Source organism: Malaclemys terrapin, chromosome 1, assembly GCF_027887155.1.
Source record: "Malaclemys terrapin pileata isolate rMalTer1 chromosome 1, rMalTer1.hap1, whole genome shotgun sequence".
In the NCBI taxonomy this organism is placed as follows: Eukaryota; Metazoa; Chordata; order Testudines; family Emydidae; genus Malaclemys; species Malaclemys terrapin.
Window position 1 is genome coordinate 196,626,807 of NC_071505.1, and position 71,932 is coordinate 196,698,738.

The 71,932-nt window shown below is 41.8% G+C and overlaps 2 protein-coding genes and 1 long non-coding RNA gene across 5 annotated transcripts; 2 read left to right on the forward strand and 1 right to left on the reverse strand.

Annotated features, from left to right (window-relative positions):
• The first annotated feature begins 3,145 nt into the window (after positions 1-3,145).
• On the forward strand, positions 3,146-30,643 carry LOC128823033 (uncharacterized). Its single transcript, XR_008441635.1, has 3 exons — positions 3,146-3,304; positions 8,942-9,027; positions 30,459-30,643. It is a non-coding gene; the product is annotated as an uncharacterized LOC128823033 (long non-coding RNA).
• Positions 6,699-37,096, reverse strand: WDR4 (WD repeat domain 4). 3 transcript variants are annotated; one of them, XM_054005042.1, is made up of 11 exons: positions 36,941-37,096; positions 35,085-35,109; positions 32,546-32,688; positions 26,501-26,657; positions 25,750-25,862; positions 23,025-23,085; positions 20,216-20,314; positions 13,264-13,328; positions 11,540-11,723; positions 10,007-10,076; positions 6,699-7,906 (listed from the first exon to the last, which is right to left on the reverse strand). In XM_054005042.1, exons 1-11 carry the CDS (start codon positions 37,048-37,050, stop codon positions 7,728-7,730), a joined length of 1,206 nt encoding a protein of 401 aa, XP_053861017.1. In that variant the 5' UTR covers positions 37,051-37,096; the 3' UTR covers positions 6,699-7,727. The 3 variants fall into 3 exon arrangements, with proteins under 3 accessions (XP_053861017.1, XP_053861008.1, XP_053861027.1); XM_054005033.1 differs by having other exon boundaries at positions 32,546-32,692; positions 35,085-35,147; XM_054005052.1 differs by lacking the exon at positions 36,941-37,096 and adding an exon at positions 35,308-36,094 and having other exon boundaries at positions 32,546-32,692.
• An 8,473-nt stretch (positions 37,097-45,569) lies between these two features.
• NDUFV3 (NADH:ubiquinone oxidoreductase subunit V3) lies at positions 45,570-64,247 on the forward strand. Its single transcript, XM_054005073.1, has 4 exons — positions 45,570-45,857; positions 52,668-52,761; positions 59,487-60,455; positions 63,977-64,247. Exons 1-4 carry the CDS (start codon positions 45,810-45,812, stop codon positions 64,141-64,143), a joined length of 1,278 nt encoding a protein of 425 aa, XP_053861048.1. The 5' UTR covers positions 45,570-45,809; the 3' UTR covers positions 64,144-64,247.
• Positions 64,248-71,932: the final 7,685 nt, after the last annotated feature.

The following is a 71,932-nucleotide window of genomic DNA, read 5'->3' on the forward strand; positions in this document are numbered from 1 at the left end:
AAGGTGTGTGCCACTGCCGTTCTTGCAAGAAACGGTTTAGTCTCCTCGTTGCAAGAAAGGGCTCTTATCTGTGGATCCTAAGCAGAGACGGCATCTTCCTCCAGCCCAGGTTTAGAGTGCTTAACAATGAGGGGTGGAGCTTAGGACACATCCCTCTTCAGCATGTGCTACTGGCTATGTAAAGCAGATCCCTGCCTAGTTTGCTGGCTTTTGTGGGTCCCATTCTTAAGCACCTATCTTTCCCCATACGTTATACTAGGCACCTAACTCAGATTTTGCGCATTCCACTAGGTGGCTAGCAACCTCAAAGTTAGGCATAGCAACACCTAAGTTCCTTGGTAGCTTTGAGCCTTAACCTCTCTACCTGTTTTTTCCCCTATCTATAAAATACCTACGGTCACAGGTCAGGGCAACCGCAGCTGTATTTCCCCTCAGTGGTTCAGCAAGAGCACTTGCTCTTGGCTTCCAGCTCTCCAAATATTGCCTTTCCGGGTTGAGACCTGTGTGTGTGTGTGTGTCTCCTGTGTGACCAGGGTGGGTATTCCTAGGTTGCATAGTTCCCTGCCTTCACTGTGTATTTCCCAGCACAGACAGCTTGCCCAAGGACACTTGCTTATTTTCTCTTCAGAGAATAACCAGGATTATCAACAGACACCAGTACCACCCACATCTTTCTAAACAAGCCTACTTTATACATAAGGTAAAAAGCACTACAGAGAGATCATTAAAAACAATAAAAGAACCTAGATGCACCCTCATCCTGACATGGATTCTGGCAGGAGCAGTCCTTCAAACCCCACATCAGGCAATTCAGTGTGGTTACAAGTTTATCACAGCTTCAGCTCAGACCAAGCACAGTCCACCCTTTATACAAATCAGGGTTCTTTGATCTAGAGTTTTCCAAAGCAGGTAATTAGTACACAGTAGGTCTCCCTCCCCAGAGCATACCATCAAAAGGTTTTGCATTCCCCTCATGTCAAGGTACTTTCTAGAAAAATCCACTTCACATGTATTGTTCCAAAATGCCCTGAATGAGATTGCATTCATCTTGTCTTCTGCTAAAGAGATTCCATACTATCTCACAATAGTACATTTAAAAAATTGCATTTCTAATGCACTATACATCTAAGGTATTACCCCTAATTCAGTAAGGTTTTAACTTAAAATTTCATTCAGGATATTTGAGTATATTGTCAGTCTGTCACAACGTACCTCAGGTCAAATCCTTCTTGCCTGGCACATACCAGTAGTCATGTTGACAGCAGTGAAACTACATGCATGAGTAAGGTACGCATGATTTACCCCTGCAGGTCAGCCTCTCACATTAAAGCTTCTATAGAAAAGTGAGCAAAACTTATGACTTTTTGTCATCTTGGTTTTAGAGCAGGGGTTCAAACTGGGGCTTGCGACTTCTCAGGGGGACATGAGGTTATTACATGGGGGAGGGTGGGGTCAGAAGCTGTCAGCCACCACCCCCAACCCCTACTTGACCTCCAGCATTTATAATAGTGTTAAATATTTTAAAAGTGTTTTTAATTTATAAAGGGGGTCACACTCTTGCTATTTGACAGGGATCATCAGCAAAAAAGTTTGAGAGCCACTCTATTAGAGCAAATAGATTGCCCCAGTGACCTTTTTTTTTTTTTTTAAAAAAAGCCCTATTGATTTTTTAATTTTCCTAAACTTTGCTATATATATAAAAGGGTATTCTAAAATGGGTTACTATAAGGTCCTGCTTGCTCAAAAGAATCATATTATATTGCCTTTTTTTTTTTTTTTTTTTGAAAGGCCACAATTCCATGAAACCATGTGCAGCAGGAGTTCCCAAACTGGTATGCGTACCCCTGGGGTTACACAAGACATCACTGGGTTGGGGGAGGAGGGTATGTGGGAGAAATTGCATAATGGTGGCTTTATTTTATTTATTGCATTTTCATAAGAGGCTACTCAGATGAAGCTTTAAAACTCTGGGAATTTGTTATATAAAATACGGTAGTTAACTTACTTCAAGATGTACCCGTGAGACACACAGATACAGAGATGCTGACATAGAAAGCCTTCAATAACTTTACAGCATAGGTTTGGTTTCCCAGCAACTGTCCAGTCTAACTGAGCTCAGAACTTAGGTTGGGGTTTTTTGGTTGTATATGTTGCACTATAACAATATCTGTATGAAACAGTAAAATATGGACCAATGGCGGAAGACAGGTAGTGCTAAGAGCACACAGTATCTGTGAGAAGGGTAGGGATACATAGGCAGGTGGTAGACCTGGAAGGGGGTAAGCAATAAGAAAAGTTTGGGAACCGCTGTAGAGTGTTTCAATGCTTACGTGATCTCTGAAGAGCTTGCCAAAAATGTACATTTTATTTTAAAATACAAAGGAAATTAAGTCAGACTTGGTATTTCTTCAGCTTTTTCCTTCCAGATATTTATAAATACTCCATGAGTTTTCAATGTAAGCCTCTTTTGTAACTTGGAATCAAATAATGGCTCCAGACTTGTGAATGGGACAGAAAATCCCCTTTCCCCGGTGAAGTTGACAAGTTGTAATAGTTATTACTGTAGTGTCTAGGGACTAACCAAGAAACAGGGTCCCATGGTGCTAAACACTGTACAAACTGAGTAATAAGTAGTCCCTACTCCACAGAGCTTACAAAGGGGTGGGGCCAGGGAAGGAGATATAGAAGCAGAATGATAGCCAGCAAACAAATGCCACTATTTATTTGGGTGAGACTTTGTAAGGAGGAGATGCACTAAACAGAAAGGGAACAGGGTCAGGGCGATAGGAGGAGGGGAACACAGAAGGGGCAGGTGAAATGAAGCTAAGCCAAAGAGACTGAAAGAGGAGGGGATAGGTGGGGCAAATAGCCAATCGTCACTGAAGAGAGGATGTCCTGTCAAAACAACTGGTATCACTCTGTGGATCTCTGCTTTAGCTCTTTCTGCAGCTGCTGTGCCAGCTTCAGTCTCTGGCAGACTCCTCCCTGCAGTTTTTCCCCAAGGTCACCCGGAGGAATGAGAGAAGGCAGCCATATGGGTCTTAGTTCCCCCTACAGGGCACTGTCCCCTGTAGTTCTGGGAAGGGTGAATGCAGGATGTGCATTGTGGGTCTGGCTGGGCCCCCATTTTACCCCCTCCCCATATTTGGATGTTTCAGCTGTGAAATGTAGACCTAAATTTCAAACACTCCAGACTTTGGGGTTCTAGGGCAGATTTGCCTTTAATATGTTGGAGTTAGTCCTGCAACCATCTACAGAAGTCAATCTTGTGTTGAAAGGATCATTGGGATCAATATATGCTCTAGTAAGTCCTGCTTTGCCTCTTCTGTATTTGATTTTTTTCTATTTACTTGAGAACAGTGATCCATGCTACATTCAGGATTAACATCATATAAATACAGGAACTGAACTACAGTTCTGTGGGAAAGTTTCTAGTAGAGTACAAAAATGCAAGAACTTAATCAAAATAAACCATTATCATAACCATCAGCACATAAGAAGACAGAGGGGCTGGAATATAGAATGAAAATGAAGTAGTGCAGTACTGGTATATTTAGCTGTAAACAGCCATTTTAATGCTTCGTGGGGATTAATGGTTCTGTTGGAAAACTATGCCATACTTGGCATGCCCCTATTTATGTTGGGCATTAAATTATGCTTTAGTCCAAGCATTCTAAGCCAAGATGGAAACAAAATCAATCAGCCAAGTTTAACATGCTAAAGTCGTTCAGATATGAAGGTGATGAGTGCGGTCTAGAAATAGATAGAAAAACGAAAAGATGAAATAGAGAACAGAAAATATGCAGGCACACCAAACGTTTGTGTAGCTGAATCATTTGCCCACAAATATCAAGTTGTATCACAGTGCAAGTTTTTCATTAATCTCTTCTTACAGTGACCCATGTTAGATTCCAACTATTCATAGAATATCAGGGTTGGAAGGGACCTCAGGAGGTCATCTAGTCCAACCCCCTTCTCAAAGCAGGACCAATCCCTAGCTAGATTTTTTTGCCCCAGATCCCTAAATGGCCCCCACAAGAATTGAACCCTGGGTTTAGCAGGCCAATGCTCAAACCACTGTGCTATCCCTCCCCCTGGAAGAGCTTGTGCTTGCACCAGGATATCAGATAAAGCTAGGGTAACTTAGGCACTTTACAAGAACTGAAAAAATAGATGCTTTGAAAATGTCAAAGTTGAACCCCTTTATGTTAAATATAGGTGAAAAGAATCCATCTTCCCTTCTGACTTTAGGAACTCCTTATATTACCAAATCTTCAATCCTTTAGGAAGAGCATAACTGTAGCAACCAGCACGGAACACGGAGGGAGGAGAACATGTTGCAGGAGTGAAGGAGGCACCAGGAAGCGAGCCTGTCTGCATATAACTAGAATGTTAGCCGCAGTTACAGTAGCTCTGTAAATAGTTTACTTACGTAGCCAGTGTAGGTTTACAAGCATGAAATCCTTTCATGTTATTATACAGTCTGCAGTACATGAAACAGTAACACTTCTCTCAAAGCTTTAGTCCCCATACATTCTGCTTGATTCTGTAATATACAGTCATTTCCTCTCCAAAAATTTACATCCTCCTGAAAGTACTCGTTGTTTGAGTTCACGTTTGTAAAAATGATGCAAAAATCTTTGATTAATGGAACTTCAAATAACCGAAAGGGTGAATTAAGGCCAGAGTCAGACTCAGGCGGTGGTTATTGGACACACTTCACCACTTACACCTTCGGACCACAGCAAGTGCACCCCTTCAGGTCCTGGGCCTCTCACCATCACCTGGCTCCAGGTAAAATCTCACAACCTTCCCACATAGTACAAGAGGACTGCCACCCAGGGCCTGGGCTAACAGTGATTACTGCAGCAGACTTGGCTTAGGCTTAGACCTTGCAGTTCTCGGTGAGAGCAATGACAGTGGTTAATTTACAGACCAGACCACCTCCTTAAAGCATAGCCTTAGAACAAAAGCCTTGAAGAGAAAACATCCAAACAGACTGAATGCGTGGCTAACTTTCCCCCAAGGACTACCATTCCCTGAGTCTGGGAAGGCCCACCTCTTTTTGACTCTCTCCACAGAGAATCTCTGTCAAGCTGTCTCCCTAGAAGCTTCTGACAAGTGAGGACATTCCTTCCCACCTGGAAGCACTTAACTCTTTAGTGTTTTTGATCTCCAGGCTCCTAGCCTGGCTAAACAAGCTTGCATCTTCTTTGAAGACTGGATCCTTGAAGCCAACAGCTTACTCCACTGCCTTTCACATTTGTGCTGGGGGGATCCTTTCCTTACCTAGATCTAGTTGTGTTGCTTTCCTGTCTGCTTTTCCCACAGCCCCTATGAAGTTAGCTCAACAGTCCTATAGGAAATTCCAATAAGCTATCAGAGTTAACTTTACCTCACTGACCATATCACTTACAATATTGACACCATTATTACATATCAGTATTCAGAGATAGCAGCTTCTACCCATCACAGGCTGGTCAATAGGAGTGACAGCACCAATAACTATAGCACTGACACTAAAAACATTATGAAATACAGTAAGTCACAGGACTGGAACTTAAACCCACAACCATCTCCATTAACCAGGGTTAAGGTAACTCTGGAATTCTAATCTTGGCAAGAAGCTTTCAAACTTGATTGTCTACAGCTAAGCCCCTGCATTCATGTTCAGGCACCAACATGGGGCTTGATTTTCAGATGCATTAAGATTCTGCAGCTCAGTAATGGAGCCAGGGAGAGCTGTGAGTGCTTAGCACCTCTGAAAATCAGACCACTTACTATAGGGATTCAAATAATGGAGTTAGATTCCTCATTCTAGCCATAACCCCTCTGGCTGTTTGTCCAATCTGAAAATGAGAATATCTGCTTTATATACATGGCACAATGAGCCTTGACTAAGGTACTGTACAGCATTTTGGAATATTGAGCACTAGAATGTACCATTAAGAGTATCGGCTGCACATTTACTTTCATTCCTGCAATATCTCAGAGTCCTGATAGCAATGAATAGTAATAGAACCATTTTATATCAGGATAGTACCCACAGGTCCCAACCAGGATAAAGGCCCTATTCTACAGGCACTGAACAAACAGGTGGACAATCCTTCCCTAAATGTCCAACATATGACATTGATGCATCACACTCCAACATGAATGGAAGCTTTGTCATGGCACAAGGCAGACTCCTAAAGCAATATGGAAAGAAAACCAGATTAGATTTAGTATATTTGCTGGTTCCATGGTAGTGCATATAATGCTTCCATCTTAAGTGGGACTCTCAAATGAGGTGTTCATGAAAAGGCTTTTTAAAAAATTGATTTAACAGCAATAAGCACAAAAGGGCCCTAGTGATCCTCACTGTGGGTCCTACAATAAGAGCAATAGTATAATCCAATTTTACTCTATGCATCCGAAGAAGTGAGGTTTTTACTCACGAAAGCTTATGCCCAAATAAGTCTGTTAGTCTTTAATGTGCCACCAGACTCCTTGCAATTTTAAGGGTTTGGATATTAGTAGTGGGTTCTGCTTTGTTAATGATTAACAGATAATACTCTAGAAATAAATTGAAGTGGTTTTCCTTTGTAGCTCACCAATCTCTTGTATATTAGTTGCATGCGATGTTTTATTACTTAACTAAAAAGGCTCAGATCCCACAGTGATGAGCCATATAAGTACCTGGATAGATTTTCAGTTCATAGTTTCTCATAGTTTTAATGGATCATACAGATTTATACACCCAGCTTTACAATCCCATCTGAAGTACAGTGTATTCCATGAAGACAAGTTGTATTCTGATATAGATATAATTTTCCTCTACCATTAAATAAACGTATGTGATGAAGTAACAACTAAGGCCATAAGATTCTCTCAACTGTGAGTCAAGATTTTTATGTCTTAGCTAGCATCAAATGAAACTTTTGTTGCAAAAAGCGGAACACACAAGATAGTATTAAACTGGGTCCTCTGAAACCATTTCTACAGATAAGCTGAAAAGTCAGAATGCAGCAAACCAGTCTTCTTCACATGGCATTGGGGTTTGGTTGACACCTTTTGCTGCTTTACAGTATGTGAAATCTATTCCTGCACTGCTCTGAGTAAATAGTGCTGAATTAAATACTAACACAGAATGCATAACAAAATCTGTAGTTTAAGCATAAAAATAAGTTGACAAAGGCCTGCCAGTTACAGCCTTATATATTGTATTTAAAAATTTTTTTCAAGAGACTAATTTTTCATGATTATCCTTTTATAGGCTGCCATATTAAACGAACGTCTAAAACAAAAACTAAAATACTTGGTGTCAACTTCTAATTATCACACTTTCTTCTTTTGGAAACTAGCCCCAAAGTAGGTTATATGTGGAGTCCAGTAGATAAGAGAAATCCCATTCTCCAAGTAAAGCACGATCTCAATATGAAGATAATGTGCTTCAGATTACTAAAACTGCATTACCAGCACTAAGTTTTCCAACTGCTGGGATAGAACAAATGGCAAGGAACAATATATACAGTAAATACAATATCTGTTGCAAGCAGGATATTGTCATTACAAGAAAATTAACCTGATTCATTAAAGCCATTCCCTATCTGACATGCAAACTGAATGCTGATGTTTGTCAGTCATTCACTTTGCTTAAAAAAAAAAAAAAAAAAAAAAAAAGTTCAGGGCCTAGATCGGTTTCTTTCAGTGTTGTAGAAGTTACAAGCAAATGGTGTAGTTAATGGTTAGGATGAGTCTCTTGTTCTGATCTTTTTAGTTTGTCTATTAGATTCATGCTGCAGCTCTTTTCTTTTCTTCTTCTGCTGCTGCTGTAGTCTTTCCTCTTTCTTTTGTAGATAAATAGCCATGTTGTCGAATGAGGCCTTGTAAAGACTGCTGTAGCAACTTTCTGTCCCAACAGAACCTGTGGCAGAAAAAACAAGACAATGTGGATGCTTTGAGCACTATTCCCAACTACTTCTTGCACTGAAATTTTAAACAAAATATTCCTGACTCCTGCACTATAATTCTAGATATCTTAATGCACAACATTTTTATTCTGTTTAAATGTGGTTAGGCACTCACAAGTATCACTACTACACCCATACATACCAAGGCCAAGATTTTTAACAACAGCCTAAAGTTAGAATTTGAAATCCATACTTAGGCCTCCCTGACTTTTCAAGAGTACTGAACACCCAACAGCTCAACTGACATCAATGAGAGTCAAGGAGTATATAAAAATTCTAACTCTCGGCTTCTATTCTTGAAAATCTTGGTCTTGGTAATATCACTAAAGACCCCCTTGGAGTGCATTAAAGAATCTGAATTATTCCACAATGCTCAAACACTGCACAGGCTCCAGTTAGAGTACTGTGTTTAGTTTGGTATTCCCTGCATTTAAAAAAAACAAACACACACAAAAACACACATTAGAAAATTCAGACAGGACATTATGAAATAAGCATACACAAACTTCCCAGCACCGATCCCTGCAAGTTCTGCCACTCCTTTGTGAGCCTATTATAATACATCCTTAAAGATTCTGTTTAAATGTACTCAAGAGCATGACGCATCTGTCATTCCTGTAAAATGCCTGAACAGTCAAGGAAGATAATTGGAAAGTTACTCTGGGGAGTATAGACTAAAACTGACAGATTAGAGTTATTGTGTTTCTAGAAGCAGTTAGTGGGGGTGGTCTAATTCCCATCTGGGATTCCTTTTCCCCCTACCATCCCTTCTCCCACCTAAAAAAAAATCCTTAACCGTAAGTAAAAGGAGAAACAGACAGGTGTGGGCAGGAAGAAGAGGGACATTGTTTACTTACTAATCAAGCTACATATCAATTGTAATTTCCACCGGACTGGACTATGTTAAGGGTTTGCAGATTCTCTTTTTAGGGGCAATAGTTTATTCAACTGAAGGTTTAAGTATTCAATTTCTGCTTCTATAATCTTAGGTTACAAGAGGTCTTACAGATTCCATGATCACCAGCTGTCTAAGGGAGGAAGCAACACAAGCAATCTCATTGTTTTATCAAGTAGGGTAAGTACCTTTTTTCATAATCTGTAAAAGCACTAATTACACAGCTGAAATAGGTGCTCATCAACTGAGCCTCCTCTCGCTAATTAGCTATAATAATCCCTATGCTCTGAATAGTCCTCCTTTCCCAGCTGCAGATACCCAGGGACTATTATAATACATTATGGTAATTAGCTACGCTGGAAAGTAACTCTCAGAATTGACTTGTTTTCCACTATAGTTCTGTATTATTCAGTCTCACTCGGGACCCTGCTTTTAAATGGGTCTACCTTGAAACATCTGAGCTGTGTAAAATACAGGCATTACAAACACATTCCCTTCTAATGGATGCAGAAATCTACCTTCAAAGGTAGATTTTAACAGAAATGGCATACAGAAAATACTCCCTAGATTAGATATTAAAGGTATTAAATTTAATTTTCCAACAACTGTGCCAAATTACATGGCTGATAATTTTTCTGCATATATAATGGCCCTCCAAGGATGGAAGTTAGGGTTTCTTTTCCTTTTTTTAAAACAAGTTTCATAACATCCTAGCATGAGGCCTCAATCATGCACAGAGTTAAGCCACACCTGTCTGTGTAGCAAGGCATCCATTGACTCCTACCCCACCCACCCTTGGTGATTCTAATTAAGTTTGTTTTAAAATGCCTGGTTCCTGCAGGCTAATTAAAAAGGCATTTTTCTAGAAAAACCAAGGGCAAAAGCCATAAACAAAACCTCCACCAAAATAGATGCTTAATATTTTCATTTTCAGGTATAGCACAGAGTGGTAGAGCAAGCTTCCCTGTACTGTCGTCTCAAAGTGCTTCAACTTAGACATGCAGGGGCTGCCTTTAAGCTCCCAACTTGAGTGTAGACATATCCTAAGTGATTTGTCCAGAGCCAGAAGGAGAGCCATGAACAGAACTCTGATCAGACTCCTTCCCTTGTGCTTTCACCCCGTAATACATTCCCTGGCCCTTTTGACGAAGTTGCTCACCTTCGAACATTGTCCAGTTGTCATGCAGGTATTTTGACATTTTCATTAATCCTCTGTCATCAGCAACAGGCTGAGAAAGGAAAGAACACCTATTCACTACGCTCCTAAGCAGCAATCATAAAAAGCACATTACACGGACCAGCACAATGAGAAATGCAAAGCCTCAACTGAGTACCATGAAGAAAGGGAGATTTAACAGAACACCTTTCCTTCCCACAAACTCATCACTGAAGCCTGGCATGGGGTCACCATGTTCTACCTAAGGCAGCTTGGAAAACAGAGCTTGCCAAGGATCTGAAGGAAAAATGGGAATCAATTTTCTAGAAGTCAATGAGGTAAAGAAATAGCTTGGGGAAGAGGTGAACCAAGAAGACTCTCATGAAACAAATTTAAAATGAAAACTTTCCAACTACATCCCACTACTCTTAGATTTACAAGGGTGATGAACTTATTGTCTGGAAATCTAACAGCTACCATAGGGAATCTGATAGCTCACATTTCAGCTTTGGTGACTCAGTTCTCAATGGAACGATAACAGATACTAACAACAGGGCCACCACTGTTTGTCTCCTCACAGAGGTTCCTTTTGAGATAGGTACAGAAAAGGGTGGGCAGGGTGCATTTTTCTCCATGCTTTATTTTCTTTTTAGCTCCCCCTTCTTGAAGGCCACTAACAGAATCTATACCCTACCACCAAAAGTACTTTAGCAATGGAGTTAGCACATGTCTCACTGGGATGGATTGAGGTGAGGCAGTTTTCCTGGGCTGCAGCACTAGGTCAGTGTGTCACGCTCTTCAGTGTGGAAGCTGACACTCGTCCTGTAGAGTCAGTTGGCTGCTGGGACAAGGTTAGGGTGATAGGCTACGACCAAGAAACTAGTACAGCTGCTCAGCTTACTAGTAGGACTGACTTCAGTCAGGCAGCTCCTCCTGCTGCTCCCATTTGAAATCCCCCCTCCCAGCAAGCCTTCATCACCAGCCAGTTAGGAGGGAAGTAGTTTTTCAAAACCACAGAGGAGTGGGAGCTCTCACTGGGATTTTGGGAGGAGGGGGAGCTGTATTCCCCTATGCTCCCTTTTAGTTTAACCACTGGGTTAGGGTAAGATGATGATGTGGGGAGCTGCAGAGGGCCCCCCACCCAGAAAAAAAGTCTGAGAAGGGACAAATTTGAGAGGAGTGTACGGGGTATTTTTTTTTTTAGTTGAGTGACATTTGTGCTTAAGAGCAGAGATGCTAGTTTAAACCAGGTTTAAGGCTGCCAACCATTGTGCAGGTACCTCAATCCTGACCCGTCTAGGTCAGACCTGGCTATCTCCTGAGCGGAGACTGCGAGTCATGCTAAATTCTGTGTTTTGCACAAATGAGGGAAGTAGGATGAGCCCATCTCTGATCATATCCAGATCTGACCTTAGCTCAGAGCTATAATGCACTAAAGCAATTGTGCCATTTAATTTTCATTCAATTATTCTGCCTTTTGCTGAGGGGACTGGAGCAGACACAAGATATTGGCAATTGTATCAGAGTACATCTAACCTGCCAATGTCCATCCACAGGCCGGTAGAGTAGAAGTGATGCTTCTTCGTCTTCCTGCAGTATCCACAGCCCACCTGTTTCCTCAAATGCAATGTCCCAGCCTTTATGCTTCAAAGAGATTTGGTGTCTGTAATTTAACAGCTGGGTAGCAGCATCAAACTGGAAGACGTAAACTGTGGGAATGCTTTAAACAGAAATAAAATGGAATTACCATTATCACACCTGCCTAGGGTGACCACTTGTACACAGTAAATTGCATCTACTCACTCCAAAATTAGTACCGGAGCAAAATCAGCAGCATTTCAAGTATAACTGACTCCCCAACACTGAAAACTACTTATTTACAACCCCAGGGGCCAAGGTAAATTGCAGATACTGGAGAATTTAATATTTCTTTCCACATGTTACACTGAAGAAAAATCATTCTGAACGGTTTTCCCCAAGGTTAGACTATTTTAAAAGGAAGGTTAACAAAAATAATAAGCCACATTCTCCTAAAGACTATTTTTGCATAATCAGATGCATTGTTTCACAGTGCAATTTATCTTAGAGTTCACAGCTTGAAGGGTAATTAAAGAGCATCAGCAAAAATAAAACAGGGTAAGGGGAGTAAGGGGTTGCAGGGGAGAGAGCATGCACCTAAAGAGGGCCAAGAAAATGGGCTCTGCACTGGGGCTGGTGTGCACTGGGAAGGCCCAATATCTATTCCCCTGCATCCAGGATCTCAACCTACAAAGCTTCCTGAGACTTGTTAAGCCAGCAGCAGGTGTTTCAGGTCAGTTCATAGGAACAAGGCTCCCCCGCTGGCAAACAAGAGGTTCCCCAAAGGGAGAAAGTGCCTCCCTGGTGGAGCTCCCAGCTTCACAGCACAGGCAACTTAGGATGCTGTTCTCCTTCTCACCATACCCAAGCCTGTGTGTCAAGATGGAACTCATTTTGCTAAGCTTAACAGGTCACAACAGCCTGGGAGCTGGGTTCATCAGCAACTCCCTGGCCCCACTACTCACTAGTACTCTGCTGCATGGCAGAGCCCATATCCTTGGGCCCAATGGGCAGCACAGCCCCCTAGCTGTGGGTCTGAATGCTGTTTTACACTGGTATCTCTGCTGACTTATAGGTCAGGAGTCAATGTAGCACTGTAAAGACTGGACTCAGACCCAAAGACCCTGGCCTTTGCGAGCTGTTCCACTGTGCCCTGAACTCAAGAGGAGCTAGATCAGTGGCTCTCAAACTTTTTTTTTTTTTTTTTAAACTGGTGACCCCTCTCACATAGCAAGCCTCTGAGTGTGACCCCCCCCCTTATAAATTAAAAACACTTTATATATTTAACCCATTATAAATGCTGGAGGCAAAGCAAGGTTTGGGGTGGAGGCTGACAGCTCGCAACCCCCCATGTAATAACCTTGCGACCTCCTGAGGGGTCCCAACCCCCAGTTTGAGAACCCCTGAGCTAGAGCATATAAGGACTTTATAAAACACTGCAAGAGTTTACTAAACCAAGCAATGTTCGAGCTACTTCTGTTTGAATTGACACTAAGGGCTCTCACAATCTTCATGCTAAATCCACTGACATACCCATGATTAAACCCATCCTTTAAGAGTCCATAACAGGACAGCCACTTTAAATTCAGAGAAAGTCAAACTCCCAGCAATGGATGTCTCACAGTCCCCTGCCCTTTCTTGAAATAGCTATAATTTTAGCAATCGTTCCCCTTTATTCTTACCAGTCACATAAAATGGCAATGTAATTTCCTTGACAACAATAGGCTATTCTCGACACGGCGTATTTCTGACAGGAAGTAAAAAACACGTAATTATAACCTTAAACACTTAGGGGGGAAAATTAGGTTTAATTTAGGCACTTAATCTATGGAACTTAATGGGGATCTCCATTTTAAAGAATAATTTAGTCAAGTTTAAGGGAATATCTTGACAGTAGTCCTTTCCCCCCAAAATATATCACATTTTTCCCTTCTGTACCCTCCCTCCCCAAATGGTCAGCGCAACTATCTGAATAATTTAACCAGACATGAAGTCAGCACAGAGCCTACTGAGAGACCCACAGCGAACAAACAAGCAGGTGCAGCCTAAAGGAGAGGACAGCATTATTTTAGCCTTTAAGGGCTGTGAATTATAGGGGAAATATTCACATATTTTAAGTGTCCTTAGCCAGAATGCCACACTATTGGTTTATAGGTTACATACAACAGGAAGATGGTGGCCACCAGGTCTGGTGTAAAAAGTGAATGCAATGATGTGTAGCCAATGTTTTTGTAAAGTGATCTCAATTTCACCCTTTGATAAATCGGCTTCCAGTAGGACGTGTGCTGTAAAAAGGAAGGTGAGTTGGGAAGGGGGGGAAAAATGGCTCATTTCAGCAGAAGAGCTAATAACCAAGGAAGGAGGTAGCTTTACTGGACAAAGCTATTAAATTCCTTTGCTGGAAATATTGTACTTCCCGCCCCAAAACTACTGAATATACTGCCTGTGGAGCACAGCATTAAGGTTGATTTGAGGGTGGATAGCAATGAAGAACCTGTTCTATAATTAAAAAAAAAACAAAAAAAAACCCTGCAAGAATTCTGCCTGTTTTTTTTTTTGTTTTTTGTTTTTAAAAAAAACACCCATGACTGCAAAGGCAAAAACTTCCTCTTATGTATTTTTAAAAGCCCTGGAGATGTCATCTCTGGAAGGAATAGTTTCCCTAGTCAGAGGAGAGGGAATAGCTCAGCTCCAGCAGAACAGGGAAATTATTCCAATCTTTCCTTTGCTATGCTGGCAACATTTTAAAAGGGGCTTTTGAGCACCTCTGCTGGCACAACACTGGGTGAATGGTCAGTCCCTAATTAACCATGGCTGAGAGCTCAATTCAGGAGCAACTACAGGGTTCCTACTTCTTGAGCTGGCTATTTGGAGTGCAAGCAGTGTCCCGGGAATAATATTTGGACATGTAATCTGGGGAGGAAGCAAGGGCTGCATTGCTTTTCAACATCCTGGATAGCGAGTGTAATGCAAGATGATAACCCCTCTTGCCCAAAGAACCGGATTCATATAGGTTTGGTTTATAAGCCACAAGCTACAAAAATATAGAGGCACAAACAGGAGGAAAAAAGGTTACACCGTGGCCTCCATCCAGATCTACACCCCACTAGTGGTATAAAATATCTTAATTACAGAGAAGGAAAGAATGCATTGTGCAATATCTCTACGCTGAAAATAAAAACCAGGCAGCATATACTTCCCTCCTCTAATTATCTGTTTGAACATGAGGGGAACATTTTCTAAAGGTCACTATCAACAGAGAAATAAATTTCAGAGCACTTGAGAACAGATGGGATTGGTCTGTTGCTACTCTGCAGAAACAATTATTCCATGTTTACAGATGGGATCCAGTCTTTCTATACAATTCATGGATACTAAATCACTCAAGGTTTAAGATATCGAAGGAGGTGAGGGTGAAGGATGAGAGAGCTATTGCAGCTACCAAGAATAGCTCCACAGTTGGGTAAATAGAACTATTTACATTGTGATTTTGTAGAAATGATGGCTTCCCTTGTTGACAAACAGCAGCAGTGGGCTCTCTAGACATTTAAAGAACAAAGTTGTATTCTGTATCTCCTACAGCACCAACTCCTGTCAGACAATTTGTGGCATAAGTGATGCTAACAGACAGGATAGGCAGGGTACACTTTGTATGTAGATACAGAAGGGACACGGGTATTAAATGCCCAGCAGCACAGTTCAACTCTTAAATTGTCAGTTTGACGGGGTTTTTTTAATGGATGTGAAATGAGATCTAGTAACTTATTTAATTGTGGAATAAAATACAAGCACTCAAATATTTTTTTCATTAGGCAAGCCCATGGGACCACTAAACCTAGTAAAAAGATAATGCTAACAAAACAATTCATGGTAAACAGGTGTCACTCTTTTAACTTCAGCCAGCCATCACCTTAAAATTAACTGTTGACATTCTGTTAGAAGCAGTGACCCTGTGAAACATACTAGAAGTATCTGGACAGAAATTGCACAATTTCTGTTTTGACCTTTAGAGAAGCAGATCAGATCAGGTGAACATTTGGACTTCTAAGGTTATCTAGTCCATGTCCACACTACTGTGGGATTTGTTCCCTATCATCAGGTAAAATGACTACTCCTGAGACCAGCTCTACATCACTTCAGCACAACTATATATTTCCCCAAGACAAATCTATTTGGCCTGATGGATGGTGAAAAATTAATTCTTGTGCTCATGTGTACTGTCATTACAATGAAGCATGATTATAATAAAAATACAAAAATCAAGTCACTCGTCTCAGAAGCGTCAGTGAACTCACAGTGAGCAAATAGCAAAAATCATAAAATGCCAGATGAAGCAGCAGAAAAAACAAGAACATCCCATCTGATCTCTCTTGTAATCAAAGCCATTGGTAGCTAATGCACTAGCTAAAGTCTGCAAAGTGCTGACAGGAAAAGCAGACTAAAGAATAAAGCAAGATTAAGCGAGACCATTCCTTTACACAATACAATGAAGTGTGGCTCAAAGATTGTCACTATCCTCTGAAGCTGTTGCCTCCATGTGACAGGGAAATACCACAGCTGGCAAAGTTACAGCAGTGACTTCTTCACTATTTCTGACACTAAGTGCAATGTCAAACTTCTGAAGCATGGGCTCTCTTCTGGTCCTCACTCATGGGCTAACACTAGAGAATAAATTCTCTACAAGACTGAATTGTTTGAATGTTGAGAATCTGCGGGTGAGGAATTTAATATCAGTGTATTCATTGATGGCCAACCACTCTCAAAAAGGTTTGGTATGCTAGCAATAGCGTGTATTGAAGGCTGTGATGTGCTACTGAGAGTAGGAGTCAAAAATTGATGTCTGGTTTGACCAGTATATTAGCATACATAATTAAAGCAACAATACAGCAGTATTTGAAACCACCAACTTTGAAAGCTAATTGACAGACTCCATCATCCCACAAGCATGGAGCCAATCCACGGCTAGCTTTTTAGAGGAGATGGAAAAAAAGGCTACTTCATTTGTGAGAATTTGTAATAAGCAGAGGTCTCTCAGATTCAAAAAGGAGCTCAACCTGAAGGGACGATGGCTTCCAAGAAACCCATCTGGATGTAGATACTGTTTATTTCTCCATGCAAGCGGTACAGTAGAATTGTAAAATAATGCTGGCTTGCAATGATATAGCTGACATGTTGCAGATAAGCTTTTGGGGGCTTTTTTCTTGGTGGGAAAGAAACTGAGAATAGATTCCTGGTACCATAATGAAATGTAAATACTCTCCATTCCAAGCTTCTCTCAGCCCATGAGGAGCAACTTACTCAAGTGACATCACAGGAGGTGACAGCAAGAGTGTTACATAATTCCTGAAAACTACCACTTAAAAAATAAACTAATTGTACTTTTTCACATTAGGTGTAGCAGTAAATGAGTTATAGACTTCAGGGTTGTATATATATAGTTCTGAAACACTGTTACTGTTCCTTCAAACTGAGTAAATAATTATACCAATCTACGGGAGAATGCATTAGTCCAACAACTGTCTCCAAGAGTTCCATTCATTAATATTTCATGACAGTTTAAAAACATCAAACTGCTAGTTCCTTACTGTGGAGGGAGGAAAAGAGCTTTCTAAGGTTTGTCGGAAATGAGACTCTGGATGCAACTAAAAGCAAATTCTAGGTTCAGAGCACTAGATTCTATGATACAGAGGACCAGCCTTAGGGGGCTTACCTATGGATTTGAGAAGGACTTGCATGCTATTCTCTGACACAGAAGAACTTGTTAAATAACCTTTCCACAACATTTAGATAGCACTTTTCAAATAAAGATCCCAAAGCTCTTGACAAGTTTTGGCCTCGTCCTACAGTCCTTCCACCTGCTCAGCTCCCAGTTAAGTAGATGGGAATGTACATGCAGGCCTATAGGATCAGGTCATACACAGACTGCTTAGAAAATGGCAAACCCTTTAAAGAGAGCCTAGCTCTCAGCTGTGGGGAGAGGGTGAAGAATACCTTCTCCAACTGAAACTATAGGGGACTATTAGCAACGCAGAATGGAATACTTCACTTGGATTCTAGCCTGGACACTGGGGTTAGCGTGCCCTAGGAGTAAAAGCCACAAGTGGCCAAATCCTCTCAAGTTTTATCTTAAAGTCACAATCTAGAAACCCATGTCTAACACTAGACTGGAACATTGACTGACCGAGGGTAAGTGTCACCTACCCCAGACTCATACGGAAGTAGATCAAACCCCTGTTGTCTCAATGAAAGGTAGAATAGCTAGACATTCACATAAAAAAAAAAAAAAAAAAAAACAACACTTCCAAGCAAAAGATGGCTTCCCACAGATATGCAACACATGGATGACTGAACAGGCTAAGTGATAGCTGGCTCAGATGCAATGCAGATGGCAAGGACAATACACTGCTACCTCGATATAACGTGACCCAATATAACATGAATTCGGATATAACGCGGTAAAGCAGTGCTCCGGGGGAGGGGCACTCCAATGGATCAAAGCAAGTTCAATATAACGCAGTTTCACCTATAACGCGGGAAGATTTTTTGGCTCCCGAGGACAGCGTTATATCGAGGTAGAGGTGTACTGTGTTGTTCCAGCTGCTAGTATGGAATAAATCATATGTGCAGGCAAGAATGGATACTACCAGATCCAACAGTTTTCAGTACAAATTAAAATATACTTCAGAGTTTCAATTCAGTAAGGTAATACCTCTCCTGGTAATTTGTTACAAAGATTTTGAAACTTTCTGCTCAAATGTAACTTTTGAGGATGTTAAAGCTATAATTTTACTAGTTTCAAAGTCGCTTTATGCTAGACTTTCAGTTTCACTAGATGTTTCTGCTTAATAATTTTAGGTTTAAGGGCAAGTTTTGTATACAACAGATAAACTGAAAGCTTCATCTTAATTTCAAAACACAAGTTTTGGGAGAATTGCAGAAAGTTCTGAAAATGCCACTCTGTATTTATAAAGAAGTGCCAGCAATTTGGTGCACAGAAAGCAGATGTTCTTGCTTGCAGTGCACTAACGGGCTGCAAGGACCCTACTACCATCCACTGAAAGTTTCAGAGTGTGCTTTGACCTACTGCATTTGCAAGTCAAAGCACACTATAGAACTTTTAGTGCACAGGGGCAGGGTCCACACAGACCGTTAGTGCACAGCAAACTAGAGTGCTGCAGATTTACAACCCAGCTTGCTGCACACTAAATTGCTGTGTGGACAAGCCCTTTAATGACTTAAACTGAACAGCATTTGTGCTCTTATGTTCCTAAATCCCACTCTTTATGAACTGTGGTTTCTAGAACTTAAACAGGATCTCCCACCCACTACCATAAAAGAGAGCTGGTTCCAGGGTGGATTTGATTTAAATCACTAGTCAGGAAGACTATCATGGATTTCTACATAAAAGTGCATTCTTGTTGGTTGTTATAACTTTAATACATATTCTTCACAACTCAGAGATAGAGGAGACCCAAACTGGGTCTCTTTTATGGCCTGCTGCCATTATAGGTTTTCCCTTCTTGTGAGAGAATGGTATGGCAGATCTCAAATCAATGAAGGCTACACTCAGGGTACATCTACACTACAGCGGGGAGTCGATTTAAGATACGCAAATTCAGCTACGTGAATAGCGTAGCTGAATTCGACGTATTGCAGTCGACTTACCCCGTTGTGAGGACGGCGGCAAAATCGACTTCTGCCGCTTTTTGTCGGCGGCGCTTACTACCACCTCTGCTGGTGGAGTTAGAGCGCCGATTCGGGGATCGATTGTCGCGTCCCGATCCCCGAGAGGTCGATTTCTACCCGCCAATTCAGGCGGGTAGTATAGACCAGACCTCAGAAAGACCTCAAGACTTCTGGAATATGCTGCTCAAACAGTTTCACTTTTGTTTCTACTGCCTGTCCCTCCCATCTCACATGTATCTCCAGACTTCTTCTCCTTGTTCAGATCTATTCCGCCCCCAATGATCTTCTATTCATTAAATTTTTTGAATCTTTTCACTTTTAGAGAGAAGTAAGGGATCGACTCTGTGTACACAAATTTGCAGAGGGACAATAGGGTTGAGGTCTGTTATTTCTCACCGCTATATATTATTTATTTAAAAACATTTTTGCTGTTAACAAGCATGTTATCTCTGGAGAGACAAATCCAGTGTCTGAACTGCAAAACTAAGCATCACTGATGATATCTTCTAGGCTGAGCACTGAGTCCCATTGGGTAGATAAAAGATTAAATCTAAATAATCTATACTGGAACCCCATGAGATTGGGTCCTTAATCCATGACCTATTAGAACTCATTTACAAAACTTTTCTTAAACATTACATGAATATATTGTTGCATATTATAGAATTAGAATTTATAATCCCTATTCCACTATGAGATATCTTTGAGCTATAGTGTACCTTAATTAACACTATCTTTAGATAAAATGTTTTCTGAGGAAAAAACCTATCTAAAAAATCCAATTTAAATAAAAAAATCCGCTTTTTTGATTTTTTTTTTTTTAAATCATGGATTTTTATCCATCCTGAGTGGTTCTAATACTAACCAGTAACAGAACCTGTTTTTAAGCCACAGGGTTCAGGAGTACAACGACAGCATGAGAACACACAACTCATCAAAAACCCATACCTTGTCATTTTTGGTTGCCTCAGTCTTATTCAAACTGTTTAGATGACAGCAGTGCACTTCTTTCCCACTTTTGTATTCCCAAAGCCTCAGAGTACAATCCTGAATAAATTCAAATGGACAGGTTGATTAACACAATCACTGGCACAGAGAAGCCAGTCATGGTCTTCAGAAGCTAAATCATACTTCTCCTCGAGATACTTCATGCATGAGATTCTAAACCCTCAAAGAAACTGGTTAAATGTTCTCAAATTGCAAATAGGGCATTTTAATGAATACATAATTCAGCCCATACTTCATGCATGAGATTCTAAACCCTCAAAGAAACTGGTTAAATGTTCTCAAATTGCAGATAGGACATTTTAATGAATGCATAATTCAGCTCAATTCTAAATTATTCAATCAAACAAAAGTTATTTTTCCTTTGTAGTGGAAATTAGGTTGCTGGATGAGTGGATTTTGAGTGTCTCGTAAATAGCACAACAGTAAATGTGCTACGCACTCACCATCTTAATGACACTCTTCTTAGGTTGCTCTTTTCCCTCACCCACCCTTCTACAGTACCCAAATCCTTTGGATTATAATTCAGTGAGGGATAAGACCCTCATTTAATTTAGTTATCTTTGAGATTAAACTCTGTTCTGGGACAGGTTTCAAAGTGGTAGCTGTTTTAAGTCTGTATCAGCAAAAACAACGAGGAGTCCCTGTGGCACCTTATGGACTAACAAATTTATTTGGGCAAAAGCTTTCGTGGGCTAAAACTCATTTCATCAGATGCATGGAGTGAAAAATACAGTAAGCAGTATATTATATATATATATATATATATATATATATATATATATACACACACACACACACCCACCCACCCCATACAGGAAAAGATGGAAGTTGCCTTACCAAGTGGAGGGTCAGTGCTAACGAGGCCAATTCAATTAAGGTGGACCTTGATTGCATTGCCCTTGTTAACACTACAAAAAGTAATTTTCCCTCTCTTGATATTCACCCCTTCTTGTCAACTGTTGAAAATAGGCCACTTCCATCTTAACTGAATTGGCCTCACTAGTACTGACCCCCCAAGTTGGTAAGGCAACTCCTATCTTTTCATGTGCTGTACTATATATACTGCTTACTGTATTTTTCACTCCATGCATCTGATGAAGTGGGTTTCAGCCCATGAAAGCTTATGCCCAAATAAATGTGTTAGTCTCTAAGGTGCCACAAGGACTCCTCATTGTTTCTGTTCTGGGAAAGATCACTGAAGTTGCCTCCCTACGAACGAAATAAAGCCGGGGACAGCACTAATACTGATATTGCTCAGAGAGATACTGTGTGGGAACAAAATACAGGACCTTTGGGCACGCAATAGGAAGAAATCAAATCAAAAGATACAACAGTTACCACAACATTACAGACTTCAGTTCTAGAATGTATTCTCCCCCATTGCCAAGTTCCATTAGTATTACTTAGACTGGAGGTTTGAGCTGCATACACATTAACAGAGAACATTGTTTCCCCTCTCTAAGAGGATTGGGGATCACCTCCAATTGTTCATTCTTTCTGGGTCTGGAGCTGTCATGTCGTGCTACTGATAAAACAACTCTTGCTCTACCTACAACCATATGACATACAATTCAGAAAGTCCTGCAAGGAGGAGAAGTTTGATTAAGACTTCAAACACGTCATCTTAAATACTCTAGATAAAAGTATCTGGGATTCTAGTGCTTATTAATTGTTAGAGGGACATTAACTGTCATGGCTGGCTGGTCCACCCAATGTTTAATCTACCTCAATTATTGAATAGTCCCTTGATAATTAATTTGTCAGTGCTTTGAAGCTAGAGTTAATCCTGAAGAACTGGTGAGGACTGTGTGATTTCTCCATCCCATAGAACTAGAAATGATGTGAAAAGCAAGAAGAATGCACAGATTAAGCTGATGCTACATCCTCACAGAAAGAAGCATTGAAACAAAGAAACCTTGAGTGCACAGAAGCGGAACACAAAAATACAGTACAGCTATTTTTTTAAATATCTCAAGAAACAAAAAGAAAAATAAGCAGACATAAGGAATCAGAAGTGGATAGGAAACAAAGGTGAGTCAGACTAAAAGTGGAGACCATTGGCAAGAAGAAAAAGGGTTGTAATATTGAAAATTAACAATATTTAAAATGCGATTATAAATTAACATTAAATTTAAACTAAAAATAGGCTTTCCATGTTCAATTGGACCTTCTAGATACTGTCATTTAGCACTTCAGAATGCTCGGTGCTCATCTTTGAATGTGATTCCTAATTAGAGTAGGAGATAGGGCCAGCTAATACGGAGACAGCTAACCATAATTGCGACCAAATTCAGATAGGCCAATATTTCTCCATCCCAAACCTCAGTACTACACTGAGATGAGTATTTCACTACATTTTAGGTCACTACACCGTTCACAGCATTCAGTAACTTGCAGAGCATTCCAGACATTTCTATGAATTAGTGGAGTTCCACTTTTAATTAAAAAACTGTTATGGTGAAAGTGCTCCCATCATTAGAAATTAGAAATGTCAATTTCAGTTCTTGTCTGGGGACTAAGAACTAAGTATGTTTTCCCTAATAAGCAACTGGCATTGCTGTAAACTGAGATTAAATCACCACTATCTTACTAACAATAGAAAGATCAAATCCAGAGTAGAATGCTGGTGGCAGTGGAACTGAAGTGCAAGTCTTCCACCGCTACAGAAACCAAATCCTTGCAAAACAAGCAGAAAACTGAAGTCTGACTCATAAGACTGACACTTTTTTCAAAGGATCAGAATACATACCCCAGAAGCTGATAGCATAAGATCTGGATGGTTTGGTATTACAAATATTCTGCTTACAAACCTAAAGGGAAAGAAGTTAAGAGTTCAACATTTATGTATAGTATCAGTGCAAACAGAGTACCAATAGAATAGTAGGAGCATATTTTAAGGGGTGGCGGGAAGCCGCAGCCAGCACATCCCTCAGCCTGTGCCACTTCCCACCGCCCCCATTGGCCCAGGACGGCAAACCACGGCCAGTGGGGACTGCAATCAGCCGAACCTGCCGCGTCAGCAGGTAAATAAACTGGCCCGGCCCGCCAGGGTGCTTACCCTGGCGAGCCGCGTGCCGAATGTTGCCAACCCCTGTTTTAAGGTTACATATATTTTAAGAAGGCAATAGAAAGTCATAAGTTACAGGGGAAAAAAAGATAGCTTTTCCCCCTCAAACTAACTGGCAGACAGAGATAGTATATTCATTTTATCGCTGTAATATTCCTAGAAAGATATTCCACATAATACAAGAAGTGCTTACTTTATTGTATTCTAGGAATTCTATTGACCCCCTTCTAACTGGGGAAGACAGTGCTGTTTGTGTGAATATGTTTTTAGTCATTTAGATCAGAATATGCACACAGAATTAGATTTACAAATATATTTGTATCATGCTCATGGATCAATTATAAATATAAAATTAAAAAACCCACATACATCAATATAGATTTTGTTTTTAATTAGTGAAGTCGGAGCATCAGCACATGAGGGTTCCCTCATAGCAGCTGGGGATCATCCAAGGCACCATCTACTCAGTTTTAGGGCAACCAAGCCATGTAACTATTTCTCCACTGTCCTTTCTAGGATTAGCTGCATCATTTGGGAATCTCAGTAACATTAAGGAGCTTATAATACTGCAACTTCCACCAGGATACCCCTTAGGGTCCTTATGAATCCACAAAGAACTTCCCAAGTTCCACACTAACCCAGGGGTCATGTGCACTAATGTAAAATGCTGCTGTCAATGCACTGCACAGGTTAGAACATATGTTTGAGTTTTGGTTTTGTGTTTTTAAAAGAGGGAATTCTTGCTTCTGAAAATAAACAATTTAAAGCCAATTAAAATATCAAGTGAATTTTGCTCGTTACAAAGCAGTAACTGCAGGTGCATGGAGGCATAATGCTGCAATTTCAATTACAAAAATATATTTAAATAAAAATATACACCATTCAAAAACAGGAGAACTCAAGTGAGAAATCCACTGAATCCCCAACTGATTATCATATTTAAATAATGAATTTTTAAAAGTGTTTGTGCCAATTGTATTAAGTGCCTTCCTATTGTGGAATTGTTAATGAGTTGTTTGTCCAGGCACCATAGCCCCCACTTACAGGCAATGTCTTTCTTGAACATCAAAACTCTTATTGTTCATTAAAGATACAACTGTTAATACAATAAGCAGAGATCAAACACAGCAATGTAAATACACAACAAAAGCCTTGAGTTCAAAGGCTATTTAAGATCTTTGACGTTAATTTAAAAATTATGCAGCTTCTAAAGAATGTCAAATCTATGCTGATAAATTCCCAACAGTCAAAAGTGATATTAATTAACATAAGATATTTAAATATCTTATTAATACTAATTTAACTATATTCTTAGCACTTTATTAAAACATTTCAGTAGTTAAATTAGACTGGGCTAAGGTGACTGCAGCGTATCCAATAGAGCACCACTCTCCAGATTCTCCTTTAACACCTGTTCCTGATGATGGGCGATGATACCTCATTACATATGAATGGGAAGAAGTGAAGAAAAACATCTGAAAACATGTGTGCCCCCAAGTAGCCCCAGAGTCAGACAAGCAGAAGCGTGTGTGTGGGCATGGCATTGTGCAATGCTATGTAGGAGCATTTCTCTGGTGCTCACTGTACTATGCCTATGAAGGCCAGAATAATGGAGAACCTCTATTGACCATCATGGAGAACGTATATTAATATCAAAACAAATCTAAATGGGAAGGCAGGGTGTTCTGCAGAAGGCTTTGATATACCACTGCAATTTCCTGCATTTCAGAAGGTTTTCCATAAAAATCTATTTAGGTATTTGTCTTCCCTCCTGACTGGAGAGGGGACACTGGGGCAGGGAGCACAAATGTTCCTGTAAGCTAGAGAAGGTGATAGGGGACTTCCAAATAGGGCACTTTCTCTTCCCCTATCTAATGCTACTGTTGCGACACCAATAGATAGCAAGGATTGGAGCCCTAAAATCTCTCCAACCAAGCACCACTTTCTTCTGCTGCTCTCCTCTTCAGGTACCCATGACAGGCAAGTCCCTAACCTCAACACTCAATGAGGAGATCAGGGAAAGGAAAGAGCACTCTCCCTTTGCTTTTAAACAGGGGAGAGGGAGCTGTGCTCCCTGTAATCTCCTTTACTTTGTGCTTCCCCCGTGATCTCCCTTGCTTCAAACCCTGCTTATATCCTCTTCTCCTCACAGTGAAGTCCCCCTATGTTCTGTCTCGCATACTGACTCAGTTATTAGTCATGGACCAGGACCCCACTGTGCTAGGTGCTGCATAAACACACAACAAAAAGATGGTCCTTGCCGCAAACTAAGTTATAACTGTATCCTGGACTAAAACAGAACAGCCCGGGGAGTTTCTTTAACCCAGAATCCAGTTATTGCTCCACAAACAGGAGCCACTCTCCTCTAGCCAGCCCTTAAATACAGTGGACAGCTCCACAAACTTACTCTCTGTGCCCAAGACAGAAAGATATGATGTTATGTGGCGCTCTAGTCAAACTGACTCGAATCTTCTCATCTCTGTCCGCAGTTAGGATATACTGGTCATCAGGACTCAGCGCCTGTTGGCACAAAATAAGCACACAGCACAGACAGCTCAGGATATCTTTTGATGTGCTGCTTTGTAACTAGTGATTAAGCAATAAATCCAAATACACTAGTTTCATGATTTTGAACGTATCGTGCAAGCAGAAAGCCACAATTTACATTTAGAACACAAGCCCCAAGCCTTTTTTGATAAGAAGTAAAGAAGCAGTAGCAGAAGGCAGGAATATTGTTGAGTTTACCAAAGCCAATAACCTCCAGAAGGAGCACAAAGGAAGCCTTGTTGTGTTTAAAAATGGACTAAGCACTAAAATATTGCAGTGCCACATTGACAGACTACACTGGATGACCTCACAAGTGAATTGCATCTCTAAGTTCTATGATTCCGTAATAAAAACAACAGCTAATAAAAATTACACTAACAGAAGATCTATTCACTGCATGCCCTCTGCAAACCGTTCTCCCTGCCTCTTGCGTTTGTATTCGGATAATAACTCAGAGGGAAAAAGATGCTGTTCTTCAGTCTAGCTTATACAAAGAAATGAGGGTTTTTTTTAAAGTCATATGAACTTGGCGTAGGAATAACATAGTCCTAAAACTTCTTTAAGGGAAAAGAAAAAGGTTGCGTGAAAACACAATTAATAAACATACATACCACATCCAAGAGCAGGGACAAGTGCCCAAGCTCAATCTTTCCAGCTTTTTGCGGTTCTGTTATTGAATAAGAATAGACATCACCAGACTTGTCTGCAACCAGAATCTTATCCTCTGCAGCTGTAATAATCAGAGACGTGCATCTTCTAACAACAGACCTGAAAGGAAAAAAACGGACATGATTAGAGCTATTCAGATATTTTGACATGGCCATTCAGTCCCTGTTTGGGGCAGGTATCTCTTCCTCTTGAGTCATAAGAGTACAGCATGGCCACCAACTCAGATTTCTTCTGATCAGAAAAAGTCAGTCCCTGCTGTGCATACAAGATCAGCTTCTGAGCATTCTTCAGCTGTTCACAACTCATTTTCTTCTCTCTCTTTTCACTATTCCTTTCCTACAGTACATGCTTTCACTGCAGTTGGCACTCACCAATTCACACCACCATAGTACTCGCACACTGCCACCACGTCAGTTTCAAGGTAAAAGCATCTTTAACCCACTATCCATGGTCCACTCCAGAAATGTCCCCCCAGGTCTCAGGTCTTTAGTCTTTACTTCTCTCTGAGCAGAAACCCAGGTCCCTCCTTTTTCCAGATCAGAGCTTTAGGCTGCAGTTCACTGCAATTCAACCCAGCAAACAGGTCTGACTGAGGCCAGGTCTACACTACTGTCTTATTTTGGTATAATTATATCACGCAGGGGTGTGAAAAATCCACACCCCTGAGTGCTGTAGTTATACCAACCTAACCCCCTATGTAGACAGCGTCTCCCACTGACATAGTTACTGCCTCTCGCGGAGGTGGATTTAACTACGCTAATGGGAGAAGCTCTCCCATTGGCATAGTAGCATCTTCACTACAGATAAGCTCTCAGTTCAGCCCCTGTGCTTTGCTTTCTCTCCAAGGGCTACGACCAGCATAAGCCAGCAGTGACCACACAGTTACTACATGCATACTACAAAACACCTACATGCGTACTAAAAACTTAGTTGAGATCATCCATCAGTCCTATGGAGACCCCACTAGGTTCCAGTCTAACTCTCAAGCAGATTCAGTCACCCTTTGGACCAAAGGTCATTTGAGTCAAAAAGAGGTCCCCTGAGTCTGTTTAAACTCAGCCTTTTATATAAAAAGACACTTTTTTCCCTCCTTGGGACTCTGATACCTGTTTGGAGGAATATACGCAAGCCACCCCAGAGGAAGGCACTTCTCTCCAGCTGTTTACAATCCAAGGGACAGCAGTAATCACTCCTTTCTATGCTACTACACCTCCCCTCCCCCCCACACACAGTTTTTAGTTACTGAAAAAGCTGTGGATACCCTCCCATGTGGAGTTGAATATAATTCTTTGCCCACCGTGATACACAGAACATTCATAAATTTAACATGATACGGTCCCCACAGATACTGAATGTGGTTGCAATATCTGCCACAGTATGATCAGAGACATAAGGTGGATGAGGTCATATTTTTGGACCAACTTCTGTTGGTGAAAGAGACAAGCTTTTGAGCTATCTTCTTCATGTCTGGGAAAGGTCTCCGAGTCACAGCTAAATAGAATAGTGGAATGGATTGTTTAAGGTAAGTAGTTAACACATATTGTAAGAGAACATCAAGGTGAAGTGGCTTGTTAACGCCTCTGCAGTCATAGGACTAAAAAAAAGGATTAGTGAGTTACAGATTGTTGTAATAATAAAGACATTGGATTTATGGTTTAAGACCATAATTTTTAGTGTCTACTAAAGATATTAAGCTCTCAAGCTCATCTTTTGAAAGCATTGTGCAGGTTTCCTTTGAGAATGAGGACTAAGAGGTCAAATACAGAGCGATCGTTTTGTGAAGTGTTCGCCTACAGGTGAAATGGTGTTTTTGTCTTATTTTTCTTTGATATTTCATTTGAGAGAAGAGAGATATGCGGGTGAAACCAAAGTAATTGTTATTGGGGCATTAAGTGCACTGGAATGACCATGTATGACTATTGTAATGCACGTGTATGAAGAGGCATAATGGAAGTTGCACGTGTAAACCTAATTTTGGCATTTCCTGACTTCCTTGTTTAACTATACAGGCTTAATGTTCTCCAAAGGGCTCTCACTAAACTGGGTGACTGGGCAACAAAATGGTAAATGAAATTCAATATTGATAAATGCAAAGTAATGCATATTGGAAAACACAATCCTAACTATACGTACAAAATGATGGGGTCTAAATTTGCTGTTACCCCTCAAGAAAGATCTTGGAGTCATCTTGCATAGTTCTCTGAAAACATCTGCTCACTGTGCAGCGGCAGTCAAAAAAGGCAGAACCAATAGGAACCAATAGGAAATGGATAGATAATAAGCGTAACTACCAAAATGCCACCATATAAATCCATGGTATGGCCACAACTTGAATATTGCCTGCAGTTCTGGTCACCCCATCTCAAAAGATATATATTAGAAATGAAAAGGTACAGATTAAAGGTATGGAACAGCTTCCATATGATGAGAGATTAAAAAGACTGGGACTATTCAAACCTGTCTCGTGCATCTTACTGCAAGAGGAAGCCCCTCTGATGTGAGCCTTGGGAACATCATAGCTAGATAAATTTGCATCATACCCAACTGTGTAGCTCTTAAGGTGCACAAAAGGGAGCAGACTCAGATGCACCTTACACACAGCAGCTTCCCTCATCCTTTTGCACCTTATGAGGTTCTTATAAAGATGTGCAGGAAATAAGACAAAGGCTTGGCTATGCACTTGTAGTACACTTAGTCACCAGGATTTGAGTTCAGAGTTTCCCTTGCAACAGCTGATATCAGCCACTTAAGGCAATACAGGATCACTAGTTTGTGATTATGATTAACGTGAAGATTTTATCATGGTTATTTTTAGTAAAAGTCACAAACAGGTTACGGGCAACAAAAATTCAGAGCCCATGACCTGTCCATTACTTTACTGAAAATAACCGGGGGGGGGGGGGGGGCGAGTAGGTAGGGGGAGTAATGGTGTCCCGGGGGTGTGTGGAAGAGAGGGGGAATGTCAGGCTGAGCCCCCTGCCATGGCCACACACAGCCCCTGCTCCAGAGCTGGCTACAGTTGCAAGACAGGGGTGCACGGTCCCAGCTGCAGCCCCCACAAAGCCTGGGAAGCCATAGGGCTGGAGCTGCAGGGTCCTAGTTTCATCCAGCCCCAGTTGCAGGCAGAGGCGCACAGTGCCACCTCCTCCTCCTGAAGCCCTAGAAGTCACGGAGGTCTGGTAAAGTCATGGAATCCGTGACCTCTAACTATATCGTAGCCTTAATTATGATTTTGTCAACTTTCATAAGGCAGATAAGATCATGGACAACCACCTGATAATTGACAGGTGAGTTTGAAAACAGATTTCACTCTTATTTTGCTTTAAAACTGTATTTATAATTTAATAATTCTTGCTGCTGCTATTATTTTTTATTTCCAGATCACTTTTCATCCAAATTGCTCAGTGCAATTGTGGATTAATTTATGCCTTAAGACTCCTGGGTAAATAAAGGACCTCACCCACCACTGAAATGCAACAATCCCTGGGGTGAAAAAGCATTATATAGAGCTTAATTCAATATATTCCACTGTCATTTTAGGACTTTTAAAGTAAGCTGTTTTTCACATCTTTATGGCTTATAAAATGCTACCAACTATGAATTCATTAGAGCTTTAGGATGCACCAGTACAGGAATAGGTTACTTTCTAGCTTGCTGACTCGCTGGATACTTTCTACAACATATGGGACTTTTTTTTTTGGCCCTGCCTTTATTGCTATGCAACAACAGAAGTTCTCGTGTATTCATGACTCTCCAGTAGGTGCCAGCATTGTATTAGGCTTGCTACATATCTTGCCACAAACAGCTGATATTGATTTCATCTCACACCAGAATGCGGAGCTCAAACTTATTTTAGAGTTATCTTCCCATGCAATGATTGTTGTTTTTTGGTATTCCCAGTTTCCTAATGGAAGAAAGTGATGTTACAGAATTCCTGGCAAAATCCACCTGGGTTCCAAGCTGACAGTCTAGCAGAAAACTGAAAATCCAGGAATTATCCTGTAAGCCTCAGAGTTAAAGACAACAAAAACAGGACAGAGGACAGTACTATTCCTTTGGGGCAGTGAGAAGAAGTGGATGCATGAGAAAACAGAGGTAAAATTCACGATAGTTCTGGCTAAAGTCGGCCTAGACTTGGGGTCTGACTGCATAAAACAGCAGCAATATTTCTATAGAATGGTTTTCATTCTCACCAGAGTTAAAGCAGAAACTCGAAAACAATGACAGGAGACAAGTAGGCTCTGTGGTGAGATTAATCAAAATTCACACAGTAAAATGTAATCTAAAACTGCAGAGTTATGTGCCAGCAACACAGTCACACATTCTGAAGGTATGTCTACACTGCAATTAAAAATCCATGGCTGGCCCGTGCCAGCTGACTTGAGCTCAAAGAGCTCAGGCTAAGGGGCTGTTTAATTGCAGTGTAGACATTCGGGCTCAGGCTGGAGCCCGGGCTCTAGGACCCTGCCACGTGGAAAGGTCCCAGAACTCAGGATGCAGCTGGAGCTCAAATGTTTATACCACAATATAAACAGCCCCTTAGCCCGAACTCCAGGAGCCTGAGTCCACTGGCACAGGCCAGCTGTGGGTATTTAATTGCAGTGTAGACATACCCAGATATGCTAACTAGGTATCCTTGACCATGGTTTTCCACAGTGAAAAAGTATTGATCAGAAAGTGATGCAGGAGTTCATCAACTTATCACTTCTCAATTTCTAATGTGTATATTTACTTTTTAGAAGACTGACCAAAAGAGATTAGAGCATTGTTTGTTTACCTGTGCACTTGACTGCACCATGCAATTATTCCATTTCTCCTTTTCCTTGTGTAGGTCACCAACACAGCAAGAGGGAACAAACATTTTTTAAATGGGAAAATGTGGTTTTCAGATGACAGAAAGTTGGACTCGGGGGAGGGGGAAGAGAGGGGACTCAATCGCAGATGTAGTACTTAAAACCACTTCAATGCCTTTTTAAGATCGGCTTTTGCTGCAAGCTGATGTTACTTTAAATTTATTAGGCTGCATACAACCCTAATCACAAGAAAAGAATGATGACCTTGAGGTTAAAGCACTAAAATGGGAGTTCCTTTCTATTATTTCTAGGTCTGCTACAAACTTCCTATATGACACTGGGCAAGACACTCTAAAGGTCCAGCATCTACACCACAGGTAGAGCTGAGGAGGGAATCCAAAAATACGGTTCCATTCTGCTTTGTAGATGGGACAAGAATCTAGCATTCTTCAGAAATCAGTACAAGTAGAAACTTCATTTGCCAAGATTTTGCTTTTGAAAAGTCCTACGTGTCTTCATATAGAAAACCATCACAATCAGCAGAGAAAGATTTATTACAGGAGGACCTCTAGTGGACACAGAGAGATTCAAACGGAGGGGGTTAGAAAAGAGAAGGCATGCAATATGTAACTTGTACATAAGGACAGATTTTTAGAACAGCCTCCAGAAGCTCCCTAAAATCCTCTCTCCCACAAGCCTATCTTGGATTACGTCGGTAGCTGGAGTAGTACTCAGGTTAATGAGAGTGTGGTTCTTTAAGATTTAGTGTTCACACAGAGCAGAGAGGGACACTCTGTTTTTAAATATCCAAAAGATACTTTTTACAAAAAGTGAAGAGATTTTTTTTCCCCTTATACCCTTGGCCAAAAGCTTGCCTTCCCAAAGCTAGTGTGCTGTACACATTTTAATGGGCTTTTGCAAAGGGGGGGGGGGGAGGGATGCAAGTCAAAATGGAGGAAAATTGAAAACTTTTAGAGGGAAGCTTGTAGAGTACAGACACCATTTCCGGCTTAACCTCTTAACATTGGCCCCTCACTTCCACCAGCGTTAAATTCACTCAAGCAAATTAGAGGAAAGAGGGAGAAGCCAGTAGTAACAAATAGCTGTGCCCCAAATCCTGCTGATATTTACAGTATTAAAATGGCAGTCATTCCAATTTATAATACACGGACACTCAATATCCTGATTCCTTACCTGACACTAAGGCATTCCCAGCAAGGCTTAGTACGAAAAAGAACCAGACGTTTGTTGTCATCAGTCAAAGCAAAATAGCCTCCTGATGAGGAGAAGGCAAAAGCAAGAATATCATCGCTTGCTTTAACTGCTGGCTGTCCATCCTGTCTAAAATACAGAAAGGAGAAAATGTTTTTTTCATGAACAGACAGCTTTAAGCATATTTACTTAAAAGAGAAACATATCATCAAACTGCCAACAGCATTAATCGTGATAAATCGCAGTTTTAATACACTGTTAAACAATAGAATCCCAATTGAAATTAAATATTTTTGAATGTTTTTCTACATTTTCAAATATATTGACATCAATTACAATACAGAATTCAAAGTATACAATGCTCACTTTATTTTTTATTACAAATATGTGCACTGTAAAAAAACCAAAAGAAATGGTAGTTTTCAATTCACCTAATACAAGTACTGTAGTGCAATCTCTATCATGAAAGTGCAACTTACAAATGTAGATTTTGTTGTTGTTGTTACATAACTGCACTGAAAAACAAAACAGTGTAAAACTTTAGAGCCTACAAGTCTACTCAGTCCTACTTCTTGTTAAGCCAATCGCTAAGACAAACAAGTTTGTTTACATTTGTGGGATATAATGCTGCCTGCTTCTTATTTACAATGTCCCCTGAAAGTGAGAACAGGCATTCGCATGGCACTGTCGTAGCTGGCATCGCACGATATTTATGTGCCAGATGCACTAAAGATTCATCTGTCCCATCATGCTTCAACCACCATTCCAGATGCTGATGATGGGTTCTGCTCGATAACTATTCAAAACAGTGCGGACCAATGCATGTTCATTTTCATCATCTGAGTCAGATGCCTCCAGAAGGCTGATTTTCAATTATGGTGGTTCGAGTTCTGTAGTTTCCACATCGCAGTATTGCTCTTTTAAGACTTCTGAAAGCATGCTCCACACCTCGTCCCTCTCAGATTTTGGAAAGCGCTTCAGATTCTTGAACCTTGGGTCAAGCGCTGTAGCTATTTTTAGAAATCTCACACTGGTACCTTCTTTGCGTTTTGTCAAATCTGCAGTGAAAGTGTTCTTAAATCGAACAACATGTGCTGGGTCATCATCCGAGACTGCTATAACATGAAATATATGGCAGAATGCGGGTAAAACAGAGCAAGAGGTATACAATTCTCCTCAAGGAGTTCAGTAACAAATTTAATTAACGTGTTATTTTTTTTAATGAGCATCAGCAGCATGGAAGCTGGAATGGTGGCTGAAGCATGAAGGGGCATATAAATGTTTTGTAGCCAGCATTGCAAGGTATTTACGTGCCAGATACGCTAAAGTGCCACACGAACGCTTGTTCTCACTTTCAGGTGACATTGTAAATAAGAAGCAGGCAGCATTATATCCCACAAATGTAAACAAACTTGTTTGTCTTAGCAATTGGCTTAACAAGAAGTAGGACTGAGTAGACCTGTAGGCTCTAAAATTTTAGACTGTTTTGTTTTTCAGTGCAGTTATGTAACAACAACAACAAAATCTACATTCGTAAGTTGCACTTTCATCATAAAGAGATTGCACTACAGTACTTATAACGGGGAATTGAAAAATACAATTTCTTTTGTTTTTTTACAGTGCAAATATTTGTAATAAAAATATATATACGAAGTGAGCACTGTACATTTTGTATTCTGTGTTACAATTAAAATCAATATATTTGAAAACGTAGAAAACATCCAAATATTTAAATAAATGGTATTCTATTATTGTTTAACAGCGCGATTAATCGCACGATTAATCATGATTCATTTTTTTAATCGCTTGACTACCCCAACCTAAACTAAATCTATAAAGTTGGATCTAAATTCCACTTATTCAAAATAAAATAATTAAAACAATATCTAGAGGGGTATAGTCAACTAGAAATGTAATTTTAAAACAGGACTTTGAAGTACTATACCTGCACTTAAATATCTACCTAAGCTTTTGTAGCTTTATAATCAGGTTTTCCTATTTTGAAAGTTTCTCTCTCCTGTTACTGTGTAAAAGACTGAAACCAATGAGAGGAAACAGACTGTGGGCTCAATCCTGCATCAATATCTGCTTACCTATGTACCATGGTCTGTGCTGGCAGACCTTGATGTAGGGTCTAAATCTAAGCATCCAGGGGAAACATCGGAATTGACTATAGGTAAAGTACTGTCCAATGCTCAAAGTACAATTAAAAGATAGATTTCTCATCCACCCTAATTTCTTTTCAATTCTTGTAAGTTTAGATAAAAGTCATATAGAAGCGTTGATTAAGTTGCCCATGTTCCTTTTAAACAATCTTTCACCATCGTACCCACTCTAAGCAAGAGTAAGACTAAAAATACATAAGTTAGCGAAACAAATAAGACAACTAGAAATTAAGCCAGTTGTCTCACAACACTAGGCATTCCTAATTTATTCACTTTATTCTATTCGACATCACATCATCAGAGGAAGTGATCCACCCTCCAAAAAGGTAGTGAAGAGTTTATACAAAATCTCTCACCCTCTGTCTTCTTGAGACTTCTTGCCTGCAGTGATGCAGTCATACATGAAAAGATCATCAGCACTGGAAATAAAAGGGTTAACAAAAAAAAAAAAAAATCACTGTTTTCCCATGAAGGGTGCTGATTCATTTGTAATGCACCATAATTATATACTTTATTATGTCTCCTTGCCTCTGCTGCCAACACCCCCTGGCACCTTAAAGGCATCCCCAGATTACTCACCAGTTGTTGAAGTTTGGCATCTCATATCCCACATGCAAACCAAACAGAAGCCACTAGTCGATAGGAAAGCAACTGATTTTTTTTTTTCCAGTGAAAAACCGTGAATATTTTACTTCTACTAGTCTCTCAATTGTATTTGCCATCCGCTCTTGAATCTCTATTTTGGCATTTACTGTGATTCCAGAAATCAATGTGATGAGCATAAACTGGTTCTGTACAAGCTGCCAGGAATCATAAAGACCGATAGGCTTAAAATGTTATTCTTTGTACATGAATAATTTGTGTAACAAATATCCATATACTCCTGTGACTGGAGATTGAGAAATCAAGGCCTTGCTTTGTCCCACATGTGCATGCTTGTTTACCTCATCTTGCCATGCTATCTGCATAGCCCTTGGGAGAAGATCCTTCTACTGAAGGATGGTGTAATAAGCACACAAACAAACTAAGCATGCTGGCTCTATTGTTGCTGGGTAATCCAGTGGTGTAGTTGTTATTGTAACAATGTCGCATGGATAATACTTATTCAGAACATGTTTAAGTCTTATCAGGGTTTTATTTTGGGCCTTTTAAAAGAAATGCCTTCAACTTTAAAAAAGAGATAAGTGGGAATTTTTAACCTTCCATGGTTAGAAGTAACACCTAAAATTTGAGAAATTAGGGGGGAAATACTGCTTTTTCAGTTTTAGACCCCAATCCTGCAAATACTTGAGCTCAGACTTAATTGGCAAGACATGAGTAGTCCCCACTGAAGTCAGTGAAACTAAATGCATACATATATCAGAGTGGTAGCAGTGTTAGTCTGTATCAGTGAAGAGAAGAAGGAGTAGTTGTGGCACCTTAGAGACTAACACATTTATTTGGGCATAAGCTTTCATGGGTTAACGATGAAGTGGGTTTTAGCCCATGAAAGCTTATGCCCAAATAAATGTGTTAGTCTCTAAGGTGCCACATATATTCCTCGTTCTTTTTACATACATGTAATTAAGTATGTGGGTGTATGCATTTGCCAAATTAGGGATGTACCTTGAGCATGACAACAGCATGTGTATAATCAGTTTCACCATTTCCCCTGATATATGAGACTCTCTCTCTCATTAGCAACAGGGGAAAAACATTTTAGATGCAGTGTGATATAAAACCACAAAAAACAGTAGCAGAGTCAGAGGATATTCTAACACCTGGCAGTACTTATAACCAACTTTTTAAAGTGATTAAGTTTCAAGGGGATGAGACCTCTTTAACTTCAGCAGTATTTCTTTAAACAATGCCCAAATATATTTAGAATTAGCAAGGTATAAGAATAATCAGCACACAGAGTAGTCAAATAAAGTTACACACAGTTAAGAAAGATACATTCATCTCCAGTCGTGCCAGGGATTCACCCTCAACTGGTTTTAAAGGGGCTGAAATGTCATCGGAAGCCAAGGGGGCAGGACTGATGCTCCTGAACTCCTGGGGGGGGGAGGGGGCTACGCAGACATCTCATTGGACGGCGTGGGGTTTAAAGACCGGATACGTCTCCCGCCCGCCAGCCACACACCCGCTGCCAGGCGGCGAGTCGCGCTCACCATCCTCCCAGCCGCCTCCCCCCATCCCCGGGCAGCGCCGGGACCCCGCGGCCCGCACTGACCTGGGCTCCTGGTAGCGAGCTGCTAGGAAGCGACTCCCGCCGCTGACAGCCATGAGAGCTCCGCAGAGCGCCAGCCCCGGGCCGCGACATCCCGCCGCTGCCGCCTCCATGCGGATAGCCGCCCACGTGCGCGCCCCTTAGCCACGGTTTACTTAGAAGCCGACGCAGGGTGTGAACGTCACACCACAACGCGCGCTGGCTAATGACGTAAAGCAGACTCCCCCTCTGCTGCGGGGGCTGCGCCTGCGCAGTAACACACAGGAAGGGCGAGGGTGGCGGCAGCGAGGCAGCAACACGCGCTGGGCACATGCAGTCCTTGTTCCCTGCCAGGCTCGTGTGTTGCGCCTTTTTGCTCCCAGCATAGTCCCCGTCCCAGCACGCCGGGCGAGGCTGGGCCAGCAGCTGGGCCGTAGTGCAACCAGTAGAATTAGAGCTCTGGCGTGGAGGGGTGTTTTGAAGAGTATTTTTATTTATATTTCTGTACATGGACCCGGACCCCCTTGTGCTAGGTGCTGTAATACATAAGATCTGCCCTTTCCCAGCGGAGGCTCTTTTTGTTGTTGTTCTTATTTCCTTGTTCTGTACAGTGCAACTTGAAGCCTCAGTCCTGTAACAAATTGCAGATAGTTTGGGTAGCATCTGTCATATCCATTGTAAATTCCCAAGAGGCTTTAGGTAATTAGAGTTAAATAATGGCAGAGCAACATAAATTAAAAGGATAGGCAAAGGAAGAAAAAGATGATCCTACTTGAAATTAGAAAAGAGAGAGCGTGAGAGGCAGAAAGATGAAGGTTGTTTCAAACAGTAAGATCTGCACAGAAGACCAAATAGAACAGTGGTTCTCAAACTTTTGTACTGGTGACCCCTTTCGCATAGCAAGTCTCTGAGTGTGACCCTCCCCCTCCCCTTATACATTAAAAACACTTCTAAATATGTTTAACACCATTATAAACGCTGGAGGCAAAGCGGGGTTTGGGGTGGAGGCTGACAACTTGGGACGCCCCATGTAATAACCTCACGACCCCCTGAGGGGTCCTGACCCCCAGTTTGAGAACCCCTGAAATAGAAGAAGTGTTTGAATGTTGAGGCAAAATGGTTCCTGGACTTCAGAATCTGGGTGGCTGGATTTCTATTTGATCACTTCTTATCAGCTACCTGTAATCTTTCATGCATGGTTTCAAAAGCAAACAAAGGACAACCCCAAGTGCTTACAGAGATCTGACTGCCATTAATACCTCTTTCTGAGGCCTGGTCTCTGCGTAAAAAATAGATTGATTTGTGTACATCCCTCAGGGCTGTGAAAAATGTCATGCTCTGTACAGCATAGTTAGGTTGACCTAACTCCTTGGGTCAGACATGACTAGATCAACAGAAAAGTTCTTCCATTGAGCTAGCTACCACCCCTCAAAAAGGTGGATTGAAAACCCCCTTCCACTGATGTAGGAAGCATCTGTGCTACAGAACTAAATAGCACAGCTGTATTATGTCCAAAAGTTTATTGGAAAATTTGAAGCCTTATGTCCCTTTTCAATGCTTTTGAGTTATCTGATAACTCAAGCAATTAAAAACCATCCAATCTGCAAAGGTTGCTTTTGCATCCAATGAGAAATTTGGACAAAGAAGACAGAAAAGGGAGGAGGAGGAGGTCACAAGATTGAGGGAAATGTATTTTTTAAAAAGCTAGGGAAAAGATTTCTTCTGAGTTCTGACAGGGATTTGGAGATCTCTGAAGAAGAAAATATTAAGGAAATACCTGCAAAAATGTGGAATGTGAATATATTACCTGTGTTAGGGTTACCATACGTCCGGATTTTCCCGGACATGTCCGGCTTTTGGGGGCTCAAATCCCCGTCCGGGGGGAAATCCCCAAAAGCCGGGCATGTCCGGGAAAATCGGGAGGCTCGGCCGGGGCCTCTTTGTGCGGGGCCGGGGGCATGGTGCCGGGCCGGGGAGCCGGGCCGGCGGCCAGGGTCGCAGGGCCGGGCTGGGCGCGGGGCCGGGGGCCGGTCCGGGCCCGCGGGGCCGGGGAGCCGGGCGCCGGGGTCGGGGAGCCGGCCCGCGGGGCTGGGAGCCGGGCCGGGGTCAGGGAGCTGGGAGCCGGCCCGCGGGGCTGGGAGCCGGGCCGGGGTCGGGGAGCCGGGCCCGCGGGGCTGGGAGCCGGGCTGGGCCCGCGGGGCTGGGACCCGGGCGCCGGGGTCGGGGAGCTGGGCCCGCGGGGCTGGGAGCCGGGGGTGGTCGGCCAGGGCCCGAGCCGACCCAGGCTGGAGCCGCCGGGGGCCAGCCTGGGCCGCGCCTCCTCACCCCCGCCCCTCTTACCTGCTTCAGGCTTCAAGCAGGGGAGGGGGCGGAGACTTTGGGAGGGGGCAGAGTTGGGGCGTGGGCGGGGCCGGGGCCCCCGGGAGTGTCCTCCATTAGGAGGCACAAAATATGGTAACCCTAACCTGTGTGAATGTAATGCAGACACACACTCCAAACTTCTCTGTGATGCTGTCTTCAGCACAAATTGCTGGTTATATTCTATACTGTTATCATTTGTGGCTGGCAGCCAAATCAGTTGATCCAATTGTTGGGTTTTCAATAAACTGCAGTGTATGACCATGCCATATTTTTCAACTTCATCCTCAAAACATTAGAATAATGTGGAATAATTTTAAATACATTGCAAAATAGCCCTTAACACATTTGTGATTACTTAGGCCTGGTCTACACTATGAGTTTAATTCGAATTTAGCAGGGTTAAATCAAATTAACCCTGCACCTGACCACACAACAAAGCCATTTATTTCGAAATAAAAGGCTCTTAAAATCGATTTCTGTACTCCACCCCGACGAGCGGAGTAGTGCCAAAATCGATATTGTCATTTCGAATTAGGGTTAGTGTGGCCGCAATTCGATGGTATTGGCCTCCAGGAGCTATCCCACAGTGCACCATTGTAACCGCTCTGGACAGCAATCTGAACTCGGATGCACTGGCCAGGTAGACCGGAAAAGCCCCGCGAACATTTCAATTTTATTTCCTGTTTGCCCAGCACAGGAGAGCACAGGTGACCACAGATAGCTCATCAGCACAGATAACCATGCAGGCCGATAATCGAAAAAGAGCACCAGCATGGACTGTACGGGAGGTACTGGATCTGATCACTATATGGGGAGAGGATTCAGTGCTAGCAGAACTTCGTTCGAAAAGACGAAATGCCAAAACTTTTGAAAAAATCTCCAAGGGCATGATGGAGAGAGGCCACAATAGGGACTCAGAGCAGTGTCAGGTGAAAGTCAAGGAGCTCAGACAAGCCTATCAGAAAACAAAGGAGGCAAATGGTCGCTCCGGGTCAGAGCCGCAGACATGCCGCTTCTATGCTGAGCTGCATGCAATTCTGGGGGGGGGGTTGCCGCCACCGCTACCCCACCTCTGACCGTGGATTCCAAGGCGGGGGTAATCTCATCAGCCACACCTGAGGATTCTGCGGACGGGGAAGAGGAGGAGGAGGACGACAAGCTTGCGGAGAGCACACAGCACTCCGTTTTCCCCAAAAGCCAGGATCTTTTTCTCAGCCTGACTGAAGTACCCTCCCAAGCCAGTACCCAAGACCATGACCCCATGGAAGGGACCTCAGGTGAGTTTACCTTTTAAAATATAAAACCTGATTTTAAAACAAGCGTTTTTTAATGATTAATTTGCCCTGAGGACTTGGGATGCATTCACGGCCAGTACAGCTACTGGAAAAGTCTGTTAACGTGTCTGGGGATGGAGCGGAAATCCTCTAGGGACATCTCCATGAAGCTCTCCTGGAGGTACTCCAAAAGCCTTTGCAGAAGGTTTCTGGGCAGTGCAGCCTTATTCCGTCCTCCATGGTAGGACACTTGACCACGCCATGCTAGTAGCAAGTAATCTGGTATCATTGCATGACAAACCTGGCAGCGTATGGTCCCGGTGTTTGCTGGCATTCAAGCAACATCCGTTCTTTATCTCGCTGTGTAATCCTCAGGAGAGTGATATCACTCATGGTAACCTGGTTGAAATACGGGAATTTAATTAAGGGGACAGAGGTGGCCGTTCCTACTGGGCTGTTTGCCTGTGGCTGAAAAGCAATCCTTCCCTGCAGTTAGCCAAGCGTGGGGGGCAGGGAGGGGACGGGGGAATTGGCACTGAGCTTTTCGCCTTTGGCTAGCAGGGATCTTCCCTGATACCAGCCACGCGGTGGGGGGAGGGATAAAGCGATCATCCCAGAGAATTGGATGGAGGGGTTTAGTTTGTTTTCTGTTGCTGAAGGTTAACAGGAAAACCGCAGCAGTCAACGGGCTTTGCTTGGTATGTGGGAAAGGAGGGCGCAGAAGCTGAAAGATAATGGCTTACCATGGCCGCATGCAAGCCGAATTCTGTTGCCCGGACCTGTGTCTGTGATCTCTAACACCAAAGCCACAGGCACTCAATATTAAGATGGAAAATGCGACCTTGTACTGAAATCACATGTGCTATGTAATGTGAATAGTGTTGTTCACCGTGAAAGAGTATAAGCATTGTTCTGTAAAATGTATCTTTTTAAAAACTTCTCTCCTTTTTTCCATCCCTTTTTTCCATCCCAGCTGCAAATTTTTCAAGCCTCCCTCCTCCATCCCGAAGGCTATCTTAGATAAGGCGGCAGAGGAAGAGGACGCAAGACGAGATGTTCTCGGAAATAATGGAATGCACCCGCAATGAAAGAGCTCATTTGAATGAGTGGAAGGACACGGATCTAAGTACTGGAAAGATGCCAGTGAATGTGAGGTCATGAGGAATGCTTGAGATGAGAGGTGGCAAGCTGCAACGCTGGGGCTGCTGCGTGATCAAACGGACATGCTCTGGCGTCTGGTGGAGCTTCAGGAACGGCAGCAGGATAACAGAGTGCCGCTGCAGCCGCTGTATAACCTCCCTCCCCCTCACCATGTTCCATAGCCTCCTCACCCAGACGTGTAAGAACGCGGGGGGGGGGGGGAGGCTCCGTGCACCCTCCCACTCCACCCCAGTGGACAGCCCAACCAAAAGGCTGTCATTATATTGAATTTTTTCAGTGGCCTTTACTTCCCTCCTATCCTCCTCCCAAACCTCACCCGGGTTACCTTGTTGGTTCTCTCCCTATGTTTATAATCAATTAATAAAGAATACATAATTTTTAAACGATAGTGACTTTATTTCCTTTAAAAGCAAGCTGTGATTTAAGGGGGGAGGATGGTTTGTTTACAGGGAATGAGTCAATCAAGGGGGCGGGTTTTCAACAAACAGAACTTTCAAACCGTAGCCTGGCCAGTCATGAAACTGGTTTTCAAAGCTTCTCTGATGCGCAGCGTTTCCTGGTGTGATCTTCTAATCGCCCTGGTGGCTGGCTGCACGTAATCAGCAGCCAGGCGATTTGCCTCAGCCTCCCACCCCACCATAAAGGTCTCCCCCTTACTCTCACAGAGATTGTGGAGCACACAGCAAGCAGCAATAACAATGGGGATATTGGTTTGGCTGAGGTCTGACCGAGTCAGTAACGAGCGCCAGCGACCTTTTAAACAGCCAAATGCACATTCCACCACCATTCTGCACTTGCTCAGCCTGTAGTTGAACAGCTCCTGACTCCTGTCCAGGCTGCCTGTGTATGGCTTCATGAGCCATGGCATTAAAGGATAGGCTGGGTCCCCAGGGATAACTATAGGCATTTCAACATCCTCAACACTTATTTTCTGGTCCGGGAAGTAAGTCCCTTGCTGCAGCCGTTTAAACAGAGTAGTGTTCCTGAAGACGCGAGCGTCATGAACCCTTCCCGGCCAGCCCACGTTGATGTTGGTGATATGTCCCTTGTGATCCACAAGTGCTTGCAGCACCATTGAAAAGTAATCCTTGCGGTTTATGTACTGGGTACCCTGGTGCTGCGGTGCCAAGATAGGGATATGGGTTCCATCTATCGCCCCACCACAGTTAGGGAATCCCATTGCAGCAAAGCCATCCACTATGACCTGCACATTTCCCAGAGTCACTACCTTTCGTAGCAGCAGCTCAGTGATTGCTTTGGCTACTTGCATCACAGCCGCCCCCACAATCAATTTGCCCACTCCAAATTGATTCCCGACTGACCAGTAGCTGTCTGGCATTGCAAACTTCCACAGGGCTATCGCCACTCGCTTCTCAACTGTGAGGGCTGCTCTCATCTTGGTATTCTGGTGCTTCAGGGCAGGAGAAAGCAAGTCACAAAGTTCCATGAAAGTGCCCTTACGCATGCGAAAGTTTCGCAGCCACTGGGAATCGTCCCACACCTGCAACACTATGCAGTCCCACCAGTCTGTGCTTGTTTCCCGGGCCCAGAATCGGTGTTCCACGGCTATAACCTGCCCCATTAACAGCATGATCTCCAAAGCACCAGGGCCCACGGTTTGATAGAATTCCACGTCCACGTCCTCATCACTCTCCTCACTGCCTGGTTTTGCAGGTTCTGGTCCAGCATAAACTGCACGATAACGCGCGAGGTGTTTACAATGTTCATGACTGCTGTCTTGAGCTGAGCGGGCTCCATGCTTGCCGTGGTATGGCGTCTGCACTGTTCACCCAGGAAAAAGGCGCGAAATGGTTGTCTGCCGTTGCTTCCCTGGGGAGGGTGGAGGATGTACCCAGAACCACCCGCGACAATGTTTTTGGCCCCATCAGGCATTGGGATCTCAACCCAGAATTCCAATGGGCGGAGGAGACTGCAGGAACTATGGGATAGCTACCCACAGTGCAACGCTCTGGAAATTCGACTTCATACAATCTGTTTCCAAAATTCGAATTATATAAATTCGGATTAATCCCACAGTGTAGACATACCCTTAGTGATAAACAGACTGCTTTCTTAATGGTGCTTTCCCTCCCCGGGGCTTTGCAAGGCTGCTCATCAATAATAGTCACAGGACAGCTGAAACAGAACGAGTAGCACAAAGAGAAAGAGAAGAGGTAAAAAAGAGTGAGCCTGAGGATGTTTGGCATCCTGGGTCCCATGCTCAACCAAAGCTCCCTTCTGATAAATATAAAGAAAGCAATAGGAAAACCACTATATTCATATGTTCTAAAGGATTTTTTTTAAACTATCAGGACATACTATTCCTAGACATACTGTAAGAACACTGAATTTTTTTAAATTAATCAAAAATGCAAATTGACAGTGTCCCTTAAACATTGACTAATATCCCAGATTTTGCAGACACTTTAAATTTATGCACGAGTAGTTTGACTGAAGTTAATGAGATAATTCATGTCTGTAAAATTATTCATACATGGATGTTTGTAGAAGTGGGGCCTAAGAATCAAAGGTATTTTCCCTCAAATCAGCAAATAAGTCTGTTCTACTTTTGGTCTGTGTAAATTATAACTTTCATAGGGCAAAGCTTTATAGAAAGTCAAGATTTTATTAAAAAGCAGGAAGCTTTAATTAATATTATCAGTACAAATTATACTATGAATATATAAACTAGAAGTGATTCAATCTAAATTTGCTACACTTTAGTCCCTAGATTTTTCTTTTTAATAAAAGTCTCTGCAAGTAACAGTTTGTTTAAGTCTAGTTTCAGAAGGCAGTGTAGTTTAATGGTATGAACTAAGGCAGTTTTCCTGAGTTCTAAAGCCTACATCTGTCACATACTTGCCACAGGTCCTAGGCCAAGTAATTTAGGTTCTGATCCTACAAAGAGCTCTGTGTGCAGGAACCTGGATGGAAGTAAATTGTCAAACTATGCTGAGAACTTTGAGACAGAATTTATGTCCTTGATTGTTCAGTTTCCCCATTTGTAAAATATGGATAACAATGTGTACTTACTTGACATGTACTTTGATAATTATTAATGTTTGAACTGTGTTTTGAAAAAGGAGTCCTAGTGTATGTTCTATAAATGTTATAAATTATCATTCTAGATAGTAACACTGGATACTTCAGGGGGTTGATTCTGTGCACACAGTCCTAAAACATAATTGATAATACTTATTTCATTTAGCACTCTGTCTAAAAGTGTTTTTCTAATATCACTATAACTAGTTAAGGTATTTTTAAAATGTCACTGCACCTTCACCTGTTATTGCAAGCTATTTAGACTTTGTTATGCATTGTGTTCATATTTCCAAGCAAAAATTTAATTATATGGCATGCTCCTTGCTAATATACTGGTTCCCTGCAAAATTAAGATCTAATCTTGCACAACACTTAATACTGGAGGAAGTAAGCCCTCTGTTTAGTAGTTGGTGTTCTGCAGGATTGAGGCCTTAGAAAACTACACTGAAAAGAGCGAACAATGTCTTGTTGGAAAATCTTTGTCTTTACAAACGATCATAGCCAACCTTCTCTCCCGTTCTTCGGATGCTTCAGGACTGGCACTTAGTCTATACATGGGGCAGGATAGTCCTGTGCTGTGGCTGAAGCACAGGGATGTGAAGTCATGACCGCAGTATCAGGGACATAAGTCCTCCTAGCCCCCTGCCACCAGGCTGGAGGGAGTATGCACTTCCCAGTACCCAATAGGACCCCAGCGCTTCTCCTGTTTCGCTGGACGTGCTCTTGAGCAGGTCACCCTGACTTGCACTCTGTGCTTCAGCTCCCCCCGCTGTGAGAGGGGGGCCGGTCCCCTCACAGGGAGTGGGGGCTCCTCACTTAGGTGGGGCTGTCACGCGCATGCTCCCAGCCGCACCAGCGGGCGGGGACGAGGGGCAGGCTCCTGTGGCGGTGGGCGGGGCAGATGGAACGCTGCCTGCCGGGGGCGGGCGTCTCTACACCGAGGCCCCGCCCACGCCGCAGGGACACTCAGAACGAGGCCCCCGAGAGGTGGGTACGTTTGCTGCTGGTGCCGGGTTTCCCCGAGGCGTTGGGGGACTGGTTCGGGGGACACAGACATGGCGGCCTCCTCGCTGCTGGGCTGCGGCCGGGCCGTGACGCGCAAGGTAAGCGGCGGGGACGATGCTCTCCCGGGGGCGGGGGTAGGAAAGGCGCAAGCACCTGTCCCCACTTGGCCGGCTCGCGCTAGCGGCGCTTCTCGTTCAAATTAACCCAGGGCTGTGGCTCCTGCCTGGGGCGCATGCGCCAGAACTCAGCCACGCCCCTCGCGCGCACTGTCTCAAGGGGCCACCGACTCCTTGGGTAGGGGCGCAAGGACAGTAGCCATTGCGCATGCGTCCGGGCTCTGCCGCCACTCCACTCTCCCAGGGTCAGTTTGCCTGGCCGGGGGAAGAGGCGGGGTGGGGCTAGTGCGCATGCGTCATGTTGTCAATGCTTCACCTTCCCAGAGGGAGCCTGTATACAATGGGGGGGGGCACCATAGGTGCTGCGCATGCGTCTTTGGGCGTGGGGTGGGTTCGCCTGGGCGGGGGCGGGGCTGTGCAAGTGCTGGGGGCGGGGCTCAGCCTTTTGCTTACCCCGAGAAAGGAGCCAGAGTCTGAGGCTGCTGCCCCTTGTGCTGGGCAGGTGGGGCAGTGAGGCCTCTCTGCTCTGGAGCCCAGGCTGGCCAACTTTCTACTAGCACAAAACAGAACACTCTGCCCCACCCACTCCATCTCCCCGCCCCCCTCGCTCGCTCATTTTCACGGGGGAGGGGGCGGGGATGAGAGGTTGGGGGTGCAGCAGGGTGCTCTGGGTTGGGATCAAGGGGCTTGGAGGCCAGGAGGGGGATCAGGGCTGGGGGAGGGGGTTGAGGTGAAGGCTCCGGGCTGCGCTTACGTCAGGCAGCTCCCGGAAGCAGCGGCTTGTCCCCCCTCTGGCTCCTACGCAGAGCTATAGCCAGGCAGCTCTGTGCGCTTTTCCCCCCCCCCCTCCCCAACTCCCATTGGCCATGGTTCCCAGCCACCGAAAACCAGACACCTGGCAACCCTACATGGAGACCAGCATACATGCAGCAGTGCTGTGGCTAGGAGCACGGAGCTGTGCTAACCCTTTGTGGCCCCAGCCAGAGTGGTGTGGCTCAGTGCCCTGCTGTAGACAAGCTCCAGTGCAGAGGGAGGCCTATCTGGAAAATGTGTCACTGCAAATTTTCAAAACATTCCAGCTTGTTTGCCTGGCAGCATGCCTCTATATCCAGGACTGCTGTTGTCCCTCCTACCAGAGCCCAGGCTTCATATCTGGTCATGTCCACACCACAGGAGAAAGGTGTGTCTAATACAGAGGTGGGCAAACTACGGCCCGTGGGCCACTTCCGGCCTGCGGGACCCTCTTGCCTGGTCCTTGAGCTCCCAGCCCTTCCCCTGCTGTTTCCCCTCCCCCACAGCCTCAGCTCACTGCACACCGGTGCAGTGCTCTGGGCAGCGGGGCTGTGAGTTCTTGCTGGGAAGCGCAGCTGGCGGGCAGTGGCCTGATCCAGTATTCTGTGCTGTGCGGTCACGTGGCTGGCTCCAGCCGGTCGGCATGGCTCCCTGTTCCAGTGCTCTGGGAGGCGCGGCTATAGCTCCACCAGCCACTGGTGCTCCAGGCAGTGTTGTAGGGGGCAGGGAGCAGGGGGATTGGATAGAGGGAGGGGAGGTTGGGGGGTGGTCAGGGCAGTCAGAGGGTGGGGAACAGGGGGGTTGAATGGGGGCAAGGGTCCCGGGGGAGGCAGTCAGGAAGGAGGGGGGGTTGGATGGGGCGGCAGGGGGCAGTCAGGTGCAGGGGTTTCAAAGGCAGTCAGGGGATGGGGGGGTGGATGGGGTAGAGGTCCCGGGGGGGGCCGTCAAGGAACAGGCCGGGGTTGGATGGGGCAGGAGTCCTGGGGGGGGGGGGGGGGGCGTCAGGGAGCAAGAAGCAGGGGGAGGTCGGATAGGGGGCGGGGGCCGGGCCAAGCCTGGCTGTTTGGGGAGACACAGCCTCCCCTAACTGGCTCTCCATACAATTTCGGAAACCTGATGTGGCCCTCAGGCCAAAAAGTTTGCCCGCCTCAGTCTAATACTTATTAGCCTTCCTCGTGAAGACGAGGCTCAGGCAGACTGGGCTTCGTTTGATGCAATCTGTTAGAATGGTGCTTGAAAATTGTTTCAAACATGGCTATAAGCAGACTTGGAAGGATTAGATTTTTACCAATAAATGTCAATATCACTGTCCATACACAAACTGATGAAAAATATTTCATCGATAATAATCAAAATTTATAGATAGGGAAAGTAGGAAAAACGCTGCCTGAGAACTTATTACAGTCAAAAATCCAGTGATTTAGACTTTTAAGTTAGGCTTGTTACAAATGGACTAGAGAATGAATAATAACAACAGGTCTGAGTTGTTGTTTTAAAGATACCGCTTCTCAGCTATTTTTGGCTAAGATCAATGATAGTTCTTGACATGATGTTGACAATTTGTGTTTTAATTGTTATAAAACTTTAAATTTTTAAGCTCAGTATCTACTGTTATTAAATAATTGTTTGACTCCACCCCAGTTTCCTGCAACTGTGAAAATTTAAATCAATTAATATAAAAATTAATACAAATAAAAAATGCTTAAAAATAAACATCAATATTATCTGTTAAAATTAAATAAAAAAATAGAATTCTGCCAATCCTAGTTATAAGCTCTAATATGCAAGGGCTTCTCTGCAACGAATCTTAAATGTTTCTACACAATAATTAAAGAAACAGCTCGAGGTGAAAACAAAACTCATGCTTCAAAAAGTAAACTGACTAAAATTGGCATCAGCAAGAAAATCCTACACACACATACTGTACCTCATTTTATATTTGACTGTGTGTGTTTAAATTGATTTTTGCCTTTCTTTAACAGGTAGTGGCTACTGTCTGACACTGGGCTAGATACGTAGGTAGATAATCCATGACCAGATCTCAAATTCTGTTCCTTGTACCTCAGAGATGGACCTGGTCTACACTGTGGGGGGGATCGATCTAAATTGCACAACTTCAGCTACATAAATAACGTAGCTGAAGTCAACATACTTAGGTCTACTTACTTAGGTATCTTCACAGCGGTAAGTCGACGACTGACGTTCTCCTGTCGACTCTGCCTGCATCTCTCGCTCTGCTGGAGTACCAGAGTCAATGGGAGAGCGCTCGGCGGTCGATTTATCGCATCTAGACGTGATAAATCGACCCCCGCTGGATCAATCACTGCTCGTCAATTCAGCGGGTAATGTAGACAAGCCCATAGAGTTGGCAAAAAAGTACTGTGTATCTTTAGGCTTGGAAGGATTAGATTTTTATCAGTAAATGTCAATTTCAGTGTACACGCACACACTGACAAAAATATTTCTATTGATGATAATAGAAATGTACAGATAGGCAAAGTACAAAATTATTTATTAAAGTAAGAATTTATTAGTTAGATTTAAGGATATACTTTGTATATTTTGATGTGTGTTGCTGACAATTTGTGTTTTAACAGTTATAATGCTTTAACTTTTTGAATCTCAACATTTACTGTCATTAAATAATTATTGTCTGACATCCCTCAGAATTTCCCACTATTGTGAAAATTTAAATAGATAAAAATGTTTTAAAATAAACATTACTATTATCTGCCAAAATTACTGTTTTTTAAATTGATTTCTGCCAAACCTATGTATCTTTTTCTACCAAAACAGGATTGTTCACTACTGCATACTTTAAGAGTGTAACCCACAGTGTCAACAAATATTTGAACTTTACTTGCTGTTTGCTTTTTCTGTGTTTTTCCTTTTAATGCAACATAATATAAACCAGGACACAGTATGGCAGAATGTAAAACGTGATCCAATACGGCCAAAAATGTCATTCTGGAAGGAAACAGTGTAAACAACAAATAATTGCTCTACAGAATAAGACTATAATTCTTGAATGCATACTGGGCAGCATTACCTTGACCCTTCTGGGAAAATGGTTAATTGGTTGCAGGGGGGGAAGCCCTTGAAACCTTTCAAGCAGAGATGGTTCAGTTTTGTCTAAACTAGAAAAAAATGAGAACCTGTATTACAGCGGCTGCGTGAAACAGCTTCAGCTTTGGCCTCGAGGGGAATTTTTATAATTGTATCATGAAATTTGGGTCTAAGCATTGTTATTGGCTGGCTGCTGCAGTACGGGTACTATTATTTTTTTCTAATATAGATGCTCTCCAGAAGTGTAAGTGCAAAAGGTTGTGTTTTGTGAAATTTCTTCTTGAACAGAAAAGGAGTAAAACTCAAAGGTATTTTCTTTGAACTCAACATTTAGATAATGCCAATAATGTTAGTTTTGGAAGAGCATTTTGGCCCTTTCTGTGCTACATAAATAACTGAGTCAGAGGCTCTGGTAACAAAATAGTTGTCCCCTGACCTGGTTTTACAGTACGGTTTAAAATTTGCAGAGTGAGCTATGGGAAGCCATGAACATGTGCAATTTTTAAACTTGTAAGTGCTCCATAGCTGTTTTCTTTTAAATGAACATGAAATTTGCTACTGTGTAAGTTACGGAACACTAATAGGTTTTTTAAATTTTTAGTCTTTCCCCTCCTCTCTCCCCCCAGCCCTCCTAAAATTCCTAAACATTTTAAAAGCAAGGAAATAAATAGTGAAGGGTAGGTAAATAAATACTTAAATGCATTCACAGTTCATAGAATCTTACAGATGCATGTGTAAAATCACATTGTCCTGGCTCAGAACAGTCCTAACTGCCTGCATCCAGCTTCGATATACGTATTTCATAACCACAACTTTTGAGAAATTTTTGCAATAGTTGTCTGCAAATGAAAATGTGGTACATTTTATAGACACATTGGAAACACTCTTCTATTCTGGCTGTAGTAGTCGGGTTGGGGTGTTTGTGTAGAATTGATTGGATGTAGGTAGATATGTGGTCTGTATATGAGTGGTAGGTGTTGGTCTCCAATTCAAAATGGGGAAGGTGCAATGGGATTTCTAATCCATATAAGACGCATGGATAAATTAGATTGGATTTTTTTGCCCCTCCAATCTTCCCCCCACCCCTCAAATTCCATCTAATATTCCATAAGGTGTTTCTGGAATGTGTATTGAGACTAGACAATGAAATGTGGTTGTGATGGAGGAATGTTGTCTGGCCTATATACGAGAGAGTAAAAAGCATAATTTGGCTAATAATGTTGAGGGCACTGAAGGGGACTCCAGACCATATGAAGCAGGAGAGTCGTGACTTAATAGAGTTTGTAGCCTGCACTGGAACTGCATAAGGGGGAACTGGTAGAAACCCCTATATTTAGGTTGCCTTAGGGTGAGCAGATTACATAAACAAAATATCAGGACAGGTAGGGGGGCAGGTCCGGAGCGCCACCGAAGCGCAATTAAAAAAAAAAAAAGCCCCGAGCCAGAATACATCCGTCGGGATGCGGGACAAACAACTGAATATCGGGATGGTCCCGATTTTATTTGGACGTCTGGTCACCCTAGGTTGCCTAATGCTTTCCATTATAGAGAATGTAATGGATCCTTTTTGCAGCTTACCAGAAACCCTGACCATTACAAAGAACCTGGCCTGAGTTCTGAACAAGCAGCAGATACTTTGCTGCCAGAGCAGCTGTTATGAGAGTAGCCAGGGCAGTGGAGAGAGACTGGAGCTGGATTCCCTCCATAACTTCTCTCCAGACCCAGCTTGTGGTTCCAGTGTCTCATGCCACATACCCTCCTAGGGGCACCTTTATTGTAGGAGCCCTTCCACCTCCCAGGTGGGAAAAAGAGAGCCAGACTGGGCTCCATCCAAACCATGACCTGGATGCAGCAGTGCTTCTGTGAAGAAGAGCTCTGTATAGCTTGAAAGCATGTCTCTCTCACCAACAGAAGTTGGACCAATAAAAGATATTACCTCACCTACCTTGTCTCTCTAAAAAACCAACACTGCTTCAACAACACTGCATACAGATTGATGGTTGTTCATGCAACCTTGACTTGGCTTCCTTGTGTATGTGCATTGGGATCTTGCAGTTACATGTTCGCTCCTCTTCAGTGCACAGCTTGGATGTGCAAGGAGGACAGATAACGGTATTTCTAGCAGTTCCCAAAGTATGAGTGCTTCACTTTGCAACCTAACTAATGTTCTTTTAACATTTTTGTATTTAATATAATGTAGGGTGAGTGGGCGTCATGAGGATTTCTGGTCTATAAAATCATACTGTAAGAGATTCTATGAGCTGAGTGTGTTTAACTATCTAGCTTTACCTGTTTCCTTCCATACTTTTAAATATTTGCTTAGTTTAACTGTATTATTCCTTGGTATAAGTGGTATACACAATAGCATCAGTATTTTATCTGTATAATTTAGAAACAATTATTTCTGATTATAGTCTCTGCTGTTTCACAGAAAGCAAATCTGTGGCCTAGTCTTCACTTACTGGCTGGTCCGGCGGCACGCCATCGATGTTCTGGGATCGATTTATCGCGTCTGGTTAAGACGCGATAAATCGATCCCGGATCGATCCCGGAAGTGCTCACAGTCGGCGCCGGTACTCCAGCTCGCCGAGAGGAGTACGCGGCGTCGACGGGGGGAGACTTCCGTCCGCGTCTGGACCGCGGTAAGTTCGGACTAAGGTACTTCGAATTCAGCTACGTTATTAACGTAGCTGAATTTGTGTACCTTAGTCCGAAGTCCGGACTAAGTGGGGACCAGGCCTGTGAGAGGAATCCCAATGAGATAACCATTCCACCATCACCTGTGTACTGCATCCAGGGAATTCACGTCAGTCATCCCTCTTTGCATCTTACGCAAAACAGTAGTTAACAGTAAATCAGAAGAACACTGCAGATGAAAAATCAAAGTTTTATCTAATTAAAAAAAATAAGAGATTTTTTTATTTTAATTTGCAGACTCTACAGCTAGAAGCATGGGGTCTCCGAAGCCTCTCTCCATCTGTTTCTCTCTGCACCAAATCAGAGGGCTCTAAAAAAGGGCAAGAAAAGAGTAAGATATTTATTTTTCTTAAATTGATGGTTGTGTACATTTGTCATGTATATGAGCACATTAAAATAGGTGCACAGCTAATAGAAACTTCATTTTTCATTTGGTATTTAACAAGAAGCAATTTGAATGTTTTTTTAGTCTGTAGAATGTCCAGATTACAAATTTTGATTTGTTCTTCTATGTCATGTAACTATTTATACATCTTAAGGGGAGGGGCAATTTTATCGATTTTGATTTTCATCTTAAACATAATCCATATCAAAGGACTCCCACACTCTGGACATCTGTGACATACATTTAATACTCCTGGGGGAATTTTGCACCACTGTGCAATGCAGAATTTTGCAGAAATTAACGTACGCACAGAATTTCCTTTTCCCCACAGAAATAGGCTGCATTTCTGCTAGCCGCCACTAGGGACCACTGGACCCAGCAGAACCCAGCCTGCACATAGAAGACATTGCTGGCGGGAGGAAGAGGGAGCTAGAGGGTTCCTGGCAGCTGCAGTTCCCAACATGCCCTGAGGGAAGAAGAGAGTGGCGCAGAGGAAACTCTGTGCAAGCCTGGGACCGAGTATCAGGCTTTCGCTGTCTCTGGGGGCAGGGGGTGTCTGAGCTGGGCTCTGGGGGGAGGGGGTGCAGGTGTCTGAGCTGGGGGGCCTCATGGCTGGGCTCTCTGCGGGAGGTGGTTCGAGTGTATTGGCTGGCAGGGCCCCGTGACTGGGCTTGGGGAGGAAGGGGTTGTGGGTGTCTGGCCCCCTGGCTGGGCTTGTAGGGGCAGGGAAGAGGGCAGAAAAACAGGAACTGGGTTGTCATAGGGGTTTCTTTAACTCTCTACTCCTGGGGGAATTTTTGTGTATGTCTGTATTGTTACAGACATACTTGTGGACAGGTATTTGAAATAAATTACCAAAATAATTGAAACTGGTGCGATTATGTAGTGTTATTTTGACAAAATTTGCAGAATTTTAAAATATTGTGCACCGAATTTTTAATTTTTTGGCACAGAATGAACCCAGAAGTAATTAAAAAAAAAAAAAAAACCATAGGACCATATGAAACAGACTGTCCATTAAACAACAGCTTCTCACCACACTTCATCTTATTGTCAATCAGCAAACGAATAAAACTTAAACCCCTCACCACATGGAAATTCCACCCTCAACTGCCTCCACCTGCACTAGTGCTTATCAAACAGATGGGCTTTGCCACACGCCCATGTTAGCAAAGGACTAGTAGCAACTGGTTTGTATCAGGCAAAATGTAGACCTATGTATTGTAAGCCAGGGGTTTTCACCCTTTTTCTTTCCGAGGCCCCCCCTGACATGTTATAAAAACTCCATGGCTCACCTGTTTCACAACATCTGGTTTTCTGCATATAAACAGCAGGGCTGGCATTAAGGGATAGCAAGCAGGACAGTTGCCTGGGGTACCATGAAACTAAGTTTCTAAGGCTTCTGCTTCAGCCCCAGGTGGCAGGGCTCCGGGCTTCAGCTCCATGCTGTGGGGCTTTAGCTTTCTGCCTTGGGCCCCAGCGAGTCTAACGCTGGTCCTGTTTGGCGGCCCCTCTGAATCCTGCTCGTGGCCCCCCTGGTTAAGAACCACTGTTGTAAGCCAAACATTTCTTTCCTGCCCACCCCAGTGCAGCCAGTACACCTCAGATCTTACCTGCAACAGCTAAGCTATTGGATTTTTTGGCCTCAGTTTAGCAGATTGCTAGGATCCCAGTATGAAGTGGCTTTGGCATGTGAACAAAAAGTGACTGCAATGAGTCTCCAAAATTCACTTTTCACCTGTAACTAGAGATGGATATAAACTGTAAAACTTGGATCTGGACTTCAAACATTCCCCTCAGAGCCTGGGACATTGGCCTCTGGTGGGTTGGGGTGTAGCCCATTATAAAGAAAGGTACTATTTGCAAGATAATGTTGATATTGCACTAGCACCTAGGGACCCCAGTTATGGATCAGGGCCCATTGTGCTGGATGCTGTACAAATATGGAACAAAAAGCAGTCCTTCCCCTGAGGAGCTTGCAAACTAAATGGAGATATCCCATCTCCTAGAACTGGAAGGGACCTTGAAAGGTGGTCATGTCCAGCCCCCTGCCTTCACTAGCAGGACCAAGTACTGATTTTGCCCCAGATCCCTAAGTGGCCCCCTCAAGGATTGAACTCACAACCCTGGGTTTAGCAGGCCAATGCTCAAACCACTGAGCTATCCCTCCCCCCCCGATCTGGGTTGGAACTTCGAAACACTCAAAAAGCTCAGGGGTATTTGGCTCATCTCTGCCTGTGACCTAAGTCAGAATCTGGATGTAAATTTCAAAAAGAGAGAACAGGATAGATTGATTTTTAAATCATGGACTTTAATCATGATTCAAATCCGTGACCAGAAAACCTTAATTTAAATCTTGGATTTTAATCTTGTTTTGCATTTATACTTCTTTAGTTATTTTCCTAAAGAAAGTGATTCTCATTGGTTGTTAACTATTAAAACATGTTAATTTGCATTTAAATATGGCCATTACACTAAATTTAGTGCTTTTTGCAAACCAGGAGGATACACTATTTCTATACATGTTTATTTAATCAATTATGTAGCTTAATTTATATTTATTTGGATTATTAATCTTTTACCTTTCATTAGAAAAAGTTTAATGATGCATTTCTTCTTAGATTATGATTAATTTTTCATTTGCGATTTGTATCAGGCTTTATCTGGATGGAAATTAAAATTCAATTAAATGCACAGACATTTTGAAATAGTTATTATTAGTTAAATAAAACTACCTTTTATGTGCTAGAGATGCAAGAAAAAATATTTATCAAAACATGTTTTGTATATAAAACTAACTGCCTTATTAAACAAAGGAAGCATTATCTGTAGTTAGTGTATTCAACTGATTGTTTCTAGGTTACCAGTCCTTCAAAATTTTAGAACTAGTAGCTCTCATCCCCTCACCTCTTGTTTTAGGGTTGGAAGAGGAAAACAACCCTTCCTGTTCTACTGAGTACAGAATTTGGTTTCTTAACTTTGAATGAACTAACCATTGAACTGAACTTGTTGAATAAACTGAAATAAAGAGTTCTCTCCGCACTTGGAGAAGAGGCCACTGCTGTCAAAAGCAGCTTCAGCACTTCAGACTCTCATTCCAATTCCTTAGCCAGTAACTTCCACGAATTCAGGGATTTGACTTTCTTTAAAACTTGGCAGCAAATGCACTGCTTAATATTATTTAAATGATTTTATAGATTCTAGAACGTTTAGATTTTAATATAGGTGGTCACAATTTCAAATTTAATTTTAAATAGATTTTTTTTAAATAAACCTGTATTTAATTTAAATTTTAAAAATGGATTTTTTAAAATCAACCAATTCTTATCCACCCAGAGATAGACTTTATAAAATGCTGTAATATCTAGATCCTGTCACTTTTTTATCACTTAAAGTGAGTAAAAGTTGAGCAACAATTTCAGCTACATGTTTCTAAATAGAAATTGACCAGACTAAAGAGCAAGGCCCTAATACTACAAAAATAATTCAGAATTGTGGACTTTTATTCCTGAGCATAGTCCCATGGACTTCAAGAGCATGTGCTTGTGGATCCCTTCAGAGAGTTGGGGCCAATGACCTGTATTTTTAATGTTATCATAAAAAATGGAAACAGTTGCTTAAATGCCCTCAATCTCAGTTTAGCATTATTTTATGAAAATACTGAATGGGATTTTATGAAGAAGTGGAAAATGGTAGTATCTGATCCATAACAATCATGTTGGTTGCTTGTAATTTAAGCTTTATACATGCACATGTATTTCAGACCCAAACTTTCCATTTTTCAGTATTTTTTAGGAGGCTAGGACTGAGCATATCTTGTTAGAAAATAACATATAGTTAGAACCCTATTTTTATTTGTTCAGACTTGTACATTGCATCTCTAAGTTATTTTCTAGGCATATGCACAATTTAAATAACTTAATAATCAAACATGTCAAAGACAAATTAAAAAGAACCTGCTTGAAAAGTTTTCTCCAAAACAAACTCTCCCAATCCCTAACTTTGATCTCTGAAAAAGCTTGGGAAATAAAAGCTTGGATATCCTACCTGAGGGCCTTTGCTGCCTTCCAGTCATCATTGATAATGCTCAGAGAAGTGAAAACTTAAAATATTTTAAATCAATAGCTGCTGCCAGTTACTGTTTTTATAGTATCTTTGTTTTGAAGCATGGTTTTGGTAAAAATATACTTAAAACAATAATTATATATGGTACTTTTAGGGTTGTCATCACTGTAGTATCATAGCATCAATTTCAGGAATCTCTAACTCTTGTAAGTCTCTGGATAGTGTAGAAAAAGACCAATTAGGACATCTTCCTTTGAGTACATGATTATTCCATCCAGTGTATTTTATTGGTAATAAAAATACATGGAACATAGCCTGATTTTTCAGATCCCAGCTTGAGGAGGTTGTGAAAATCTTCGTCTTGATAAAATGAACACATTTGTTGGGAAATCACTGAAAGGGAACAAAAATGACATTTCCATATTCTACTTTTCTGACAATGAACACATTTTAAACTGGTTCTACTAGTCCTACTGGCTGCTGTTTTCTATCATTTAGAGCCTCTTCTAATGATACCACTGTTATCTTTATCTTCTAAATCACTCATGAGGATAATATGTCCATGCCAGCCACTGACAGGGACATGTTATTGGTTCCAACAGAGCCAGTTCAGTTCAATATTAGTTGAGTGCATCCTGTGGTACAAAGCTTGAAGCATCTTAATATTGCTAGTCAAAAAGCTTGATAATATAGCCACTGACTTTGCGAAAATGCTCTTCTGCTCAGTGCCTAACTAAACTTCTATACCATTAATAATTTGATCGCATGGTTAATGATATATGCTGACAAATATAATATTTCACTCTTCACTGTATTTTAAATCATATTCTTTTTTTCCAGTCTTTAATGATGCCCAGTATTAATGCTCCATTTCAGTATTGCTGCTGCCTTCTTTTGTTCAGTTTCTAAAGACTTCCCAGCATGAACACAGCTCCAGCTTTTGCTCTGTTGATACTTCCCCCCCCCCCCCGACTCTTGTGTTTACCTTGCCACTTCCTGTGTATTTAGTACAAGATCTTTTTATATTTGAATAAAATTTCTCAAATATCGGTGACAATGTCTGTAGACCATGGTGTCTGGGTTGATGACCCAGTATTTGATTTCGCTGTGCCTTACATACATTTTGTGTCTCTGAAATTATTTTTAAGTAAATAATTTCTATATAATAAAACAGTATTTACCTTAAACTACTGTATTTGAAATATAAATAAAATTACCATATTTCTCTTCATGAAATGTTTTTAATTCCATGTATCTGTGACTTTACTGATGTCTTAACTTGCATGTTGCTGAAGGCTTAACTGTACTCGGAATCGCTTATTTCTCATACATCCCAATTAATCTCCATAACTGTAAAACTGGTGGAAAAAGTATGTGTAGAAATAATCAATACCCTGTGACCTATATGGTACGTTAGATCCAAGATACGCAGCATGGACTTCCAAGTTATGTGGCAGAGCCACACTAAACTACACACCAAAGTGGGAATCATACAGCTATTTGTGGGAGTAGTGGGACAGTTTAGTAGTGCTGCATGGCAGCTGCCAGCTTTTCCTGAAGCTCTCCCTGTCCTCACAAGACTAGTCTCTGTCACTGGTTTCCCACTCCTCCAGCAGGCCACACAATCTGCCTTCAGTACCTAAGGCCCATGGGTGGGTAACAGTTTAGAAGTTACTGCTTTCTTTCCAGCATCCCCAATCTGAACAGTAAAATTTAGTGGCGGTACCCACCTCTACTCAGAGAAAGAGTGGCGGGCTGGCAATTTCTCTTAGCTTGCTACTGTCCCCAATATGGAATAATCAGAGAGCTGATGACAGGATCAGGAAATCCACTGAAATGTCCATGTGGAGAAATCCCAGCACAGAGAAACAGACAGAGAGGAAGAAGGCAGGAAGGCAAAATAGTAAGTGGAAAAGCTCAAGAAGAGGAAGGGGCAGCATTTTGTGATTTTATGTAACAATTCAGCAGGTAAATTATGGGGACATTTTTATAACCAGTTACTTTATACTTTATATGAGGTCTTGAACAAGGGAGAGACATGTAGCCATCTAAGCAACATTCATGAGTTATCCCTCTGTTGCTTATGAAGATAGCTATTCTGTTGTGATGGTTATCAAATTGATCCCTCAGTAATTATTGTTCTTTGTTGTCTTGTTCTTAGGTTTATATATAATATTTATCACTGTAGTATCTGAGTATCTCACATGTGGTAATGAATTTCTTCTAACACCCTTGTAAAATAGGAAGATATTTTTGTCCCCTCTTTACTGATGGGGAACTGAGGCACAGAGAAAGAAAGTGACATTGCAGAGCTCTCACAAGAATTCAGACACAGCAAGGAACAAAAGCCAGATCTCATGAGAGTTCCAGTTCTAGCAGTAAAGGATGTCTGATGCTAAGTAGAGTTCTTATTTTTACCACTTCAGATTTATGCACAATATAGAAAATGTAGCTGTCTGTTCCAGGGTTGTGCAGTTAATGAAATAACACTTTCAAATTTGATTTTTATATCAGAGCAGTTCAGAAACTTAACGTTGGATGTTTAGGATCTCCAAATTAACAGGAGTGTCAGAAATGATAATAATCCTCTTTATGCCATTTCCTAGATGTGGTGGCACCTCAGGAGAGCACCAAACTGCTGGCCACCAAAACAACAGTTGAATTCCCTAAAAAGTTGTTTCCTAGTTCTCACCCACCATCTGCAAATAAATGTGAGACCAAGACCATAACTAGTACTAGCACTGATGAAGCTTTAAAGCTAACGGATGAAGAGGTGAGGAAATTCTTGTCAAGAAAAACTTTGGTAGCATTTCCAGAGAAAGTAACACTTTCCTCACTTGAGGGAAAGGCTTCTATCACAACAAGAGGAGGCTTGAGCAAGAAGTTGGCTGAGGAAGAGTCTTCATCCAGCTCTGAATCAGATTCTAGCTCTGATTCTGATGAAGAAGATAGCGCCTCAGGAGTTTCCACTAAAACCAGAGTAGAGTTTCCAAGACGAGATCCCTTCTTTTTTGAGAACAGAACAGTGAAGGTAATGGCATTGGCAGAAGAGCGCTTGTCCCAGAAAGGAGACCGAGAATATATACCTAAGAAGAAGCCCAGACCGGAAATAGAGGTGCCTCACATCAAGCAGATGGAGTCTGGTAAAACAGCAACAGCCAAGAGTAAAATATTAAAGTCAGAAACAAGAGAACCTTCCGTGAAACAAAGCCCAGAAGGGACAGATTTGCAGAAGTCAATCTCAAAAACACAGGCTAAAGACAGCCAAAAGCCAACAGCTGTCAGACTTAAGGAATCTAGGCACTTGGCGGAGCCTCCCATTGGAGCCCCACCAGCAGCAGCACAGCTAAAGGTTCCGCCAGGGCCTCAGCAAGAAGTGGAACAAAAGCTGACTTTATTGAGATGGGAAGAAACCAAGACAAGGGAGGTACAGGAGACTGAGACAAAAGAAAAAGCTTCTCCTAAACTACAAGAGGAGTTTTTGAAGGAGGCACCCTTCATGATAAACACTACAACAGAGGAGGAGATCATTCAAGAAGCTGGAGCTCAGACTGAAGAGCAAGGCACTATACAGGGTACAGCTTTAAATTGTTTGAACTATATTGGCTCTTCTGGGGCTGGGGCTTGAAATAACATTTTTAATTATATCTACAGTATCAACTCTTTGATCTGGATTCTCCATATTCTGTTATAAAGCTAGCTGATATAGCACATTGTGGAGGAAATAGTCACACCTTGGTGATAAATTATTGCTATCATGTGTACTCACGTTGAAAAACTTTCTCTCTTCTTTTTAATATGCAGCTTCTAGTTATGATGGTGGAAGGAAACATTTTTTTATTTCATTGTACTTATTTTTTTCTTAAATCAACATTATACTTGTTAACAGATAAGGTAACCGAGCTTGTTCCAGTTTCGAGGGACTGTTCTAGTCATAGTCTGTTGTCATAAAATCAGGATTTTGTTGCATGTTCAGTAGAACCACATTGAAGACAGCTAGCGACCTGTGCCCAACCTCTGGATTCTCCCCCTTTTCTTCCTAACTTCTGTATACAAACCCAGTAGTTGCCTTTCTGCTGAGCTGAATGTGCCACCATCCCATTTGTTCAAATGCTGCCACTGTCTCCCCCAGTTTTGCCATACCACAGATTGCAACAGATTTGGGTAGCATAGGAAGATCACAGGAGCAGGAGTTAGCTGTGAGACAGGCGGACTTGTAAGGCGAGTAATATGTCAGGCCAGCAAAGGACCCAACGAAATCAATAAGATAGCCTGGGGAGAAAGGGGCACTGATGTCTTTTTCTAACACACATCATGCCTTCCCCAAATCATCTCCCAGCCATATATCTGTATCTTGCCTAACCTTCTTGGTTATAACTGGTCTCCTTAAACAATTCAGTTTCCCACCCACAAATTGCATGAATCCCACACCCTCAGCCCCATTGCCAGATACTTCCTGTATTCCCCATTGTCCAATAAAAGGAAAAATTTCTCCATCCCAACTTGTTCAACACCTTCTGTGGTGCAGCCTTCTCCTCCTCCAGCCCATCAGAATGCTAGGTGTCCTGTTTTTGACGTTCAAAAATCTGGCTACCATTTTGCTAGCACACTTAATTTAAAGAACCTGCCTACTTGCAAGGATGAAAGCACAAATAAGGCCTATTTGCAAGATCAGAATTATTTGCAAGAGGCTTAGATGACAAGTAATGCTTTTTGCATGTCAATTTTCAAGAGACAGTGCTGGGCAAAAGGGGTGCAGGTTTTATTTAAAGAAAAAGTCAACCACTAATTTGATCTACCTTCAGAGTTAGAATCCAAGGATATTTCCTCAATATTTTTAAAATATAGTCACTGTTATGATTAACCTTGCCAACTTTTTGCTCTTCTTCACAGCCAATGGAAGGCGCTTATGAAAGCTGTAAAACACCATTCCCTACGGTTGTCTATATTTGATGCTTCTCCTCTTTCCCCACAATACTATCTTTAACGAGCCAAGCCCTGTAGCTTCAGTCACTCCCTTCAGTAGTTAAAACCTAGAAAGTTACTAGAAAATTAAAGGAATGGGTCTAGTTAACCTCTGGTGAGTTGGAGAAAGGCTTTATTCTAAAATGCACTGCTGCATCAAAGTGAAGTATGCACCATTTTTCTTAACTAGTTCATATTTTAAACAGTGGCCTGGGTTCTGCTTTCACTCATTAGAGTAAATCTAGAGCAACTTCATTAAAGTAAATGGAGGAGCTACTTCTGGTTTAAATAGGTGTAACTGAGCAAAATCTGGTCTTCATTTAACAATTTTTAAATTGTTGCTGGTCTTTTGCTGGTCTTTTTTATAAACAGAAGAGCAATAGTTAACAGCACTGGTCACAGATTTTGTGTAACCTACATTTCCTTCCTGTTTCTATATTCTTTCATTTATCTGCAAACACAGCAGCCAGACCAACTTGCAAGACATATTGTACATTTTTCCTACTTAGAAATCTGTATTTAAATCTGCTTCATCCCACAAAGTGGAATAGGAATGCTAAACGTCCATCAAAACAAATGTGCCATTAGCTGTTGGTAAGTAAAATTACCAGCTAAGTAACTCAGAAGTGTACCTCCGACTCACTTAACAAGAACATCATGTGAAAAGCTCATTCTGCTTGAGAGAGAGTGCATATGAAGATTGAAGTATGGGGGAAGAACTCAGGAATAAAGTCTTCTTTTGAGGAACCAAGTGCAGTGCATCGTGGGCAGGAAAAAATGAGATTGTGTCTCTTGACTTAGAAGGACCCTGTCTTGCAGGTTGACTGTACTATTTCCTAAGCTTGCTTATTCTTTGGGCTCTTTCCAGCAAAGATTGCAACACCTGGTTCGAATATGTATGTAGTGGTTTCTGTTGTATGTTACACTTGCAAGAGTCTCAGTTATAAAATGCAACAGATACATGTGTTGAAACATATGGTATCACTGCACCAATATAGAAGGATTAAGGAGAAAACACAATGTTCTATTTCTTGCTTGTTTATTTTTCTGGGAGACTGTCCCATTACCAAAAAAACAAATAACTGTAGAAGATAAAGTTTTTGATATAAAATAAACAAATGCAAACCACTGCATACAAGTGGCACAAACTTTTATTGCTAGCTCGCACTTAACTTTCTTTCTGACTGTCAACCCTTTTTATATAAAAGTACAGGCTAGCATAGGAAATACTGTTTTGCTTTTCTTCTTGCTCTGGAAAAAATTTTCTCACAATTTCCCTGTGTGGTAAAGTGAATTGAACAGTAATGTTGTTATAAAAGATCTTATTTAAACTAGTGTAATTTTTCTAAAGTACACAAATTAATATCAGCTTTAGTATATGTGATATCAGAAATTTAAGCTTTTTATTATTCATTCAGAATTATCTCTTTAGAAAAGAAAGCCAGCGTGAGGTTTTGAAAAGAATAAAGAGTATACAAGGAATTTCATAATGCGGGGGTAGGAGGATTGAAATATAAAGTCCTTGATATATTTTCTGATACAGCCACAGTTGAAATAATTTGTGGAAATCCTTTTTGTAACTAAGTTTTTATTAGAAAAGATCATCAGCTTAATTTGTTTTAATGTCCTTATTTTGTGGTCTGACATGATAGATATAAATGTGTAATTAATGCTATTTTGCATCTCTTGGCTTGCTAAGAGTGTCACCTAATGTTCTGGCTGTGGGGAGAACCTGTAAAGCTAAGTGACATTAAGTATATACTAGGCAGCATTCAAGAGAGACAGACTCATTTCCATCAATAGTAAATTGTTTTGTGTTGAAATAAAAGTACTGTTGCTAATGTTTTCCACTGTAAGGGAGTCATATATTTGGAATCCTGTGTTAGTTGATTCAAGTAATCTGTTGTTCTATCTTTTCATTTAAAGACGTGTGATGTGCTTCCTTGGTATCTTATAAGATACAAACAGAAGTTTAGCAACTTTAGCCTTACACTGTAGCTGCTGACTTTTTTGTTTTTTTTCTTCTTAAATGAATGAGGAGTCTCCAACTGTATGGAACTGATGCAGTCAGAAAGAGTGTTATCTCTGTTCTGGCATCACTAGGTTCACTAGTCTTATTTTTGTTCCACAGAGACCAAAACAGCTGCTGCATCTGCACAGGAAGAATTTGATAATTCTACCTACAAGAACCTCCAGCATCATGAGTATAATATGTATACCTTTGTGGATTTTGATGTGGAGCTCTCACAATTCAGACAGCCTCAGCCATCTTCTGGAAGGCTGTCACCAAGGCACTAAAAGAGCCAAGATAAAAACAAATGTTGAAGCCTATTTGAATGAATTGCTCTGACACTGCTGCACTGTCCATATTGTAAAAAATAAAATAAACTTGCAGTAACTTATGCTGATGGTTTTGATGAGGTCTTCTTGTCTATCAGAGTCACTTTGTGTTAGAGTCCATTAGCGAGTTACAAATTAGTCACCCTGACTTCTTCATAATTAGCTTTTCTAGATCCTAGTGCATATTGACACAAGATGTAGTCTAAGCTAGGGGTGGCCAAGCCACATGCAGCTTTTTTACAGTTTAAAGTGCAGCTCATGGAGGGAGTCCCCCATTCTCTGCCTATCAGACTGGGGGGAGGAGGTTGGGGCTTCTGCCCTGGGGTGGGGAGATGGGGGTAGGGGCTTCTGTCCTGCGGAGAGGGAGGTCTTGGGACTTCAACCCTATGGGAGGCATCTGTTGGGGCTCAAGGCTTCAGCAGGAGCAGGGCTGAAGCTCCAAGCCCCCACTCCCGACTGGGCTGAAGCCCCAAGACCCTCCCTCCCCACGAGGCAGAAGCCTTAGCCCCACCACCATGCCGCAGGGCTGAAGCCCTGCTCTGCCTCGCACGCCCTGGCTTTTGAACTTCTGAAGATTGTCGTATGCAGCTCAGAAGGTCAGTAAGTTTGGCCACCCCTGGTCTAAGCTGACTACATATCAAACGTTAGGTATCTGATTCTAAACTTTGGCCTTGATCCTACCCTCTGATTCACAGCAGTGTTTATTTTGAAGGAAATCAATGAATGTGCATCTGTTTGTCCATTATATGCCTCTTTGTATTATTGTTATTTATTATTTATTTTATTACTTTTATTCTGCTAGTGTCCACATTGTGATGTTCTCTTCATACAAGAAGACAATCACCGCTTTAAAGAGTTTATGCATGCTGCATGAAGTGAGGACTAAAGCCTTTGGTTGAAGATGGGGCTATGGTAAAGAATATCCTTGTTGGTAGAAGCATGTGAATATAGATTTTCCTTATCTCCTTACATAACATACAGAGACACTCTTAGAACTTGTAATAGAGCAAATGAGGGGGCACTCATAAAACTGAAAAAAATCAAGCTATTTAATATTTAAGGGAACAACAGTTGGGCAATTCTTAATCAATTACATTACATCAATTCAACTTTTAGGAGTATTATCTCCATATGTATGAGAATTGAATATTTAATAATTAAAGCAACAGTGATCGTGTAAATCAATAACTCCTTGTGCTGATAGGCTAGGAGCTTTGGTGCATAGCATTGGGACCATATTTAAATTTCTACTGTTCTTTCAGAATAAAAGTAAAAGTAGCTGTTGGGTCTCACTTCATCTATGAAAAATGTGCTATGATGGGAGAAGAGTAGTCTTCAATTCATAAATCCTACGTTAATTTATATTAGTCCTAGTAAATTTATATTTTTATCCTATTAGTAATCCCCTTCCATCCACTGGGAAACTACTTTGATGGTTGCCAGCTTATGTGTGTTTAGAGTTCCACTCTGGTTTTCTTGTTGTTTCTCTTTTAAAAAATTAATTGGCCTTCAAGCAATGTGCTTTGCAGCAAACCCAGAATTTTCCATTACCTGCTTTTACTTTTACAAACACTAGAACAAGTTTGGTCAAAGGGAAAATGAAGCCAGCCAGTGGACAATCTGGATATTGGCCACAAATCCCTGGGTGCCATTAATAGAGCAAAAAGAAGAACAGGAGTACTTGTGGCACCTTAGAGACTAACAAATTTATTAGAGCATAAGCTTTCGTGGACTACAGCCCACTTCTTCGGATGCATATAGAATGGAACATATAATGAGGAGATATATATACACACATACAGAGAGCATAAACAGGTGGGAGTTGTCTTACCAACTCTGAGAGGCCAATTAATTAAGAGGGAAAAAAAAAAAAAAAAAAAAACTTTTGAAGTGATAATCAAGCTAGCCGAGTACAGACAGTGTGATAAGAAGTGTGAGAGTACTTACAAGGGGAGATAGTCAACGTTTGTAATGGCTCAGCCATTCCCAGTCCTTATTCAAACCGGAGTTGATTGTGTCTAGTTTGCATATCAATTCTAGCTCTGCAGTCTCTCTTTGGAGTCTGACCGCTACACTTACCTACATGCCTCCAGCTTCCATCCAGGACACACCACACGATCCATTGTCTACAGCCAAGCTCTAAGATATAACCGCATTTGCTCCAATCCCTCGGATAGAGACAAGCACCTACAAGATCTCTATCAAGCATTCTTAAAACTACAATACCCACCTGCTGAAGTGAAAAAACAGATTGACAGAGCCAGGCGAGTACCCAGAAGTCACCTCCTACAAGACAGGCCCAACAAAGAAAATAACAGAACACCACTAGCTGTCACCTTCAGCCCCCAACTAAAACCTCTCCAGCGCATCATCAGAGATCTACAACCTATCCTGAAAGATGATCCTTTACTCTCACAGATCTTGGGAGACAGACCTGTCCTCGCTTACAGACAACCCCCCAACCTAAAGCAAATACTCACCAGCAACCACACATCACTGAACAAAACCACTAACCCAGGAACCTATCCTTGTAACAAACCCCGATGCCAACTCTGTCCACATATCCATTCAAGTGACGACATCATAGGACCTAATCACATCAGCCATACCATCAGGGGCTCGTTCACCTGCACATCTACCAATGTGATATATGCCATCATGTGCCAGCAATGCCCCTCTGCCATGTACATTGGCCAAACCGGACAGTCTCTACGCAAAAGAATTAATGGACACAAATCTGACATCAGGAATCAAAATACTCAAAAACCAGTGGGAGAACACTTTAACCTGTCTGGTCATTCAGTGACAGACCTGCGGGTGGCTATATTACAACAGAAAAACTTCAAAAACAGACTCCAAAGAGAGACTGCAGAGCTAGAATTGATATGCAAACTAGACACAATCAACTCCGGTTTGAATAAGGACTGGGAATGGCTGAGCCATTACAAACGTTGACTATCTCCCCTTGTAAGTACTCTCACACTTCTTATCACACTGTCTGTACTCGGCTAGCTTGATTATCACTTCAAAAGTTTTTTTTTTTTTTTCCTCTTAATTAATTGGCCTCTCAGAGTTGGTAAGACAACTCCCACCTGTTTATGCTCTCTGTATGTGTGTATATATATCTCCTCATTATATGTTCCATTCTATATGCATCCGAAGAAGTGGGCTGTAGTCCACGAAAGCTTATGCTCTAATAAATTTGTTAGTCTCTAAGGTGCCACAAGTACTCCTGTTCTTCTTTTTGCGGATACAGACTAACACGGCTGTTACTCTGAAACTTGTCATTAATAGAGCAGTTATTTATATCTTCACCCACCAAAACAAATTTAAAAAGCATTTTATAACTGTAGTAAAAATGAGCAAGAGGCCCACATGAATCTGTTGCTCAGCGTTTTAAGTTAGGAACCAAGAGAACTGTTTTCTTTGCTAATAAAATGAATGTAAGATGCACATTAATCCTCCATTAACTACACTTAGAGCTGTGAAATTTAAAAAGCAGCAAATGGAAAATACAGATCCATGTGTTTACTCTTCATGCACATTTATACTAATAATGTTGACACTAACATTAATGAAACATCAGGGTTCACTGGGACAGCAAGTCCTATTGTGAAACCATATGTACTGTACCTGTAAGATGGAAAGGACTGTGCTGTTACTAACAAACATAAACATGAAAAGTGTGTTTTCAAAAGTAGCCTTGTGAGTTTTCCTGCTGAAGAGCCTTGTCTTACATCAGTGAAGTCAGTGGGTGTTTTGTCATTGACTGAAATGGGAGCAGAATTGAGTCCTAAATGCACTGCATGTCAGGCCTATAATACAGAACTATACCAGTGCTAAAATATCTGCAAACCATGGTTTTCGTTTTGTAATTACATATGGAGTCTGTAGATCATGTCAGATATTATTTGTATAGAGTAAAAGTAAGAAGTACAGTCTAATGTGGGTCATAGATTTGCTAAATACAATCACAATGTTGTAGATCAGGGGTTCTCAAACTGTGGGTTGGGACCCCTCATGGGGTCATAAAGTTATTACATGGGGTTCACGAGCTGTCAGCCTCCACCCAAAACCCTGCTTTGCCTCTAGCATTTATAATGGTGTTAAATGTATACAAGTGTTTTTAATTTATAAGAGGGGGCGCACTCAGAGGCTTGCAATGTGAAAGGGTTCACCAGTACAAAACTTTGAGAACCACTGTTGTAGATGGTAAGCTTTTTGGGGCCAAGACTGTTCATTTTGTGTGCTCCTCCTTATTAAGTACACAGTCAGCCTCAGAAATGGGTAAACTATACATAGTTTAGTGGATCTGCTAAAAATAAATGGATTCTAGTAGAGCAGAAACTCCTTTAGGTCCTAGTCTGTACTTGAAATTAATAGGAATTTGCCACATAAATCAGTGTGCACAGGATTAGCCTTTTGTAGTCGTAAAAGAAGGGTAGCAGAGACAACACACACAGAATATCCTTTTGGACTGTATGACACAGTTCAAGTAACAATCAGATGGTGACCCTTTTCTCCACATCTTTTCATAGATTCCAAAGCCAGAAGGGACCATTGTGGTCATCTAGTCTGACCTCCTGTAGAACACAGGCCATAAAGGTCAACATTGGAATAACTTCACAATTTAATCAATACATACCCTAATACTATATTGTCTTATAGTCAGTGTTGTATTCTACAATGAAGAGAAGAGACCTTAACTGCTGTATGCTTCCTACCATCACCATAGAAATATAACTTCCTGGATTTTTGTAGAAAAGAGTGTCAGTACAGATTGGATTTCTTGTAGTTGCTTGTTATAGAAGGACTAGTTGCATTTCTTTTCTGAATGCAGTTTAATTTCAAATTTCAGAGTAACAGCCTTGTTAGTCTGTATCTGCAAAAAGAAGAACAGGAGTACTTGTGGCACCTTAGAGACTAACAAATTTATTAGAGCATAAGCTTTCGTGGACTACAGCCCACTATGCATCCGAAGAAGTGGGCTGTAGTCCACGAAAGCTTATGCTCTAATAAATTTGTTAGTCTCTAAGGTGCCACAAGTACTCCTGTTCTTCTTTTTAATTTCAAAGCACCTCTTGCTCTGAAAACAGAATGTGATATAATGATCAAAAGATTTACAAATTTCTAACCTATCATTTTTTATCATATGTTTATAATATATGATATGTAATATATGATGACATCATCCAGGTCAGGATTGTGTCCCATTGTTCTACACATTTGTCAGAGGTAGACATGCGTCCTGCACCAAAAATCTTTCAGCCTATGATGTTTATACAGTTCTGTTACACCTCCAAAAGTAAAACAAATTAGGCCCAAAACAAGTTCTACAAAACCCAGCAGAAAATTCTTAATACAAATTTAAAAGCAGTGTTTGCAATCCAAATAATGTAGCATTGTGCAAGTAGATGAGAAAGTAAGAGAAACTCACTAGAATCTAACTAAAAGTGAAACTGGTTTATTTTCGTTTATTAAGATGCAGAAACAGCAGAAATAGATAAAAAATAAGATTTTTTTGAATTCAGATGCAATTATTGAAGTTACTCATAACAGAAATGTAAAGACTTTTTGTTTTGAAATCCAGCTCAAACCCAGTAAACAGGTTTAGCAGTAGAGAAGTCAGTAGTCTTTTTTCAGACCTGTTTTAAATAGGTGAAAAGACTTTTAACTTGTTGGTGTTTAAGCTAATTTCTTCCAAAGTGTGTTCCATGTTTTGAACAGCTGAGCAGAAAAACAATCACTGCTGTTCAAAGTAAATGGTTTTCTGAACAGTTGCATTAGCCCTAGCACGTTAGACTTGAGCCCTGTCTTGTCATTGACCAAGCTGCTTTTAAATGTGCATTAAGGTGACTCTGTCTTGTCTGCAGTAAAAAGATAATGAAAATACCAGGACCTTTTCCAAGCATTTAAGAAGGTCTGAGGAAGATGGGTAACTCTTCAAATAGCTCATGTTCTCTCTTCCATTAGTACTGGAAGATGAGAGCCAAAACTGTCTGAGCCTGCTGGAGAGGTGTGGCAGAGTGGGAATGCCAGTTCTGTGGAATGTTCTGTCCACTTGGAACTACACGCTTGAAGAGGTCGTGCTGGCTCAGGCAATTGTGCAGAGGGACTGTATCTTCACGCTGTCCCAAGTGTGCTGCTTGTAAGGGATCTGTTTTAAGAGCCTTACCAGTTCTTTGTTCTGAAATCCTCCCCAATAGGCTAGAAGTGAACTCAGGGATTTAAGTTGAATTATTTGTATTACCAGAACACCTAGAGGCCCCAACCAAGATTAGGGTCCCATTGTGCTAGGTGCCATACAAATACATAGTAAAGGACAGTCTCTGACCCAAAGAATTTACAGTCTAAGGTCCCTATCCTACATTGTGTAGCATACAATTGTGTAATTTAAGACTGTATCATATCCATGTGCACAAGGGAGGCAAATTAAGTTTACACAGGCCACCTTGATTCGATGTTACCTAACTTCTGAGAGCTTGACTTTGCTACCTTAATGTTCTTTTAATATTTTGGTTAGGTTTTGCAGGGGTGGTGGTGGAGTGTTTATATATAATTTCCTTTCTCCTCTTTTAGATGACAATCGTCTGTGGGGATTAGGATTTTAAATAAAATATCCCATCAACATCCTTTCCAGATTTTTCCCATTTCTAATTCTACTCTGCCTAAATAGTTGTTTGTTTGTTTGTTTGTTTGTTTGTTTGTTTGTTTGTTTAACAATGGCATACACTTCATGGCTTTGGAGATGTATCCTAAATTTTTATTTCAGGAAGATAGAGTTTCCACTGTACTTTTTCAGATCTGTTGCTGTTACCCCTTGATAAACAGCGTACATTTAGTTATTTTTGGAAATCAAATCCTTACCCAGTGCTGTGAAGCACTTTTACAATATGTAATAGTGGGGAAAGCCACATTATATGGCAGTGGTGGTGGGAAATATGGCACAATGACACCCATTTGATGCATGTGTTGGTCTACAGCATCCGACTGTACACTATACATAGTGTATTGTATAATGTACTTGTATCATATAGGTCCAGTAAGATTGATACTTAGGTTTTTAGCAGACAACATTTTTCTGTCCCCACAAACCACTGTGCAGTTTGCTGAGCACCAGTTGGTGCCAACCCTCCCTCCCACATGTGGCTATTTCAATAGCACTGGATGGATAGTTTTTAAAGCACTTAAAATCCTGTCACATAAAAGCTACTTAATTGTAACATTTGTATTTTTATTCAAATTATCTTCTGATTACCTGCTACCTTTTTTGGAGAATTTCAGGTGTATGCTAGTTCTACAGTGGAAATGATCTGTGCCCTAAAATCTATGCAATATTCCACAGGAGAACATGTGAGTCTTGGTAAAGACAGGTGAGCCACAGCACATACCATATTAGACAGATGCTAGTACCCCAGGTAAATCAGTGGACCGTGATCATGATGGCTTTTCCTTGAAGCTCCAGAAGGGGGCTAACGGAGGTTAGCCCACCACACTTTCATTTCCCATTCTCATACATTCCCTCCCCTGAAAGTATCCCCCACACTTAACAGTTTAAATTCAAATTCAGCAATTCAAGCTATGTTTAAGTTACCCAAACTCTCTTTGGGGCTCATGTGAAACTATGAGCCAAATTCTCCAGTCTTTAGAGGGAAAAGTAGTCTTTGGACAATGCACTTAGGATGTGAGAAGTGAGAGGAAGCATGATCTTGTGGCTCAGGCACTGGACTGGGACTGGATTAATTGC

What these genes read in the sequence shown, in the direction of transcription:
- WDR4 (XM_054005033.1), bottom strand. Translation starts at nt 37,050, where the DNA reads ATGGAGGCGGCAGCGGCGGGATGTCGCGGCCCGGGGCTGGCGCTCTGC. An exon ending in AGGCAACCAAAAATGACAAG is followed by an intron (nt 13,329 to 20,215) that starts GTATGGGTTTTT and finishes ACTTCCTGTCAG; the next exon opens with AAATACGCCGTGTCGAGAAT. An exon ending in CTGTGGATGGACATTGGCAG is followed by an intron (nt 10,077 to 11,539) that starts GTTAGATGTACT and finishes TTCCTTTCTCAG; the next exon opens with CCTGTTGCTGATGACAGAGG.
- NDUFV3 (XM_054005073.1), top strand. Translation starts at nt 45,810, where the DNA reads ATGGCGGCCTCCTCGCTGCTGGGCTGCGGCCGGGCCGTGACGCGCAAG. An exon ending in GCCGGGCCGTGACGCGCAAG is followed by an intron (nt 45,858 to 52,667) that starts GTAAGCGGCGGG and finishes TTTAATTTGCAG; the next exon opens with ACTCTACAGCTAGAAGCATG. An exon ending in AGAGCAAGGCACTATACAGG is followed by an intron (nt 60,456 to 63,976) that starts GTACAGCTTTAA and finishes TTTGTTCCACAG; the next exon opens with AGACCAAAACAGCTGCTGCA.